This window comes from Ranitomeya imitator, chromosome 1 (assembly GCF_032444005.1).
Source record: "Ranitomeya imitator isolate aRanImi1 chromosome 1, aRanImi1.pri, whole genome shotgun sequence".
Taxonomy (NCBI): domain Eukaryota; kingdom Metazoa; phylum Chordata; class Amphibia; order Anura; family Dendrobatidae; genus Ranitomeya; species Ranitomeya imitator.
Genome location: NC_091282.1, coordinates 1,248,128,511 through 1,248,200,599, shown reverse-complemented (window position 1 = coordinate 1,248,200,599; position 72,089 = coordinate 1,248,128,511). Strand labels below are relative to the sequence as shown.

At 43.4% G+C, this 72,089-nt stretch overlaps 1 protein-coding gene across 1 annotated transcript; it reads left to right on the top strand.

Moving 5' to 3' along the window:
- The first annotated feature begins 24,725 nt into the window (after positions 1–24,725).
- Positions 24,726–54,941, top strand: LOC138657555 (vomeronasal type-2 receptor 26-like). Its single transcript, XM_069745322.1, has 4 exons — positions 24,726–24,752; positions 26,340–26,555; positions 50,252–50,375; positions 53,924–54,941. Exons 1-4 carry the CDS (start codon positions 24,726–24,728, stop codon positions 54,847–54,849), a joined length of 1,293 nt encoding a protein of 430 aa, XP_069601423.1. The 3' UTR covers positions 54,850–54,941.
- Positions 54,942–72,089: the final 17,148 nt, after the last annotated feature.

Here is a 72,089-nt window from a genome sequence, read left to right as displayed (position 1 = left end):
ATTCGCCCGTCGTCATCACCGTTAGGAGCAGCGTTCTTTTTTGTGGCCAAGAAGGATGGTTCTTTGAGACCTTGTATTGATTACCGCCTTCTTAATAAAATTACTGTCAAATTTCAGTATCCTTTGCCGTTGCTGTCTGATTTGTTTGCTCGTATTAAAGGGGCTAGTTGGTTCACCAAGATAGATCTTCGAGGGGCGTATAATCTTGTGCGTATTAAACAAGGCGATGAATGGAAAACAGCATTTAATACGCCCGAGGGCCATTTTGAGTACCTGGTTATGCCATTCGGGATTTCCAATGCTTCATCAGTATTTCAGTCCTTTATGCATGACATCTTCCGAGAGTACCTGGATAAATTCCTGATTGTGTATTTGGATATTTTGGTCTTTTCGGATGATTGGGAGTCTCATGTGAAGCAGGTCAGAATGGTGTTCCAGGTCCTTCGTGCAAATTCCTTGTTTGTGAAGGGGTCAAAGTGTCTCTTTGGAGTTCAGAAGGTTTCATTTTTGGGGTTCATTTTTTCCCCTTCTAGATGGACCCTGTTAAAGTCCAGGCCATTTACGATTGGACTCAGCCAACATCTGTGAAGAGCCTGCAAAAGTTCCTGGGCTTTGCTAATTTTTATCGGCGCTTCATTGCTAATTTTTCTACTGTTGCTAAACTGTTGACTGATTTGACCAAGAAGGGTGCTGATGTGGTCAATTGGTCTTCTGCAGCTGTAGAGGCTTTTCAGGAGTTGAAGCGTCGTTTTTCTTCTGCCCCTGTGTTGTGCCAGCCAGATGTTTCGCTCCCGTTTCAGGTTGAGGTTGATGCTTCTGAGATTGGAGCAGGGGCTGTTTTGTCGCAAAGAAGTTCTGATGGCTCGGGAATGAAGCCATGTGCTTTCTTTTCCAGAAAGTTTTTGCCTGCTGAGCGTAATGATGATGTTGGTAATCGTGAGTTGTTGGCCATGAAGTGGGCATTCGAGGAGTGGCGTCATTTGCTTGAAGGAGCCAAGCATCGCGTGGTGGTCTTGACAGATCACAAGAATTTGACTTATCTTGAGTCTGCCAAACGGTTGAATCCGAGACAGGCTAGATGGTCGTTATTTTTCTCCCGTTTTGATTTTGTGGTTTCGTACCTTCCGGGCTCTAAGAATGTGAAGGCTGATGCACTGTCAAGGAGTTTTGTGCCTGACTCTCCGGGTGTTCCTGGGCCAGCGGGTATTCTCAATGAGGGGGTAATTTTGTCTGCCATCTCCCCTGATTTGCGGCGCGTGCTGCAAAAATTTCAGGCTGATAGACCTGACCGTTGCCCAGCGGAGAGGCTGTTTGTCCCTGATAGATGGACTAGTAGAGTTATCTCTGAGATTCATTGTTCAGTGTTGGCTGGGCATCCTGGAATCTTTGGTACCAGAGATTTGGTAGCTAGATCCTTTTCGTGGCCGTCTTTGTCACGGGATGTGCGTTCTTTTGTGCAGTCCTGTGGGACTTGTGCTCGGGCTACGCCCTGCTGTTCTCGTGCCAGTGGGTTGCTTTTGCCCTTGCCGGTCCCGAAGAGGCCCTGGACGCATATTTCTATGGATTTTATTTCGGATCTCCCCGTCTCTCAAAAGATGTCGGTCATTTGGGTGGTTTGTGATCGCTTTTCTAAGATGGTCTATTTGGTACCTTTGTCTAAATTGCCTTCCTCCTCTGATTTGGTGCCATTATTTTTCCAGCGTGTGGTTCGTTTACATGGTATCCCGGAGAACATCGTTTCTGACAGAGGTTCCCAGTTTGTTTCGAGGTTTTGGCGTTCCTTTTGTGCAAGGATGGGCATTGATTTGTCTTTTTCCTCGGCTTTCCATCCTCAGACAAATGGCCAAACCGAACGAACTAATCAAACTTTGGAAACATATCTGAGATGCTTTGTTTCTGCTGATCAGGATGATTGGGTGTCCTTTTTGCCGTTGGCTGAGTTTGCCCTTAATAATCGGGCCAGCTCGGCTACTTTGGTTTCGCCGTTTTTCTGCAATTCTGGTTTCCATCCTCGTTTCTCTTCAGGGCAAGTTGAGTCTTCGGACTGTCCTGGTGTAGATACTGTGGTGGATAGGTTGCAGCAGATTTGGACTCATGTGGTGGACAATTTGACATTGTCCCAGGAGAAGGCTCAACGTTTCGCTAACCGCCGGCGCTGTGTGGGTCTCCGTCTTCGTGTTGGGGATTTGGTTTGGTTGTCGTCTCGTTATGTTCCTATGAAGGTTTCCTCTCCTAAGTTTAAGCCTCGTTTCATTGGTCCGTATAAGATTTCTGAGGTTCTCAATCCTGTGTCATTTCGTTTGGCCCTTCCTGCTTCTTTTGCCATCCATAATGTGTTCCATAGGTCGTTATTGCGGAGATACGTGGCGCCTGTGGTTCCATCCGTTGATCCTCCTGCCCCGGTGTTGGTTGAGGGGGAGTTGGAGTATGTGGTGGAGAAGATTTTGGATTCTCGTGTATCGAGACGGAAACTCCAGTACCTGGTCAAGTGGAAGGGTTATGGTCAGGAAGATAATTCCTGGGTTTTTGCCTCTGATGTTCATGCTGCCGATCTGGTTCTTGCCTTTCATTTGGCTCATCCTGGTCGGCCTGGGGGCTCTGGTGAGGGTTCGGTGACCCCTCCTCAAGGGGGGGTACTGTTGTGATTTTGGTTGTCGGGCTCCCTCCTGTGGTCATGAATGGTACTTCGGCTGGTTCTGTCCATGGACTGCCTCTGGTGGGTGTTTCTGAGTTTCCTTCCACAGGTGACGAGGTTAATTCGTTAGCTGGCTGCTCTATTTAACTCCACTTAGATCTTTGCTCCATGCCACCTGTCAATGTTCCAGTATTGGTCTAGTTCACTCTTGGATCGTTCTTGTGACCTGTCTTCCCAGCAGAAGCTAAGTTCCAGCTTGTATTTCTTTGGTTTGCTATTTTTCTGTCCAGCTTGCTATTTTTATTGTTGTCTTGCTTGCTGGAAGCTCTGGGACGCAGAGGGAGCGCCTCCGCACCGTGAGTCGGTGCGGAGGGTCTTTTTGCGCCCTCTGCGTGGTCTTTTTGTAGGTTTTTGTGCTGCCCGCAAAGTAACCTTTCCTATCCTCGGTCTGTTCAGTAAGTCGGGCCTCACTTTGCTAAATCTATTTCATTTCTGTGTTTGTATTTTCATCTTTACTCACAGTCATTATATGTGGGGGGCTGCCTTTTCCTTTGGAGAATTTATCTGAGGCAAGGTAGGCTTTATTTTTCTATCTTCAGGGCTAGCTAGTTCCTTAGGCTGTGCCGAGTTGCATAGGGAGCGTTAGGCGCAATCCACGGCTATTTCTAGTGTGTTTGATAGGATTAGGGATTGCGGTCAGCAGAGTTCCCACGTCCCAGAGCTCGTCCTTTATTATCAGTAACTATCAGGTCATTCCGTGTGCTCTTAACCACCAGGTCCATTATTGTCCTGACCACCAGGTCGTAACACTCTCCCAATCTGATCGCTATGAAGGAGAGTAAGCTGGAGAGGCTGACCAAAGAAGGGGCCTCCACGGAGGGAAAAATCCAGCAAGGGAATCGCCACGTCGATGGCCGACCAAAGGACATCAAGGTCTTGGAAAACTGTGCTAAGGATGAGGAGGTCCAACAATATGACCAAGAAGGTGAGACTTCGATTTTCAAGTACGTAATAGAAGTACCCGAAGACATGCAAGATGCGGGTGCCAGTGAGGAGGTGCATGAAGCTTTTAAAAAGGCGGTCAAAGCATATAGGGTGCACTGGGCACCTGAGACTCATCAACTGGTCATACTGTCGACTAGGGAAGTCACAGTGAAGTGGGTGGCTGTCCTGAGAGAGATGCATCTACAATGCCTCCGCAAAAAACAAATGATCATGTTGAAGAATGAGGAAGCCGCTCGACGTCTGGACCTAGCGAGAGAAGCTCAAAATCGGCTCGGCTTGGTGGAAGACATCATTCTGGTACCCAGAAATTTGGTGGGAAAAGTAATCGGAAGGCTTGGGCGAGTGATGCAGGAGATTGTAAATAGATCCGGTGTGAAGAGACTGAGGGTTCTGTGTGATGACAAGACCCAGGTCATGGGTGAAGATGGGATGGTTCCATTCCTTGTTGTCGGATCCATGGAGAGTCTTGTGAATATCCGGATGCTCCTGGGGTATTGTGTGGGTTACCTAAAAGAAGTTGAGCAGCTAAGATGTGAGAGGAAGCAGATCAATATAGAACTGCAGGAAATGGCAAATAGATTGCAACAACCTTCAAATCGCGGTATAGAGAGGCAAAGAGTTTTGCATAAGACTGGAAGTCCTCAAGCTGAAGCTAACAGAGGACATAGATAAAAATGGATGGATTGCTCTCCAGGCAATAAAGACCATTGGCTAAGTGACCTTAGTGGGAGACCCTGTAGTGGACGAAATGACAAAGAGTCAGACGAGACAGGACATATCGGTACAAGGGGATTATGCCTACGTACTGACCGATGGAGGCGAGGAAGGCCTAATAGATTGTTGGCGGGTCTGGGTTGCGGGTAGCTATGAGAGAAGGGAGGGTCTGGCTACCCATATACCTCACCTCTGAGTGGGGGCAATAACTGTACGCTTTTCCCTGCAGGAGTTTGAGGACCTGCAGTGATGTCATGATCACGTGACAGTGCATTTGATGTTACCTCACCTGTAGGAGTGGTTACAGGCTACCAAAAGGAGGTGTGTTTAGCACATGGTAGTGAGTGTTTGGGAATCTGCCAGTGTGGACAGACTTCCATGTGTCCTGGCTGGACACTACAGAGAGACCGTGTTTAGGCTGTAGAGCCTGCGTGCTGGACATAGCACAGCCTGTGTGCCCACAGACCAGAGAGAGTGGAGCTCTACTATGGACATTGAGGGTTTATCTGTCTGATGTAAGACTGTTTACCACCGTTTGTTCTTGTTTCTATGGTTTATGGAGAGAATAAAGCAAACAGACTGCTTTAAGTGGAAAAATCGTGCCAAAGTGCTTGAATCCCGTGCCAAGCGAGTGTCCCCCAAGACACGTAGTATGCGAAATGCTAAAAGTGCTAGGCTTGACAGCTTCTGCCGGGACTGCCATTGCTGGACCTACATGGAAAGACATTCCTTTGCCTGTCTTAACCTAATTCTCTACCATGGAAATTCTGTCACTGCCCCTACACAGCCAAACTGGTTGCCTGCCAACTGTGTTTTTTAGTGCTAGACTATATTGCTGATGAGGTGTCTGCCATTGCTAGTCCTACACTGTCAAATATCTTCTGTCCTGCCCGGTTCTAATTCTACACTGTCTGTCTACTGTCGTTGCCATTGCAGCTGCACAGCCAAGCTTACCATACATCTCCACTGCATTTTACAGTGACAGATCGTACTGCTGCTGGGCCTGCCGTTGTTTGCCTTACACTAGAGTGCCAGGTTATATTTTTGAATGAGTAATGGCTATTTTTTAAAAGTTTTGTTGACAACAAGCTATTGCTTCTTCACTTTGAAAACATCTAAACGGTTCCTGCTCCCTAAAAAATAATTTTTGGATGCCTTATGAAAAAGTTGTTGCTTCTTCAAGTAGCCAAAAAAAAGGTCTTAAAGCCTTCCTCCCCCAAGCAGATGTAATTGTTGAATTTCCCCTTGTGAAAAATAACTTTTTTATTTCAATCAGACACATGGTAGTGTTTTCTAGGAAAATTCATCAATGTTGGTGATTATCAATTTCAAATGGTTTGACCATCTTAGGGTTGGCGGAACGCACCGAATATATTTATTAAGTAAGATTGGTCCGTTCGCCACCCGGGATCCACCATGCAGGAAAGAACCTGCTGCTAAGTGAATGGCGGCACTATATGGCGGTACAATGAGATTACACACACGGGTTAACTTCACCTTGTGTGAAGGAGCGATCCCTGTTAAGTCACAGGGTCGCGGTACCGCACAGAGAGCGCAAGCAAGGAACCACAAAACTCTATCCCAGGACACAGGATTAGATTTAGTGTAGACCTCTTGCGATCAACACCACAATTGGGGTATCAGAGGTAACTATTATGCACAGAAGTGTATGCTGTGCCACACTAGCGGACGCCACTAACCACCCAGATTTGGGTAAGGTAAGCGCACTAATAGCGCACGGCGCTGCACTGGTGGTCACAGCAGTTAGACGCTGCTTCGTGTGTTAAGGCTGTGAGTTCAGCCGGGCGCTAGATTGCAGCCATACACTTACGCGAACAGTCATACACAAGGGATGGGTTTTTTAAGGAACGACTTGCACTCATCAACACACACACGATAAAAATAGTATACTAGCGCATGGCCGTGCGGTCATGCGAAGCTTATATAGCTGCAGCACGTTGAGGACCCTTCAAGGAAAGACCAATGGATTTGCAGCAGTACCTGAGCATGTGACCATAGATCTCCATTGAGAGATCTTGCCCTGGGCATGCTCAGTGTGTGCAAAGCAGGTCTAAGTCCTAGCACCTACAGGACCTTCCTGAGCCTGTGACCATAGATCTCCACTGAGAGATCTTGCCCTGGGCATGCTCAGTGTGTGCAAAGCAGGACTTAGACCCAGAAAAGCCTGCTCGCTGCAGATCAGTGCAGGGTACCATAGCAGAGCCTGGAGAGGCAGTAGTATCCCTTTGCACAGTACCAGTCTCAGTGAGACGCTGGGAGCGACGTCTCCACTGAGCAGGCTCCACTGCGGCCGATGCAGAACGGGAGACCGCAGCAGAGACGGATTGAGATTCCCCCTGTGCAACAGAGGAAACTAGACTCCTTACATTACCCCCCCTCCTAGGACCCCCCTCCATAAGCCTCGCTACGCTCAAAAACTGCAATGAGCAGCGGAGCCCGAATGTGCTCCACAGGCTCCCAGGTTCTATCCTCTGGGCCGTGACCCTTCCAGTCCACCAGATAAAAGTTCTTGCAACATACCAACTTGCACCCCATGATAGCATTCACCTCAAACTCATCCGTGGATGAAACCGATGTCCCGGCAATGACTCAGAAAACCGGGACAAATGAACGGGCTTTAAGAGGGAAAAGTGAAAAGTATCGGTGATACCAAGGCGTGCAGGAATAGCCAAATGGTAGACCACGGGATTGACCTGTTCCAGAACCTTGAATGGGCCAATGTAGCTATGCGCAAACTTAGTGGACTCAACTCGCAGCCTGATGTTACGGGCGGAGAGCCACACTAAGTCGCCAGGAGCAAAGGTCGGAGCGGGGTGCCGGTGTGTACCAGCCGAAACCCTCATTCTCTCCTTGGAGGACCGGATAGCATCCTGAGTGCGGTCCCAGATGTCACGTGCCTCCACCGCCCAGTCTGCCACCCTAGAGTCGGTGGATGACACGGGCATGGGCACAGGGACACGCGGATGATGGCCGTAATTTAAGGAGAAAAGGAGTCTGACCAGTGGAATTGGCTACGGCGTTGTTCAATGCAAATTCCGCCCAAGGTAGCAAAGATGCCTAGTCATCCTGCCTAGCAGAGACAAAATGCTGCAAGTATGTCACCAGAGTCTGGCTGGTCCTCTCTACCAACCCATTCGTCTTGGGATGATATGCAGAGGAGAGATTCAGCTCTCTGCTGAGTAAACTGCAGAGCTCTCTCCAAAACCGAGAAGCAAACTGGGGACCCCGGTCGCTGACAATTTTATCAGGCATTCCATGTAAGCGGAAAATATGTTTTATGAACAACACCGCCAAGGCTCGTGCAGAAGGTAACCGTGGAAGCGGCACCAAATGCACCATCTTAGAAAAATGGTCAGTGACTACCCAGATAATGGTGCAGCTACGAGACTTGGGTAAGCCCACCACGAAGTCCATCCCGACCATCTCCCAGGGCCTGTCTGAAACCGGCATGGGGTAAAGCAACCCAACAGGCCATTGCCGAGGAGACCGATTCAGGGTGCAGGAGACACACGCCCGAATATAATCCCCGACATCACGGGCCATACGCGGCCACCAGTATGTCCTCGCCAAAAGCTCAGATGTCCTCTTGGTCCCAAAATGTCCACCCACTCTGGATGAGTGAGCCCAAGAGAGAACCTCCGGTCGCAAATTCGCTGGCACGAAAGTCTTGCCCGGGGGTATGGACTCAAGCGAAACCGGAGCCACAGTTCTCAAGCTCTCTGGAGGGACAATAAGCCGAGGCTCCTCCTCCTCCTCAGATGACACTACGGAGCGGGAGAGAGCATCGGCACAAATGTTCTTCTCCCTGGAGAGAAAATGGAGAGTAAAATGGAATTGGGAGAAGAACAGGGACCATCTAGCCTGGCGAGAATTCAGCCACTGGGCCGTCTGTATATATACCAAGTTCTTGTGGTCAGTGAACACTTGGAAGGGAAAGCAAGCTCCCTCCAAGAGATGTCTCCACTCAGAAAAAGCCAACTTCATGGCTAGCAACTCCCTGTCCCCGATGGAATAATTCCTCTCCGCTGGTGTGAAGGTCTTGGAGAAGAAGAAGCAAGGATGCTTCCGACCTTGAGCATCCTTTTGGAAAAGGACTGCTCCAGCACCAACGGATGAGGCATCCACCTCCAAGATAAATGGTTTATCTACATCGGGGCGATGTAGGATGGGAGCGCTAGCGAAGTGTGACTTAATCGAGAGAAAGGCTTTGGAGACCTCCTCTGACCACAACTTGGGATTTGCTCCCTTCTTGGTGAGGGCAACCAAAGGAGCCACCAAAGTTGAGAAGTGTGGAATGAACTGGCGATAGTAATTAATGAACCCCATAAAGCGCTGCACTGCTTTAAGAGAATGGGGTTCCTGCCAGTCCATCACAGCCTGTAGCTTGGCAGGATCCATAGCCAAACCCTGGGCAGAGATGATATAACCAAGGAAAGGCAAGGACTCCTGCTCAAACACACACTTCTCCAACTTGACATAGAGGGAGTTTGCCCATAAGAGGTCAAAGACTTTGCGAATATCTCTCCGATGGGAGTCAATATCTGGAGAGTAGATGAGAATATCATGCAGATAGACTACGACCGAGGTGGTGAGCATATCCCGGGAAGATGTCGTTCACAAAGTCTTGGAAAACGGCTGGGGCATTACAGAGCCCGAAGGGCATAACCAGATATTCATAGTGCCCATCCCTGGTGTTAAAAGCCGTCTTCCATTCATCCCCCTCACAGATGCGAATCAGGTTGTAGGCACCCCGCAGATCTAATTTTGTAAATACCCTTGCTCCCCGTAGCCTATCAAAAAGCTCAGATATCAGGGGTAATGGGTACTTGTTCTTAACGGTGATGGCGTTAAGACCCCTGTAGTCTATGCATGGACGTAAGTCTCCAGACTTCTTCTGTACGAAGAAGAACCCAGCCCCTGCAGGTGACACTGACTTCCTAATGAATCCTCTAGCCAGATTCTCTTGAATGTACTGAGACATTGCCTCCATCTCCGGGAGAGATAACGGATAAACTCGACCCCGGGGAGGCTCAGCACCAGGCAAGAGGTCAATAGGACAGTCATAGGGGAGGTGAGGCGGAAGAGTCTCCACAGCCCTTTTGGAGAACACGTCTGCATAGGGCCAATAGTGCTTGGGGAGAGAGGAAAGATCTGCGGGTACCTGTGTTGTAGCAACCTGAACGCACTCCCTCTGACATCTACCCTTGCAGGATTTACTCCATCCCAAAATTCTCCCTGAGGACCACTCTATATGAGGAGAATGATAACGTAGCCATGGTATCCCCAACAGGACCTCATCAATTCCCACAGGAATGACTAATAGGGAGATATTCTCCTGATGTGATGGAGACACAGAAAGAGTGATAGGAATGGTTTGTTGGGTAGTCTGTGAGGGTAGTGTCGACCCATTTACCACTCGAACGGTTACTGGCTTGGTGAGCATCACCAGGGGTATTGCGTGACGCTAGGCGAAAGCAGATGACATAAAATTACCCTCCGCCCCAGAATCCACGCATAGCTCTACCATAAGAGTGGATGGGCCTATGGTAATTGTCCCCTTGAAGGACAACTTTGAGGCAAACGTCGCCGTGTCTAGTGTACCTCCTCCTACTGCCACTAGACGCTGACGTTTCCCCGACCGCTGAGGATACTTGGAGGCAAGATGACCTGACTGCCGGCAAGCATGACAAACCATATGTGTCTCGGACACCTAGACTGGAGATTCCAAAGGTTTGGCGAAGGTGGGAGCCAGCCGAAACCTCTGCCTACACTGGGCTCGCTCCAACCCTCGCTCGTGAAAACGAAGGTCTATGCGAGTTGATTCAGCTATGAGCTCCTCCAGTGTGGCGGGAATCTCCCTAGTGGCCAAAGCGTCCTTCACATGGTCAGCCAGCCCACTCCAAAATACGGGAATGAGCGTTTTGTCTGGCCATTCCAACTCAGACGCTAATGTCCAGAAGTGAACAGCAAAATGGCTGACCAGGGTTGAACCCTGAGTCAAAGCCAACAGTTGGAGCGCTGTATCATGGGTAACTTGAGGTCCTACAAAGACCTGTTTCAGAGTGTCCAGAAACTGAGGAACACTCCGCACCACATGATCGTTGCGCTCCCACAGTGGCGTAGCCCACTCCAACGCCCTGTCCGACAAGAGAGATATTATGAATCCAACCTTTGCCCACTCTGTGGGAAAACATGCAGCCAGGAGCTCGAGGTGTATACCACACTGGCTCACAAAAACCTTACAGGACTTACTGTCCCCAGAGTATCTCTCAGGCAAAGGGAGGTGAGAGAGAGTCGGAACAGGGGTGGCAGTGGGCAAAGCTGCTGCAGCCACGCTAGCAGCCTAAACAGCAATTGCGGTAACATCCACCGCCGAGGTTGCATGCTCAAGAGACGCCAACCGGCCCTCCAGCAGCTGGATGTACCCCTGCAATCACTGTTTATCCGCCATTACTTAGCCAGATCCTGGCGCTAGTATAATGTTAGGGTTGGCGGAACGCACCGAATATATTTATTAAGTAAAATTGGTGCGTTCGCCACCCGGGATCCACCGTGCAGGAAAGAACCTGCTACTAAGTGAATGGCGGCACTATATGGCGGTACAATGAGATTACACACACGGGTTAACTTCACCCTGTGTGAAGGAAGCGATCCCTGTTAAGTCACAGGGTTGCGGTACCGCACAGAGAGCGCAAGCAAGGAACCACAGAACTCTATCCCAGGACACAGGATTAGAGTTAGTGTAGACCTCTTGCGATCGACACCACAATTGGGGTATCAGAGGTAACTATTATGCAAAGAAGTGTATGCTGTGCCACACTAGCGGACGCCACTAAACACCCAGACTTGGGTAAGGTAAGCGCACTAATAGCGCACGGCGCTACACTGGCGGTCACAGCAGTTAGACGCTGCTTCGTGTGTTAAGGCTGTGAGTTCAGCCGGGCGCTAGATTGCAGCCATACACCTTACGCGAACAGTCATACACAAGGGATGGGTTTTTTAAGGAACGACTTGCACTCATCAACACACACACGATAACAATAGTATACTAGCGCATGACCGTGCGGTCATGCGAAGCTTATATAGCTGCAGCACGTCCAGGACCCTTCAAAAAAGGACCAATAGATTTGCAGCAGTACCTGAGCATGTGACCCTAGATCTCCATTGAGAGATCTTGCCCTGGGCATGCTCAGTGTAGGCAAAGCAGGACTTAGACCCAGAAAAGCCTGCTCACTGCAGATCAGTGCAGGGTACCATAGCAGAGCCTGGAGAGGCAGTAGTAACCCTGTACACAGTACCAGTCTCAGTGAGATGCTGGGAGCGACATCTCCGCTGAGCAGGCTCCACTGCAGCTGATGCAGAATGGGAGACCGCAGCAGACACGGATTGAGATTCGCCCTGTGCAGCAGAGGAAACTCGACTCCTAACAGATCATCTCTAAAAATAAATAAAAGTTTTTGTTCTATATATTTCGGAGTTTTAAAGGACAATCAACAGAATTATACTGAGCAAAATCTAGGAATCTGAAGATTGTTTGTTTTTTGTATCATAAATTTAACATTCACTTCTATTCTCTTGTGCATAATTGCTGTTTTATTTCTCTAGATCAGCTACGGTGCAACAAATCCTCTTTTATCCAATAAGCAGATGTATCCATCCTTCTTTCAAACTCTTCCCAGTGACCAAACTCAATATCTGGCAATAGTTAAACTTCTCAAACATTTTGATTGGACATGGATTGGCGTTCTTGCCTCTGATGATGATGGAGGGCGCACACAAAGTCAGGAGTTAATCAAACAGGCAGAAGTTTATGATATTTGCATTGAGTTTATTATAAAAATGAAAACCGATGGTCTCATAAATGAAAAAAACATTAATGAAAAGAACAGAAGGATATTTCAAAAATCAACCTCAAACATTATTGTACTTTGTGGCACAATTTCATTTCTCACTGTACAATTTATTGAGGAACAAAGCATTTCAAGAAAGGTGAAGACTCTGATTATACCAGCGGGGTCAAATATTCACATTCTTCCATCAGTGAAACATAAAGCATCATGTGATGGCAGCCTCATATTTTCAACACCAAATGTAAAGGTCCCACAACTGAAAAGCTTTTTAGAAAATATTAGTCTTGAAAATCGGCCAAATGATCGTATACTTGAACATATTCTATTGGTATACCTGAGATGCAAACCTTCAAACCCCATCCTAAAAATGTTAGCTGCAGAAAAGTATCCACATAAACTTAAGTACTGCAATAAGACTGTAAAACTAAAAAAAATTGGCAGCCATAATTACTACACTGAAACATTTGGAGCCACCTATCACGTATATACCGCTGTCTATGCCATGGCTCACGCGCTACATGAAGGCCTTCTTCATATGAGAAGACATTTCAATTGTAAATACATGTTGAAGGTAATTAAACCCTTTTGATGCCAGTGTCATGGACACTTGTCTTCTCAGGAAGTAAGAATTTTTTTTTAACTCATTTGCATTCACTTGGGTCTGCAGAGATCTCAGAGTATAGTCATGATAATTTCCATTCAATATCCATTTGCTAGATTCAATGCAAATCACCTTTTTTTGTCTAAATTCGAACTAATGGCAGATTCCAATTACAATGGCTATACATATCACTAGAACCAGCAAATTTGTCATAAAAAAATACTCTTGCAGCCTTTCAAAAATTTTTAGAAAATTGCATCAGTCACAGAAGGCTGTTCTGACCTTGGGCATAATGTATTGGGACATTCCCCCTAATGCCTTGAATCAATCACTTCACATGCTATAGTGCAGTTAATCAGTTGGGACAACATAGCCTGAAAAAAACATTAATGAAAAGAACAGAAGGATATTTCAAAAATCAACCTCAAACATTATTGTACTTTGTGGCACAATTTCATTTCTCACTGTACAATTTATTGAGGAACAAAGCATTTCAATTTTAACATAATTATAGGATAGTGAAAGTACGTCAGAGCTCAATAGCTTAACAAAAGAAATAAGACCAAAGAGCCGTAAGACATTGAACAAATCCTTCATACAGTAACATATTGCATAGCTGCAACATGGAAGCTGATGAGCATACTAGCCTGGGAATAATATAGAGATTCAGTCGATAGTTGAGAGAAAAACAATGAAAGTGCCAGCAGCAGTGTCGGACTCAGTGTGATTGATCAGCGATATAGTGCAGCTGGCATAAGTCCTACCGAATTTAAAGTACAATTACACTTTCTTTTTGCTTCTTTCTTAGTTCATCAGAAAGCAGAACCTAGTCAGCGCAATAGTTTGTATAGAAAAACGAGTCTGAAATCTGTCTCAGACCTTCTGCTTGCTGGACCTAAGCAATTTTATTGAATTTTTGCATCTCTTCTCCTAATTTTTGTGAGGGGAGGGAAGAAATATTTGCTTTTTAAAAATCTCAAAGAAAAATGTTTCTGTGTCACAATTTTTTTTTTTCTCCGGCCTAAGTGTTTAGGGTTATTCTATTTGAATCATCTATCACTGACCCCCTCTAAGAGATCAGAGCTTGATATTTAGGACATTCATTTACTTACTATTTTCATTTTTCTGCAATTTTTTTTGCAGGTTTTCTCTAGTTAGATAGAGCCTTGTGTGAATGGTGTTGGGTTTGGGCGTGGGTAGTTGATAGGGAGTTTTGAGGGCTAGGAGGGACAGTCGACGAGGAGTGGGGGCGCCACATCGACATTAGGGTGCCAACCTCCACTGGCAGGAAGGGCTAGTTTATTAGGAGCCCATCAGGGTCACTTCAGGAATTTGTCACCCTCATTTGTTACATTTTTAGACCCTATGTATACAACTTGACCCTGCTCTGGTGTTGGTATTTTTCATACATGTTTTTTCAATTTTATGGTTAGTATTTTAATGCATATCTATTAAAAGTATTTTTTAAGGTTTTTTTTTTTTTTCGTTTTTGCGATTTTTCACTTTTTAAAAATCTAAAAGAATAATGTTTCTGTGTCACAATTTTTTTTCTTTTTTTTGCATTTCTGTTTGACTAGTCAAATTTTACATTTTTACACGACACGCTAACACAGTGCTCTCTTGCAGATACTGACTTTTTGGTCATGTACCTTCAAAGAATTACCTAGTTTATCACTTTATTCAAGAGAATAACATTTTTATGAAAAAAATTGACATTTAAATGAAATAATGTTTTTTCACACCTGTTTTGCTACAACCGTACAGGTCTCACGTACACTGTGGCCAGATGACACATTTTACTTTCTATCCATGTACATAACTCCCATTTATTTCTCATTTTATGGTTTTTGAGAAATGTTCAATAATTGAGAATGAAAAGATTGTCAACAATTAATTAGTGCTGTACAAAATGTATGTTCAAAATAGTGCCAATAGTAATGAATTATATGGTGTAAAAGAAAAAATATGCATTCTATATACACTACAGCTAAGAATGTGAAATCCGCTAACAACAGCACAATAAATACCGGCAAGACTGGTAACTACTGAGCGGGCAGTAGCATTTCCAATTGTAGGACACGATTGGTCACCTTCGTCTCCAGCAAATGTATTAGTGGGAAAAAGCAGAGGGTGGTGTGGAGTAAATGGCACATCACTTGTCTTAATTATGATGATGTTACTTCTAAGGCCGGCATCACACTTGCGAGTTTTACGGTCGTAAGAGCGCAGAAACTACATCCGTAAAACTCGCAAAACATACGGCACAATTATTCTCTATGCCCCTGCTCCTATCTGCCGTATTAAACTGATCAGAATTATACGGCTTTCTACAGCCGTACAAAATCGCAGCATGCTGCGTTTGTCACCGTACTGCGCAAGAAATACGCCAATGAAAGTCTATGGAAGCGTGAAAAATACGGATTACACACGGACAAGCAGTGTGACTTGCGAGAAATACGCAGCGCTGTTAGAGAGAAACGCCGGTAATTCAGTGCGGTGTACAGTAAAATCACACTGACAGCTTACAGTAGAATAGGTAGAATAAATGTGTACACGTAGAATAGGTATATATATATATATATATATGTCAGTAGACACATATATGTATATATATTAATATTTATTCCAGCGCTAGACAGCTTGAAAGCCGGTAATTCAATTACCCTGCTTTTTCTTTCTCCTTCCTAAACCCGACATGATTTGAGACCTGGTTACATACAGTAAACCATGTCTTCTCTCCATTTTTTTTGCAGATTCCACACTACTAATGTCAGTAGTGTGTATCTGCAAAATTTGGCCGTTCTATCTACTAAATTAAAGGGTTAAATGGCGGAAAAAATTGGCGTGGGCTCCCACGCAATTTTCTCCGCCAGAGTAATAAAGCCAGTGACTGAGGGCAGATATTAATAGCCTGGAGAGGGTCCATGGTTATTGCCCCCCCCCCCTGGCTAAAAACATCTGCCCCCAGCCACCCCAGAAAAGGCACATCTGTAAGATGCGCCTATTCTGGCACTTGGCCACTCTCTTCCCATTCCCGTGTAGCGGTGGGATATGGGGTAATGAAGGTTTAATGCCACCTTGCTATTGAAAAGTGACATTAAGCCAGGTTAATAATGGAGAGGCGTCAATTATGACACCTATCCATTATTAACCAATTGTAGTAAAGGGTTAAATAAAACACAAACACATTATTTAAAATTATTTTAATGAAATAAAAACAATAGTTGTTGGAGTATTTTATTCTACACCCAATCCAGTTACTGAAGACCCTCGTTCTGTAACAAAAAAAACATAATAAACCAACAATATCCTTACCCTCCGCAGATCTGTAACGTCCAACGATGTAAATCCATCTAAAAGGAATTAAAATAATTTGCATCCACAAGCTTTGCTAATGCAATGATGCTCATGGCTGCAAAAACCCCGGAAAATGAAGGTAAAGTAGGTCAATGACCTATATTTACCTTCATTTGCGGTGAGGCGCCCTCTGCTGGATGTTTCTAGATCGTGGGAACTTTCCTAGAAAGCTCCCAGGCTCGAGTTCATAATAGGCGCCTTCTGCTGGTTGTCCTCATATGAACTCGAGCCCGGGAGCTTTCTAGGAAAGTTCCCACGATCTAGAAACATCCAGCAGAGGGCGCCTCACCGCAAATGCAGGTAAATATAGGTCATTGACCTACTTTACCTTCATTTTCCGGGGTTTTTGCAGCCATGAGCATCATTGCATTAGCAAAGCTCGTGGATGCAAATTATTTTAACCCCTTCAGATAGATTTACATCGTTGGACGTTACAGATCTGCGGAGGGTAAGGATATTGTTGGTTTATTATGTTTTTTTTGTTACAGAACGAGGGTCTTCAGTGACTGGATTGGGCGTAGAATAAAATACTCCAACAACCATTGTTTTTATTTCATTAAAATAATTTTAAATAATGTGTTTGTGTTTTATTTAACCCTTTACTACAATTGGTTAATAATGGATAGGTGTCATAATTGACGCCTTTCCATTATTAACCTGGCTTAATGTCACTTTACAATAGCAAGGTGGCATTAACCCTTCATTACCCCATATCCCACCGCTACACGGGAATGGGAAGACAGTGGCCAAGTGCCAGAATAGGCGCATCTTCCAGATGTGCCTTTTCTGGGGTGGCTGGGGGCAGATGTTTTTAGCCAGGGGAGGGGGCAATAACCATGGACCCTCTCCAGGCTATTAATATCTGCCCTCAGTCACTGGCTTTACTACTCTGGCGGAGAAAATTGCGCGGGAGCCCACGCCAATTTTTTCCGCCATTTAACCCTTTAATTTAGTAGATAGAACGGCCAAATTGTGCAGATACACACTACTAACATTAGTAGTGTGGAATCTGCAAAAAAAATGGAGAGAAGACATGGTTTACTGTATGTAACCAGGTCTCATATCATGTCGGGTTTTAGGAAGGAGAAAGAAAAAGCCGGTAATTGAATTACCGGCTTTCAAGCTGTATAGCGCTGGAATAAATATTAATATATATACATATATGTGTCTCACTGACATATACAGTTAGTTCCATATATATTTGGACAGAGACAACATTTTCTAATTTTGGTTATAGACATTACTACAATTAATTTTAAACAAAACAATTCAGATGCAGTTGAAATTCTGACTTTCAGCTTTCATTTGAGTGCATCCACATTAAAATTGGATGAAGGGTTTAGGAGTATCAGCTCCTTAACATGTGCCACCCTGTTTTTAAAGGGACCAAAAGTATTGGACAATTGACTCCAAGGCTATTTCATGGACAGGTGTGGGCAATCCCTTCATTATGTCATTCTCAATTAAGCAGATAAAAGGCCTGGAGTTGATTTGAGGTATGGTGCTTGCATTTGGAAGGTTTTGCTGTGAAGTAAACATGCGGTCATAGGAGCTCTCCATGCAGGTGAAACAAGCCATCCTTAAAGGGACTCTGTCACCTGAATTTGGCGGGACTGGTTTTGGGTTATATGGGCGGAGTTTTGGGGTGTTTGATTCACCCTTTCCTTACCCGCTGGCTGCATGCTGGCTGCAATATTGGATTGAAGTTCATTCTTTGTCCTCCATAGTACACGCCTGCGCAAAGCAATCTTGCCTTGTGCAGGCATGTACTACAGAGGACAGAGAATGAACTTCAATCCAATATTGCAGCCAGCATGCAGCCAGCGGGTAAGGAAAGGGTGAATCAAACACCCCAAAACTCCGCCCATATGACCCAAAACCAGTCCCGCCAAATTCAGGTGACAGGTTCCCTTTAAGTTGCGAAAACAGAAAAAACCCATCCGAGAAATTGCTACAATATTAGGAGTGGCAAAATCTACAGTTTGGTCCATCCTGAGAAAGAAAGAAAGCACTGGTGAACTCATCAATGCAAAAAGACCTAGGCGCCCACGGAAGACAACAGTGGTGGATGATCGCAGAATAATATCCATGGCGAAGAGAAACCCCTTCACAACAGCCGACCAAGTGAACAACACTCTCCAGGAGGTCGGCGGATCAATATCCAAATCTACCATAAAGAGAAGACTGCATGAAAGTAACTACAGAGGGTTCACTGCACGGTGCAGCCACTCATAAGCATCAAGAATAAAAAGGCTAAAAAACATCTAAAAAAGCCGCACAGTTCTGGAAGAACATTCTATGGACAGATGAAACCAAGATCAACCTCTACCAGAATGATGGAAAGAGAAAAGAATGGCGAAGGCGTGGTACAGCTCATGATCCAAAGCATACCACATCATCTGTAAAACACAGCGGAGGCAGTGTGATGGCGCGGGCATGCATGGCTGCCAGTGGCACTGGGTCACTAGTGTTTATTGATGATGTGACACAGGACAGAAGCAGCCGAATGAATTCTGAGGTATTCAGAGCCGCCATACTGTGTGATCAGATCCAGCCAAATGCAGCCAAACTGATTGGTCGTCGTTTCATACTACAGATGGTCAATGACCCAAAACATAAAGCCAAAGCAACCAGGAGTTTATTAAAGCAAAGAAGCGGAGTATTCTTGAATGGCCAAGTCAGTCACCTGATCTTAACCCAAATGAGCATGCATTTCACTTGTTAAAGACTAAACTTCAGACAGAAAGGCCCACAAACAAACAGCAACTGAAAACCACCGCAGTGAAGGCCTGGCAGAGCATCAAAAAGGAGGAAACACAGCGTCTGGTGATGTCCATGAGCTCAACACTTCAGGCAGTCATTCCCAAGAAAGGGTTTTCCACCAAGTTCTAAAAATGAACATTTTATTTAAAATTATTGAACCTGGCCAATTACTTTTGGTCCCTTTAAAAACAGGGTGGCACATGTTAAGGAGCTGAAACTCTTAAACCCTTCATCCAATTTTAATGTGGATACCCTCAAATGAAAGCTGAAAGTCTGAACTTCAACTGCATCTGAATTGTTTTGTTAATAATTCATTGTGGTAATGTCTATAACCAAAATTAGAAAAATGTTGTCTATGTCCAAATATATATGGACCTAACTGTATATATATATATATATATATATATATATATATATATATATATTCTATGTGTAGACATTAATTCTACCTATTCTATTGTAAGCTGTCAGTGTGATTTTACTGTACACCGCACTGAATTGCCTGCATCTCAAAAACATTTCTAGAATTCGCCCTTTTCTTACTTTCGACTCTGCAAAAACTCTTACTGTTTCACTCATTCATTCTCGTCTGGACTATTGTAACTCTCTACTAATCGGCCTCCCTCTTACCAAACTGTCCCTGCTCCAATCTGTCCTGAATGCTGCTGCCAGGATCATATTCCTCACCAACCGTTACACCGATGCCTCTACCTTGTGCCAGTCATTACACTGGCTACCCATCCACTCCAGAATCCAGTACAAAACTACTACCCTCATCCACAAAGCACTCCATGGCTCAGCACCACCCTACATCTCCTCCCTGGTATCAGTCTACCACCCTACCCGTGCCCTCCGCTCCGCTAATGACCTGAGGTTAGCATCCTCAATAATCAGAACCTCCCACTCCCGTCTCCAAGACTTTACACGTGCTGCGCCGATTCTTTGGAATGCACTACCTAGGTTAATACGATTAATCCCCAATCCCCACAGTTTTAAGCGTACCCTAAAAACTCATTTGTTCAGACTGGCCTACCGCCTCAATGCATTAACCTAACGATCCCTGTGTGGCCTATTTATAAAAAAAAAAAAAAAACAATCAGGTTCCTCGCATCATGTTCTCATTCACTTTATGCAGTATTAGCCCTCTGTGTCTGTACTGCTACATACTTAGGCAGTTAACTGGTTCATGCAGCTTTACATGAACACCCGAGCCTTACACTATGGCCGGTCCAAATAACTAAAGCAATTGTTACCATCCACCTCTCGTGTCTCCCCTTTTCCTCATAGTTTGTAGCTTGCGAGCAGCAGGGCCCTCATTCCTCCTGACATCTGTTTTGAACTGTATTTCTGTTATGCTGTAATGTCTATTGTCTGTACAAGTCCCCTCTATAATTTGTAAAGCGCTGCGGAATATGTTGGCGCTATATAAATAAAAATTATTATTATAAAAAAATTATTAATTGCCGGCTTTTCTCTCTAACAGCGCTGCGTATTTCTCGCAAGTCACACTGCTTGTCCGTGTGTAATCCGTATTTTTCACGCTTCCATAGACTTTCATTGGCGTATTTCTTGCGCAGTACGGTGACAAACGCAGCATGCTGCGATTTTGTACGGCCGTAGAAAGCCGTATAATACTGATCAGTTTAATACGGCAGATAGGAGCAGGGGCATAGAGAATAATTGTGCCGTATGTTTTGCGAGTTTTACGGACGTAGTTTCTGCGCTCTTACGTCCGTAAAACTCGCAAGTGTGACGGCGGCCTTACAGCGACACTGTCAGTTTGAGTCAGTGATCTGCACCGAACAATCTGCCTGATCACAAGTAACTGAGATGGACACTTTTTGGGCCTTTTCACAAAACCAAACCATAAAAAGTCTGTTACTGCTCTGTGTTGTTTATTTGCCTTTGGCTATCACCAGGATACCATAGCTATATATCACTCCTCAACACTAAAAATGGAAATCCAAAATTGAAAAGTTTTTGGATTATGAAAACCACAGGATAAATAGATGTTAGGACTGGCGGAACGCACCAAGTATAAGGTGAAATAATATTAGGTGCGTTCGCAGTCCGGGGTCCACCGTGCAGGTGAAAAACCTGCTGCTAGTAAATGGCAGCGCTATATGGTGGTGGAAGCGAACCCTGTAAAGCCACAGGTCCGCAATACCACACTGAGTGCAAGCAAGGAGTCAGCTAACTCAATCCCAAGACTCAGGGTTGAAGTCCGTACAGACTACTTGCGCACCACACCGCAGCTGGGTGTGTTAGGTATAGTAAGAGCACTGAAGTGCGAACTGTGCCGTGCTGGCAGACACCACTAAGTACCCAGACGTGGGTTAGGAAGCGCACTACTGGTGCGTGGCACCGCACTGGCGGTCACAGCAATAGACGCTGATTCGTGTGTGACACGTTGAGTGGTTAGTTGGGCACTAGGTAGCAGCCATACTCCATACGCAAACAGTCATACAATAGGGTAGGGGTATTTAATGAACGACTTGCACTCACAGCAAACACACGTATACAATTGTACACTAGCACATGGCCGTGCGGTCATGCGAAGCTTATATAGCTGCAGTACATTCAGGACCTTCCAATAAAGGACCAATGGGCAGCTGCCACAGAAGTTAGCCCTTTCAGGACCTGGCAGGAGGACCAATGGGAACCACTGCAGCATCTGAGCATGAGACCCTCGATCTCCAACAGGAGATCTCACCCTGGGCATGCTGAGAAGGGAAAAAGCAGGACTTAGTCCCAAAAGCGTCCGCTCGCTGCTGCCCAGCACTGGCTTTAATGGCAAAAGCTGGAAAAGCAACAGCAAGCCTAAGCACAGAGTGAGACTGAGCAAGACGCAAGGACCGACGTCTCCGCTGAGCAGGTTCCACTGCGGCAGGAGAACAATGGGAGACCGCAGCAGAAACGGCCCGAGATTCCCCCTGTGCAGAAGCGGGAACTCGACCCCTAACAAATAGATATGTTAATTGTGTGTAAATAATGCAAAAATCTAGACAAAATACAAAAAATTTTTATTCAGAATCAAATATGATCATCACACGCAGTACACACACTTACAGGCACTGGCATGCTGTCAAACGGGTTATTACTGTTTTTTTATGAATTTGTCTTTCAACCCAAATGCACTTGGAAACCTATATCACTAAGATCCACCTTTGGCCTTTCCATTTAAAATTGTCAAACAATAATTTCCCTATAATGCTCAAAGGCAGACAAGTCTGGAGATTCTGCATGTCATAGTAGCACATTTACATCTCGTAGTTTGCTCTCGATACCAAAAGCATTATGCAACCTAGCACTGTCATGTTGAAATATGGCTCCTGAGACACTTTCATGCTCCTTTGTGAAGGCCTCTACATGCCATGGTCCACATGGTTTCTAAGTCAATCACCGGCTTTCATTGCTTCAAACACAAAAGAGAACTTATCACTGAATCAATAGGACCTCCATTCCAGCCTACATTCACGTCTTGCTCTTCATCCATGATAGACTTTGAGAGTAGGGAAATGATAATAATGGAAAACCAGAATGTGGATGTCTGCCTCAAAGGTTAAAGTCATGCAAACACATTGTGATGGTGTGTGTAGACACAATTTGTCTACTTAGGTTTTGTATGTGATATCTAAATTCACTTGCATTACAGAGTGAATCATTACATGCCATTCTTCAAATCTGACAAGACTACATGGGCAACGTCATAAAGAAGCCTTCATGAGGGAACATCACAATCTTGGGACACTGGAAACATTTTTGACAGACAGACTCTTCCAGTCCTCATTCCAGGTGCACTAACAATTCGACATTACATTGATTTGGTCGTAGAGGCAGCAGTACAGCCATTTCTCCAAAGTATCCCAGGAGCAATTTTTCAACATAATAACACTAGGGAGATGTTGCTGGTGCTACCACAATCAGCTTGCATTGCCTGAACATTCTACAATGGTCTGCAGTGTCTCTTGGGTTTTACATCGTACAACTTATCTAAGATATCATTATTTGGCAATGGAAAAGGCAGCTGCCAGATGCGGATTTTGATGATTTCTGTGCCCAAATGCACGGCATAATATTCCTCACACAATTATTAATAATCTCATTGATAACATGTCAAGGTGTGTAAGTTTATGTATAGCAGTATTCGCTATTATACTATACTCGATAAATTAGGATGTTTTGAAAATTTTGTTTCCATTTTTTCATAATTTGAATATTATAAACATGAAAATAGATCCTGTGAATTTTAAGATTTTGGTTTGATCTGATGAAAAAGTTGGATGACCTCAAAACGTGTTGACAAATAAAACTGCATCTAAACTCCATTTAACTCTGGTAGAGGGGCTTTTCAACCACCTCATCTTCAAGAATTTGGTTCAAATCTATTTGGTGATAATTCAGCAATCTTTTACAAGCCTTACATAGGGAATGTGACTGTCACAACCCTTTCAGGTGAGTATACTCTGTTTTTATCTATTCTCTGTTTAGCGGGTAAGACCTTATTGCACTTTTTTGTCTTTCCAGTTATCTTTTTATTTGAGGTTACACTGGCTCCAGCCCACTCCATTCCATGTCTCTTCTATTTAGGATGTTTTATTGGGATGAGATAGGTCTGCATTTAACTGCAAGCTTAAGGTACCATCACATTGAACGATATCGCTAGCGATCCGTGACGTTGCATTGTCCTGAATAGCGATATCGTTGAGTTTGACAGGCAGCAGCGATCAGGATCCTGCTGTGCCATCGTTGGTCGGCGCAGAAAGTCCAGAACTTTATTTCGTCGCTGGACTCCCGCAGACATCGCTGAATCGGCGTGTGTGATGCCGATTCAGTGATGTCTTCACTGGTAACCAGGGTAAACATCGGGTTACTAAGCGCAGGGCCGTGATAGCGATATCGTTCAGTGTGACGGTACCTTTAGTTTCATATAAATCCTGGCTACCTCTATTACTAAAGTCAGAGTCTGCTCTCTAACCATTTGTAGCAAGGAGTCTCCAGATATGTCTGCACAGTGACCCAGTGTGTAGTCCCAGGACCTTCCAAAAACATTTTCAAAGGATTATTGTAGTTTGTTGGCATGGGGCTGGGCTAAACACTATTGAGGATCTTATCAATTAGTGCTTAGTATTCCATTTGCAGAAAACATATTGTTGGAGACAGCATTGATTGCACTAAGAATCATAATGTGAATGACACTTTTGTACCATGTTTATAATATGATTTGTCCTGTGTAAATCATGTGTTTGTTTGCGCTGCATTGGTTTCATATTTTTGCAGGGCTTCCGTCAGAATATTACTACTCTTACTGGTGTATGGGGCCTAGTGAGCAGGAGCAAAGAAGGAAGGCCTGGACTGCCCCCCCCTCTTTTTGCTTCTGCTCACCTGTCCCCAGGGGCAGGACACGACCGGTTCAGTAACTGAATGGGGTAGGATGAGAAATCATATGGGGCAGGATGGAGACACCTGGGCCAGAATGGGAGATCATATGGGGCAGGATGGAGATGCATGGCGCAGAATGGAAATCAAATGGGGCAGGATAGATACAAATGAGTCCACAATGGGAGAAAATATGGGGCCAGGAATGAGACATAATGGGCCAGGACGGGGGATGTTATTACTGTAGGGGCTAGAATGTGGGAAGTTATTACTGCAGGGGCTAATTATGGGATATTATTACTGCTGTTATGTATTTTTTTCTTGTAAGTGGCATTATTTTGTCACCATGTGGTGGTAATATTTGATTTTGTCATGGTGTGTTGGTTTTTGTTCCTTAAACATGGTATTAGTTGGTCACTATGTGATGGTAATATGTGATTTGGTCATGGTGTGGCAGTATTTATTCCTTGTATGTGGTATTGCTCATTCATTATGTGGTGGTTATATGTGGTCTGGTTATATGAAAGTATTTGACCCTTGTTTGTCGTATTATTCTGTCATAGTGTGATGGAATTTGTCCACTGTATGTGGTATTATTCGGTCACAATGTGGTAGTAATATATAGTCTGGACAAGGTGTGGCAGTATTTGTTCATTGTAAATGGTATAATTCGGTTACTATGTAGTGGTAGTATGTGGTCTGGTCATGTTGTGGTGGTATTTGTTCCCTGTATTGGATATTATTTGGTCACTTTGTGGTGGTGATATGTGGTCTGGTCATGGTGTGGTGGTATTAGTCCCCGGTATGGGGTATTATTCAGTCACTATGTGGTAATATGTGGTAAAGCCATGGGGTGACTTTATTTGTTCCTTGTGCATGATATTATTTGATCGCTATGTGGTGGTAATATGTGGTCTGGTCATGTTGTTGTGGTATTTGTCCCTTGTTTGTGGTATTATTTGATCTCTATGTGGCAGTAATATGTAGTCTATCCATGGTGTGGTGGTCTTTTTTCTTTGCATGTGGGATTATTCAGTCTACATCTAGTGGCATTATGTAGTCTGGCCATAGTGTGATGGCCAGAGTATGTGGTATGATTTGTCATTTTAAAAAGCGGTGGTAATATGTATTCTGGTCATAGTGTGACAGAATTTGTCCCTTGCATGTGGTATTATTCAGTTACTATGTGGTGGTAATATTTAGTCTGGTCATGGTGTGGTAGTATTTTCCCCCTGTATGTGGTATTATGCAGTCATTATGTGGTGGTAGCATGTAGTCTAGTCATAGTGTGTCTGTATGTGTCCCTTGCATGTGATATTTTTCAGTGAATATGTAGTGGTAATATGTGGTCTTGCCAAGGTATGATGATATATGTTCCTAGTATCTGGTATTATTTGTCATTTTGAAAAATATATGTGACTCATTCCCTTAAAGGGACTCTGTCACCTGATTTTGGCGGGCCCTGTGTTCGGTCCGATAGGCGGTGTTGTCTGTTGTTTCATTTACCCCTTCCTTTCCCGCTGGCCGCACTATTTTCTTGAATGTGAGTTGGTTTCCTCCGTAGTACACGTGTGCACAAGGCAATCTTGCCTTGCGCACGCACAGTATGCTTTGCCCAACTGCAGGCAAAGCCGAAAAGCATTAGTGCGCATGCGCTGCCGCACTATGTCCCGGAAGTATTTCTCTGTGTTCCGGGACATAAGGCGGCGGCGCATGCGCACTAATGCGGCGTTAATGCGTGCGTTAGCGTGATCGCAAAAATAAAGACAATTTGGGACACATCGGTAGCGCATCTGTTTAACGGATCCGTTAAACGGAATGCCCTAACGTGATGTGAACCTAGCCTAACACTAAAATAGTTAATTCAGTTCACTCCTTCTGTAGAAAAGTATGTCGTCACCAAAAGTTTTCCACCTCTTCTGTTTCAAATCTCCAAAAAATACCCAAACAGTGTTCATATAGGTGCCTTGTTAGTTTTATCTATTCTTACTGATTACGGTTTCATTTGTTTCAGTATTTTCTAAGAAAACTTACTTTCCAAGATTCAATGGGAAAAGAAATTTACTTTAATGACAAAGGAGAAATGACCTCGTACTATCACATTAATAATTTAAGAATAGTGTTTCAATCTCAGTTTATTTCAAAACATGTTGGAAGATTTAATATATCTGTGCAAGAAGAAGATCAGCTTTTCATAGAAACAAGTCAAATATTTTGGAAAAATGGCAAGGTGAGTATTATAATCTCGGTTCATGAATGATTCCATTAATATATCTGGCTGAAGATTCAATGCGTTATATGTTATCTAAAAGGTTTTCTATAATCTCTTTTCCATGAAATTTCCTGGGAAAATAAATGTTCCTAACCCCTTCCCGACATGCGTTGTACATATACGGTGCCGCGGGATCCATGTTTCTGCAAGCCGCAGTACAAGTGCGGTGCTACGAGTGCACGGGCTCACCCTGAGTGCCATAGTGATCGGATTTGGGTGTCAGCTTTATGTGAGAGCTGACACCCTACAGCAACGTCCACGACCGTGCTAGCATTGTGCAGATGGTTTCCATGGTGAGGGCCATGGGATCCTTCAGGGTCCTGCCGAGAAGGTGGCTTGTGAGCACCTGCTAAGAGCAGTAGCTGCTCCTCTGCCTCTCAATGCTGCTCTGATGCTCTGCATTCAGAAGCATTGCAGAGTATCAGATCAGCGCTCTATCAGCAAAAGGATGACATCCCATATTGGGACAATGTAAAAAAGTTATTAAAAAGTGTAAATATATAAAAACAAATTCCCAAATAAAGAAAGAAAAAATATATTATTCCAATAAATACATTTATTTATGTAAAAAAATAAACAAAAAAGTACACATATTTGATATGGCTGCATCCGGAACAACCCACTCAATAAAACTGTCCCACTAATTAATCACTTCAGCTTTATCATCATACCGCCAAAACAAAAAGCGCAATAAAATGCAATTAAATGGACGAACGTAAATAAAAATGTTAATGCTGAAAACGTCATCTTGTTCCACAAAAAGCAAACTGCCATAAAACTCCATCAGCGGAAAAATAAAAAAAAGTTATGTCTCTCAGAATAAAGTGATGTAAAAATAATTATTTTTTTCTATAAAATAGCTTTTATCTACTATATAAAGCTGAATGTATGTGTGTGTGTGTGTGTGTATGTCCGGGATTGGCATCTACACCGTCGCAGCTACAGCCACAAAATTTTGCACAGTCACACGTCTGGACCCCGAGAGCGTCATAGGCTATATTGTGAGGCGAAATTTTAACCCCGCACGTTCCAATTCACCAAACAATTTTGTCCCTATCTACATAATGGGGAAAAAAGTGAAAGGAAAAGTGTTGGAGGCGTCGCAGCTACAGCAACAAAATTTGCACAGTCACACGTCTGGACCCTGAGAGCGTCATAGGCTACGTTGTGAGGTGAAATTTTAACTCCACGCTTTCCAATTCACCAAACTATTTTTCCCCTATCTACATAATGGGGAAAAGTGAAAGGAAAAGTGTAGGAGGCAAATTGACAGCTGCCAGATGTGAACAAGGGGGACTAAAAGAGTGAGAGCGATGGCGCCAAAGAGTATATACCGTACAGTTGCTAAGGTGGGGCCCCGACATGGGATACTCACCACACACGGGGATATGAACACACACACAAAATGTGCTTGAACACATATCACCCTCAGCACACATTTCACCACACATACACCAACCTCGCCACATAAAAGTCGAAACACAAAAGTCGCCGCTCAAAACTCACCACGCGCAAAATTCGCCACATGCAAAAAATAGGCTCACGCAAAACTCGCCACAAGTGCAAAACTCACCTCATGGAAAACTCACCACACGCAAAACTTGCACATGCGGAAAAATTGCCACATGCACAAAATTTGCAACACATGCAAAAGTTGCCTCACACAAAACTTGCACATACTCAAAAGGCACCAGACATAAAACTCACCACGCGCAAAACTCGCCATGCGCAAAACTTGCTGCACACAACTTGCTACACTAACCTGTCACATGCAACTCGACACACAAAAAGTTGCTACACACATGTTGCCACACAAAACTCATCTCACAAAAGTCGCTACATGCATGTCGCCACACACAACTCAACACACACAACTTGACAAACGAAACTCGCCCTAAAACACACACAAGTCTGGTATTAGCCTTCAAAAATAAAAATCTGATTGATAAGCAGACAAACTACAAGAGCAACAAATGTACCATATAGGAAATACGGCAGCTGTCAGTCACATGACCTGTCTATTATGTGTATGTGTGAGCTAATATATACTGCCAGGGGGAGGGCTTCCTGTTGGCTGGGGATTTATCAGGCTGCCAATTTATCTTACAAATACTGAGGTAAAAATACTGAGCAAATAACGTGTTAACGAGGTCTAATACAGGAGATCACACAGGTATATACTATATACAGGGGAGATGACACACAGATATATACTATATACAGGAGAGATGACCCACAGGTATATACTATATAGAGGAGGAGATGACATATAGGTACATATATATACAGGAGGAGATGACATACAGGTATATACTATATACAGGAGGAGATGACATACAGGTATATACTATATACAGGGGAGATGACACACAGATATATACTATATACAGGAGAGATGACACACAGGTATATACTATATAAAGGAGGAGATGACATACAGGTACATACTATATACAGGAGGAGATGACATACAGGTATATACTATATACAGGAGGAGATGACACACATGTATATACTATATACAGGAGCAGATTACCTACAGGTATATACTATATACAGGAGGAGATGACATACAGGTATATGCTATATATAGAAGATGACATACAGGTATATACTACATACAGGAGGAGATGACACACAGATATATACTATATACAGGGGAGATGACACACACGTATATACTATATACAGGAGGAGATGACATACAGGTATATACTATATATAGGAGGAGATGACATACAGGTATATACTATATATAGGAGGAGATGACATACAGGTATATACTATATATAGGAGGAGATGACATACAGGTATATACTATATACAGGGGAGATGACACACAGCAGGTATATACTATATACAGGGGAGATGACATACAGGTATATACTATATACAGGAGATGACATACAGGTGTATACTATATATAAGGGAGATGACAAACATGTATATACTGAGGTGAAAATGAGAGGTGTGAGGTGAAAATGAAAAGGTGTGAGTGCAAAATGAGAGGAGTGAGGGAAAATAGTGTAGTGATCGGAAAATGACAGATGTGAGGTCGAACTGACAAGTGTTAGGCGGGAATGAGAGGAGTGAGGGAGAAAATGAGAGGTGTGAGGGAGAAAATGAGAGATGTGAGGGGGAAAATTAAAGATGTGATTGGGAAAATGAGAGGCGTGATGGGAAAATAAGAGAAGTGACGTGCTATAACTAACCACAGATATTTACTATGCCCAGGCAACGCTAGTTGTGTATATAATTGTGTAAATATAAATGTGTTACTGCTGTAATCATAGAGACCCAAAGAATAAAATTGCCACATTAATTTTGCCACACACAGAACGGTATAAAAACAACCCCCCCTAAAAAAAAATCCTTAATTACTGGTTTTTGTTCATGCTAACTCCCAAGAATCAGAATAGAAAGCGATCAAAAAAGGTCATGTGCCCAAAAATTGTAACAATAAAAATGTCAACGAGTCTCATAAAAAAGAAGCTGTCACATGATGCTGTTGGCCGAAACATGGAAGAAGTATACAGTGAGAAAAAAGTATTTAGTCAGCCACCAATTGTGCAAGTTCTCCCACTTAAAAAGATGAGAGAGGCTGTAATTGGCATCATAGGTAGACCACAAGTATGAGAGTCACAATGAGAAAACAAATCCAGAAAATCACCGAGTCTGATTTGGAAAGATTTATTTTGCAAATTATGGTGGAAGTATTTGGTCATTAACAAAAGTTAATCTCAATATTTTGTTATATATCCTTTGTTGGCAATGACAGAGGTCAAATGTTTTCTGTAAGTCTTCAAAAGGTTGGCACACACTGTTGGTGGTATGTTGGCTGTTGTGAATTCTGCTCTTGGGTTCCCTCCAGTGGTTGTAGGTGGGAATGCAGTTGTCTCTGAGTCGCAGTCCTGGCCAGGTGTATCTGCTGATTACAATTCTGACTGGGGTATTTAGGTGTGCAGGATTCTTTAGCCCTTGCCAGTTGTCAATGTTCCTTGTGAAGTGTTGGATCACTTTCTGGCTTCTCCTGCCTGCTGCCAAATTCAGCAAAGATAAGTGTTTGGTTTTTTGTGTCTGTGGCACACTGCTGTGTGCTTGTTTTGTTTGTATTCCTGCTCTGATTGTAGGATTCGCTGAATTTGCAGATATGCGCTCCTGCATCTTTAGTTAGATGTTGGAAGTTTTTGTATATTCTGCTGTGGATATTTTTGGAGGGATTTTAATACTGACCGCACAGAACTCTGTCCTATCCTGTCCTTTTTAGCTAGAGTGGCCTCCTGTGCTAAATCCTGTTTTTCTGCCTGTGTATGTTTTTTCCTCTCCGACTCACCGCCAATATTTGTGGAGGGCTGTCTATCCTTTGGGGATTTGCTCTGAGGCAAGATAGTATTCCTATTTCCATCTTTAGGGGTATTTAGTCCTCCGGCTGTGACGAGGTGTCTAGGATTGTTAGGTACACTCCACGGCTACTTCTAGTTGCGGTGTTAAGTTCAGGATTGCGGTCAGTATAGTGACCACCTTCTCCAGTGAAAGTTCTCATGCTGCTCCAAGGTCACCGGATCATAACAGTACAACTGGCCAACAATGAGTTAAATGCATATCAGAAGAATGGAAGAAAGCTCTTGAGCCATTTTTTTTTCCAGTCTGTTTTGTGTTTTCTTCCCTCTTAATATCTGGGTGGCTGAGGAGCCTGGTGCAAGCATGGATGTTCAGGAATTAGCTTCTCGTGTAGACCAGTTTGCTGCTAGGGTGCATGGTATTTCCGATTATATTGTTAAGACTCCTGCTTTAGAACCGAAGATTCCTACTCCTGATTTGCTTTCTGGTGACAGGTCCAAATTTGTGAGTTTTAAAAATAACTGTAAACTGTTTTTTGCTCTGAGACCTCGATCCTCTGGTGATTCCATTCAGCAGGTAAAAATCGTAATCTCCCTGCTGCGTGGCGACCCGCAGGATTGGGCGTTTTCCCTGAAATCTGGGAATCCGGCTTTACTTAATATTGACTCCTTTTTTCAGGCTTTGGGATTATTATATGATGAACCTAATTCTGTGGATCAAGCTGAGAAGACCTTGTTGGCCCTGTCTCAGGGTCAAGAGGTGGCAGAATTGCATTGTCAGAAATTCAGAAAATGGTCTGTGTTGACTAAATGGAATAATGATGCTTTTCAGAAGGGGGCTTTCTGAATCCGTTAAAGATGTTATGGTGAGTGTTGTGAATTCTGTGGCAGAGTTCACTCCTGTGGTCACAAGTGGTACTTCGGCTGATTCTCTCTGGGATCTTCCGTTTGTGGAGGAAAGTGGTACTGCAGCTTTTGAGTTTCCTCCCTCAGGTGATCTGGTGAGCTCGTTAGGTTCTTCTCTACTTAACTCCACCTGATGCTTTGATCTATGCTTCCTGTCAATGTTTCAGTGTGGGACTTGTTTTTTCCCTGGATCATTCCTGTGGCCTGCTGCTCTGCAAAGCTAAGTTTTGCTTATGTTATTTTGTTGCTATTTTTCTGTCCAGCTTGCTTTATTGGTTTTTCTCGCCTGCTGGAAGCTCTGAGACGCAGAGGGACCACCTCCGTACCGTTAGTCGGTGCGGAGGGTCTTTTTGTCCCCTCTGCGTGGTTTTTTATAGGTTTTTGTGCTGACCGCAAAGTTATCTTCCCTATCCTCGTTCTGTTCAGCTAGTCGGGCCTCACTTTGCTAAATCTGTTTCATCTCTATGTTTGTGTTTTCATCTTACTCACAGTCATTATATGTGGGGGGCTGCCTTTTCCTTTGGGGAATTTCTCTGAGGCAAGGTAGGCTTATTTTTCTATCTTCAGGATTAGCTAGTTTCTCAGGCTGTGACGAGGCGCCTAGGTTCTGGTCAGGAGCGCTCCACGGCTACCTTTAGTATGGTTTGATAGGCTTAGGGATTGCGGTCTGCAGAGTTCCCACGTCTCAGAGCTCGTTCTATTATTTTGGGTTATTGTCAGTTCACTGTATGTGCTCTGACCTTCATGTCCATTGTGATTCTGAATTGCCTTTCATAACAGTACAGGAAGCCAAAAGTGCTAATGATTCTCAATAGAGGGAAAAAAGAAGTTCTGAGACCATTTTTTTTCTTTGCACTGTGTTTTGTCTTTTTTTTCCCCTAGACATTTGGGTGGTTCAGGACACAGGTGTAGCAATGGACATTAAAGGTCTGTCTTCATGTGTGGATCAGCTCACGGCAAGAGTTCAAAATATTCAAGATTTTGTGGTCCAGAATTCTTTGCTTGAACCGAGAATTCCTATTCCAGATTTGTTTTTTGGAGATAGAACTAAATTTCTGAGTTTCAAAAATAATTGTAAACTATTTCTGGCTTTGAAACCTCGCTCTTCTGGTGACCAAATTTAACAGGTTAGGATCGTCATTTCTTTTTTGCGCGGCGGTCCTCAGGACTGGGCGTTTTCTCTTGCGTCAGGAGATCCTGCATTGAGTAATATCGATGCGTTTTTCCTGGCGCTTGGGTTGCTGTACGATGAGCCTAATTCAGTGGATCAGGCAGAAAAAAATTTGCTGGCTCTTTGTCAGGCTCAGGATGAGATAGAGGTATATTGTCAGAAATTTAGAAAGTGGTCAGTGCTCACTCAATGGAATGAATCTGCGCTGGCAGCAATATTCAGAAAGGGTCTCTCTGAAGCCCTTAAGGATGTCATGGTGGGATTTCCTATGCCTGCTGGTTTGAATGAGTCTATGTCTTTGGCCATTCAGATCGGTCGACGCTTGCGTGAGCGTAAACCTGTGCACCATTTGGCGGTATTACCTGAGCTTAAACCTGAGCCTATGCAGTGTGATAGGTCCTTGACCAGAGTTGAACGGCAAGAACACAGACGTCTGAATGGTCTGTGTTTCTACTGTGGTGATTCCACTCATGCTATCTCTGATTGTCCTAAGCGCACTAAGCGGTTCGCTAGGTCTGCCACCATTGGTACTGTACAGTCAAAATTTTTTCTGTCCGTTGCCTTGATCTGCTCTTTGTCATCATATTCTGTCATGGCATTTGTGGATTCAGGCGCTGCCCTGAATTTGATGGACTTGGAATATGCTAAGCGTTGTGGGTTTTTCTTGGAGCCCTTGCAGTGTCCTATTCCATTGAGAGGAATTGATGCTACGCCTTTGGCCAAGAATAAGCCTCAATACTGGACCCAGCTGACCATGTGCATGGCTCCTGCACATCATGAGGTTATTCGCTTTCTGGTGTTGCATAATCTGCATGATGTGGTCGTGTTGGGGTTGCCATGGCTACAAGCCCATAATCCAGTATTAGATTGGAAATCCATGTCGGTGTCCAGCTGGGGTTTTCAGGGGGTATATGGTGATGTTCCATTTCTGTCAATTTCGTCATCCACTCCTTCTGAGGTCCCAGAGTTCTTGTCTGATTACCGGGATGTATTTGATGAGCCCAAGTCCAATACCCTACCTCCGCATAGGGATTGTGATTGTGCTATCAATTTGATTCCTGGTAGTAAATTCCCAAAAGGTCGATTGTTTAATTTGTCCGTGCCTGAGCACACCGCTATGCGCAGTTATGTGAAGGAATCCCTGGAGAAAGGGCATATTCGCCCGTCATCGTCGCCATTAGGAGCAGGGTTCTTTTTTGTAGCCAAGAAGGATGGTTCGCTGAGACCTTGTATAGATTACCGCCTTCTTAATAAGATCACGGTTAAATTTCAGTACCCCTTGCCATTGTTATCTGATCTGTTTGCGCGGATTAAGGGGGCTAGTTGGTTCACAAAGATAGATCTTCGTGGTGCGTATAATCTGGTGCGAATTAAGCAAGGTGATGAATGGAAAACTGCATTTAATACGCCCGAGGGCCATTTTGAGTATCTCGTGATGCCGTTCGGACTTGCCAATGCTCCATCAGTGTTTCAGTCCTTTATGCATGACATCTTCCGAGAGTACCTGGATAAATTCCTGATTGTGTACTTGGATGACATTTTGATCTTCTCGGATGATTGGGAGTCTCATGTGAAGCAGGTCAGAACGGTTTTTCAGGTCCTGCGTGCTAATTCTTTGTTTGTGAAGGGATCAAAGTGTCTCTTTGGTGTGCAGAAGGTTTCATTTTTGGGGTTCATCTTTTCCCCTTCTACTATCGAGATGGATCCTGTTAAGGTCCAAGCCATCCATGATTGGACTCAGCCGACATCTCTGAAAAGTCTGCAAAAGTTCCTGGGCTTTGCTAATTTTTATCGTCGCTTCATCTGCAATTTTTCTAGTATTGCTAAACCATTGACCGATTTGACCAAGAAGGGTGCTGATGTGGTCAATTGGTCTTCTGCTGCTGTGGAAGCTTTTCAAGAGTTGAAGCGTCGTTTTTCTTCTGCCCCTGTGTTGTGTCAACCAGATGTTTCTCTTCCGTTCCAGGTCGAGGTTGATGCTTCTGAGATTGGAGCAGGGGCTGTTTTGTCGCAGAGAGGTTCTGGTTGCTCAGTGATGAAACCATGCGCTTTCTTTTCCAGGAAGTTTTCGCCTGCTGAGCGTAATTATGATGTGGGCAACCGAGAGTTGCTGGCCATGAAGTGGGCATTCGAGGAGTGGCGTCATTGGCTTGAAGGAGCTAAGCATCGCGTAGTGGTATTGACTGATCATAAGAACTTGACTTATCTCGAGTCTGCCAAACGGTTGAATCCTAGACAGGCTCGTTGGTCGCTGTTTTTCTCCCGTTTTGACTTTGTGATTTCGTACCTTCCGGGCTCTAAAAATGTGATGGCGGATGCTCTGTCTAGGAGTTTTGTAACCGACTCTCCGGGTTTATCTGAGCCGGCGGGTATCCTCAAGGAAGGAGTAATTGTGTCTGCCATCTCCCCTGATTTGCGGCGGGTGCTGCAAAAATTTCAGGCTAATAAACCTGATCGTTGCCCAGCGGAGAAACTGTTTGTCCCTGATAGGTGGACGAATAGAGTTATCTCTGAACTTCATTGTTCGGTGTTGGCTGGTCATCCTGGAATCTTTGGTACCAGAGAGTTAGTGGCTAGATCCTTTTAGTGGCCCTCTCTGTCGCGGGATGTGCGTGCTTTTGTGCAGTCCTGTGGGATTTGTGCTCGGGCTAAGCCCTGCTGTTCTCGTGCCAGTGGGTTGCTTTTGCCCTTGCCGGTCCCGAAGAGGCCTTGGACACATATCTCTATGGATTTTATTTCTTACCTTCCCGTTTCTCAAAAGATGTCAGTCATTTGGGTGGTCTGTGATCGCTTTTCTAAGATGGTCCATCTGGTACCCTTGTCTAAATTGCCTTCCTCCTCTGATTTGGTGCCTTTGTTCTTCCAGTATGTGGTTCATTTGCATGGCATTCCAGAGAATATTGTTTCTGACAGAGGTTCCCAGTTTGTTTCGAGGTTTTGGTGAGCCTTTTGTGGTAGGATGGGCATTGACTTGTCTTTTTCCTCGGCTTTCCATCCTCAGACTAATGGCCAGACTGAGCGAACCAATCAGACCTTGGAAACATATCTGAGGTGCTTTGTTTCTGCTGATCAGGATGACTGGGTGTCCTTTTTGCCTTTGGCTGAGTTCGCCCTTAATAATCGGGCCAGCTCGGCTACCTTGGTTTCACCGTTTTTCTGCAATTCTGGGTTCCATCCTCGTTTCTCTTCTGGACAGGTTGAGTCTTCGGACTGTCCTGGTGTGGATACTGTGGTGGACAGGTTGCAGCAGATTTGGACTCAGGTAGTGGACAATTTGACCTTGCCCCAGGAGAAGGCTCAACTTTTCGCTAATCGCAGACGCCGTGTGGGTCCCCGACTTCGTGTTGGGGATCTGGTTTGGTTATCTTCTCGTCATATTCCTATGAAGGTTTCCTCTCCTAAGTTTAAACCTCGTTTTATTGGTCCGTATAGGATTTCTGAGGTTCTTAATCCTGTGTCTTTTCGTCTGACCCTTCCAGATTCTTTTTCCATACATAACGTATTCCATAGGTCATTGTTGCGGAGATACGTGGCACCTATGGTTCCATCTGTTGAGCCTCCTGCCCCGGTTTTGGTGGAGGGGGAAATGGAGTATATTGTGGAGAAGATTTTGGATTCTCGTGTTTCAAGACGGAAACTCCAGTATCTGGTTAAATGGAAGGGTTATGCTCAGGAGGATAATTCCTGGGTTTTTGCCTCTGATGTCCATGCTCCCAATCTTGTTCGTGCCTTTCATGTGGCTCATCCTGGTCGGCCTGGGGGCTCTGGTGAGGGTTCGGTGACCCCTCCTCAAGGGGGGGGTACTGTTGTGAATTCTGTGGCAGAGTTCACTCCTGTGGTCACAAGTGGTACTTCGGCTGATTCTCTCTGGGATCTTCCGTTTGTGGAGGAAAGTGGTACTGCAGCTTCTGAGTTTCCTCCCTAAGGTGATCTGGTGAGCTCGTTAGCTTCTTCTCTACTTAACTCCACCTGATGCTTTGATCTATGCTTCCTGTCAATGTTTCAGTGTGGGACTTGTTTTTTCCCTGGATCATTCCTGTGGCCTGCTGCTCTGCAAAGCTAAGTTTTGCTTATGTTATTTTGTTGCTATTTTTCTGTCCAGCTTGCTTTATTGGTTTTTCTCGCCTGCTGGAAGCTCTGAGACGCAGAGGGACCACCTCCGTACCGTTAGTCGGTGCAGAGGGTCTTTTTGTCCCCTCTGCGTGGTTTTTTATAGGTTTTTGTGCTGACCGCAAAGTTATCTTCCCTATCCTCGTTCTGTTCAGCTAGTCGGGCCTCACTTTGCTAAATCTGTTTCATCTCTAAGTTTGTGTTTTCATCTTACTCACCGTCATTATATGTGGGGGGCTGCCTTTTCCTTTGGGGAATGTCTCTGAGGCAAGGTAGGCTTATTTTTCTATCTTCAGGATTAGCTAGTTTCTCAGGCTGTGACGAGGCGCCTAGATTCTGGTCAGGAGCGCTCCACGGCTACCTTTAGTGTGGTTTGATAGGCTTAGGGATTGCGGTCTGCAGAGTTCCCACGTCTCAGAGCTCGTTCTATTATTTTGGGTTATTGTCAGTTCACTGTATGTGCTCTGACCTTCATGTCCATTGTGATTCTGAATTGCCTTTCATAACAGGTGGGGTTTCCCACGCCTTCTGGTTTGAGTGATTCTATGTCTCTGGCCATTCAGATTGACCGGCGCTTGCGGGAGCGCAGAACTGTGCGCGCTGTGGCGTTATCCTCAGAGCAAATTCCTGAGCCTATGCAGTGTGATAGAATTCTGTCTAGTACAGAACGACAAGGTTTCAGACGTCAAAATAGGTTGTGTTATTATTGTGGCGACGCTTCTCATGTCATTTCTGTCTTCCCTAAGCGGACAAAGAGGATCGCCCGTTCATTTACCATCAGTAATGTACAACCTAAATTTTTGTTATCTGTGTCCTTGATCTGCTCATTATCATCATTTTCTGTCATGGCGTTTGTGGATTCAGGCGCCGCCTTGAATTTAATGGACTTTCAGTTTGCCAAGCATTGTGGTTTTCCCTTGCAGCCTTTGCAGAACCTTATTCCTTTAAGGGGCATTGATGCTACACCCTTGGCTAAAAATAGGCCCCAGTTTTGGACACAGGTGACCATGCGCATGGCGCCAGCCCATCAGGAAGATTGTCGATTTCTGGTGTTGCATAACTTGCATGATGCTATCGTGCTGGGTTTTCCGTGGTTGCAGGTACATAATCCTGTGTTGGATTGGAAGTCCATGTCTGTGACTAGTTGGGGTTCTCAGGGGGTTCATAATGATGTTCTTTTGATGACAATCTCTTCTTCCTCTTCTGAAATTCCAGAGTTTTTGTCTGATTTTCAGGATGTATTCGATGAGCCAAAGTCCAGTTTCCTTCCACCGCACAGGGACTGCGATTGTGCTATTGACTTGATTCCAGGCTGTAAGTTCCTAAGGGTCGACTTTTCAACCTGTCTGTGCCTGAACATACCGCCATGCGGAGCTATATTAAGGAGTCTTTGGAGAAAGGGCATATTCGACCGTCTTCTTCACCGTTGGGAGCGGGGTTCTTTTTTGTTGCTAAAAACGATGGTTCCTTGAGACCTTGTATAGATTATCGCCTCTTGAATAAAATCACGGTCAAGTTTCAATACCCTTTGCCTTTGCTTTCCGATTTGTTTGCTAGGATTAAGGGAGCTAGTTGGTTTACGAAGATTGACCTTCGAGGGGCATATAATCTTGTTCGTATTAAGCAGGGTGATGAATGGAAAACTGCGTTTAACACGCCCGAGGGCCATTTTGAATACCTTGTGATGCCATTCGGACTCTCTAATGCTCCATCTGTTTTTCAGTTCTTCATGCATGATATCTTCCGGACTTATCTTGATAAATTCTTGATTGTATATTTGGACGAATTTTTGATTTTTTCCGATGATTGGGAGTCTCATGTGCAACAGGTCAGAATGGTATTTCAGATCCTTTGTGACAATGCTTTGTTTGTGAAAGTGTCTAAGTGTCTCTTTGGGGTGCAGAAGGTTTCTTTTTTGGGCTTTATTTTTTCTCCCTCGTCTATAGAGATGGATCCGGTTAAGGTTCAGGCCATTCATGATTAGATTCAGCCCACATCCGTGAAGAGCCTTCAGAAATTTTTGGGTTTTGCAAATTTTTATTGCCGTTTCATTGCTAATTTTTCCAGCGTGGTTAAACCCTTGACCGATTTGACGAAGAAAGGCGCTGATGTGGCGAATTGGTCCTCCTCGGCTGTCCCTGCCTTTCAGGAGCTTAAACGTCGATTTACTTCTGCTCCGGTGTTGCGCCAACCGGATGTTTCTCTTCTGTTTGAGGTTGAGGTTGACGCTTCTGAGATTGGGGCAGGGGCCGTTTTGTCTCAGAGGGATCCTGTTGGTTCCTTAATGAAACCGTGTGCCTCCTTTTCCCGTAAGTTTTCGCCTGCTGAACGCAATTATGATGTTGGCAATCGGGAGTTGTTGGCTATGAAGTGGGCGTTTGAGGAGTGGCGACACTGGCTTGAGGGAGCTAAGCACCGTATTGTGGTCTTGACCGATCATAAGAATTTGATTTACCTCGAGTCTGCCAAACGGCTGAATCCTAGACAGGCTCGATGGTCCTTGTTTTTTTCCCATTTTGATTTTGTGGTCTCGTACCTTCCGCGTTCTAAGAATATTAAGGCTGATGATCTCTCTAGGAGTTTTTTGCCTGATTCTCCTGAGGTCTTAGAGCCGGTCGGTATTCTGAAAGAGAGGGTGGTCCTTTCTGCCATTTCCCCTGATTTACGACGGGTTCTTCAGGAATTTCAGGCTGACAAACCTGACCGCTGTCCTGTGGGGAAACTGTTTGTTCCTGACAGATGGACTAGTAGAGTGATTTCTGAGGTTCACTGTTCCGTGTTGGCTGGTCATCCTGGCATTTTTGGTACCAGAGATTTGGTTGTTAGGTCCTTTTGGTGGCCTTCATTGTCGCGTAATGTGCGTTCTTTTGTGCAGTCTTGTGTGACTTGTGCGCGGGCCAAGCCCTGTTGTTCCCATGCTAGTGGGTTGCTTTTGCCATTGCCAGTCCCTGAGAGACCCTGGACGCATATTTCGATGGATTTTATTTCTGATCTTCCGGTCTCCCAGAAGATGTCTGTTATCTGGGTTGTTTGTGACCGGTTCTCTAAGATGGTTAATTTGGTGCCTTTGCCTAAATTGCCTTCCTCTTCAGATTTGGTTCCGTTGTGTTTTCAGCATGTGGTTCGTTTGCATGGTATTCCGGAGAATATTGTGTCCGACAGAGGTGTCCGACAGAGGTTCCCAGTTTGTTTCTAGGTTTTGGCGGGCCTTTTGTGCTAGGCTGGGCATTGATTTGTCTTTTTCTTCTGCATTTCATCCTCAGACAAATGGCCAGACTGAGGGAACTAATCAGACTTTGGAGACTTATTTGAGATGCTTTGTGTCTGCTGATCAGGATGATTGGGTAGCTTTCTTGCCATTGGCTGAGTTTGCCCTTAATAATCGGGCTAGTTTGGCTACCTTGTTTCGCCTTTCTTTTGTAATTTTGGTTTTCATCCTCGTTTTTCTTCTGGGCAGGTTGCAGCAGATTTGGGCTCATGTGGTGGACAATTTGGTGTTGTCTCAAGAGGAGGCTCAACGTTTTGCTAATCGTCGTCGGTGTGTTGGTTCCCGTCTTCGGGTTGAGGATCTGGTCTGGTTGTCTTCCCGTCATGTTCCTATGAAGGTTTCTTCTCCTAAGTTTAAGCCTCGGTTTATTGGTCCTTATAGGATTTCTGAGATTATTAATCCGGTGTCTTTTCGACTGGCGCTTCCGGCTTCTTTTGCTATCCATAATGTCTTCCATAGATCTTTGTTGCGGAAATATGTGGAGCCCGTTATTCCCTCTGTTGATCCTCCGGCCCCTGTGTTGATTGATGGGGAGTTGGAATATGTTGTTGAGAAGATTTTGGATTCCCGTTTTTCGAGGCGGAAGATTCAGTACCTGGTCAAATGGAAGGGTTATGGCCAGGAGGATAATTCTTGGGTTTTTGCCTCTGATGTCCATGCTGCTGATTTGGTCCATGCCTTTCATCTGGCTCATCCTGATCGTCCTGGGGGCCCTGGTGAGGGTTCGGTGACCCCTCCTCAAGGGGGGGTACTGTTGTGAATTCTGCTCTTGGGTTCCCTCCAGTGGTTGTAGGTGGGAATGCAGTTGTCTCTGAGTCGCAGTCCTGGCCAGGTGTATCTGCTGATTACAATTCTGACTGGGATATTTAGGTGTGCAGGATTCTTTAGCCCTTTCCAGTTGTCAATGTTCCTTGTGAAGTGTTGGTTCACTTTCTGGCTTCTCCTGCTTGCTGCCAAATTCAGCAAAGATAAGTGTTTGGTTTTTTGTGTCTGTGGCACACTGCTGTGTGCTTGTTTTGTTTGTATTCCTGCTCTGATTGTAGGATTCGCTAAAGTTGCAGATATACGCTCCTGCATCTTTAGTTAGATGTAGGAAGTTTTTGTATATTCTGCTGTGGATATTTTTGAAGGGTTTTTAATACTGACCGCACAGAACTCTGTCCTATCCTGTCCTATTTAGCTAGAGTGGCCTCCTGTGCTAAATCCTGTTTTTCTGCCTGTGTATGTTTTTTCCTCTGCGACTCACCGCCAATATTTGTGGGGGGCTGTCTATCCTTTGGGGATCTGCTCTGAGGCAAGATAGTATTCCTATTTCCATCTTTAGGGGTATTTAGTCCTCCGGCTGTGACGAGGTGTCTAGGATTGTTAGGTACACTCCACGGCTACTTCTAGTTGCGGTGTTAAGTTCAGGATTGCAGTCAGTATAGTGACCACTTTCTCCAGTGAAAGTTCTCATGCTGCTCCAAGGTCACCTGATCATAACAGTTGGCCCATTCATCCATGCACATCTCTTCTAGAGCAGTGATGTTTTGGGCCTGTCGCTGGGCAACACAGACTTTTAACTCCCATCCAAAGGTTTTCTATGGGGTTCAGATCTGGAGACTGGCTAGGCCACTCCAAGACTTTGATATTCTTCTTATGAAGCCACTCCTTCATTGCCCTGTGGTGTGCTTGGGATCATTACCATGCTGAAAGACCCATTTAAGCTTCATCTTCAGTGCCTTTGCTAATGGAAGGAGGTTTCCACTCAAAATCTCACAATACATTACCCCATTTATTCTTTCATGTTCACAGATCAGTCATCCTGGTCCCATTGCAGAGAAACAGTCCCAAAGCATGATGTTGCCACCCCCAAGCTTCAGAGTAGGTAGAGTGTTCTTTGGATGCAACTGAGCGTTCTGTCCCCTCCAAACAGGAATTTTGTTTCTACCAAACAGCTCTACTTTGGTTTCATCAGACCATATGACATTCTCCCAATACTCATCTGGAAAATGCAAATGCTCTCTAGTTGACTTCAGACGGACCTGGACATGTACTGGCTTAAGCAGGGGGACACGTCTGGCACTGCAGTATCTGAGTCCCTGGCGGTGTAGTGTGTTACTGATGGTAGTCTTTGTTACAGTGGTCCCAGCTCTATGCAGGTCATTCAGTAGGTCCCCTGTGTGGTTCATGAATTTTTGCTGACCATTATTATTATCATTTTGACTCCACGGGGTGAGATCTTATGTGGAGCCCCAGATCAAGGGAGATTATCAGTGGTCTTGTATGTCTTCCATTTTCTTATTATAGCTCCCACAGTCGATTTTATCACTCCATGCTGCTTGTCTATTGCAGATTCCATCATCACAGCCTGGTGCAAGGCTGCAATTTTGTTTCTGGTGTCCTTCAACAGCTCTTTGGTCTTAATCATAGTGGAGTTTGGAGTGAGACTGTTTGAGGTTGTGGACAGGTGTCTTTTATACTGATAACAAGTTCAAGCAGGTGCCATTACTACAGGTAATGAGTGGAGGACCGAGGAGCCTCTTAAAGAAGATGTTACACGTCTGTGAGAGCCAGAAATCTTGCATGTTTTTAGGTGACCAAATACTTATTTTCCTCCATAATTTGCAAAATAAATCTTGCAAAATCAGACGCGGTGATTTTCTGAATTTGTTTTCTCATTTTGACTCTCATAGTTGTTGTCTACCTAAGATGTCAATTACAGTCCTCTCTCATTTTTTAATTGAGAGAACTTGCACAATTGGTGGCTGATTAAAAATGTTTTCCCCATTTTAGCTGTCTAAATATGGGGATGCAAAACCTAGTTTTAGCAATTAAATTTGCTTTTTAGTGTGTGATAGCAGCCAAACATAAAAAACCCAATATAAATCTGGCATTGATGTAATCGCACTGACCTGAAGAATAAAGTCATCTAATTACTTATACCACATGAGGAGTAGTATAAAAAAATAAGTAAAATCATTTCTTAATCGGCTGTTGATTTTTTCATTGTGCCTCTTCAAAATCGCAGTAAGGCTCAGTTCAAATTTATCCTGCACTCTGTTCTCAGAGCTAACACCAGGTTTTCTGCGTAAATGTCTGAAATACATGATTCAGACAGAATCCCCAGTGGAATATTCCCCATATTGAGGAATATGGCGTCAGCTCCAATATGATATTTTCCGAAATACTGCCTGTACCATGTGCCACGCCCGAGAGGCAACGGGAGATTAGGGAGGTTAATAAGTGGCTCAAGAATTGGTGTAGGAAGGAGGGGTTTGGGTTCATGCAGAACTGGGCCGACTTCTCAGTTGGCTACAGGTTCTACGCTAGGGACGGGCTGCACCTCAATGGGGAAGGTGCAACTGTGCTGGGGGAGAAAATGGCTAGAAGGTTGGAGGAGTGTTTAAACTAGGGATTGGGGGGAGGGTATTCATTTTATAGGAGGGGAAGATAGTGAAGATAGATACCTGGGCACGCGTAAGGAAGTTGGGGGTGGCGGCGGTGGCATGGGGGGTGGGGTTAGAACAATTAATAATTTAAGAAAGAATAGAGGTACAGAGAGATACATAAAGTGCATGTATACTAATGCCAGAAGCCTCGCCAACAAAATGGACGAAATAGAATTAATGGTGCTGGAGCATAATTATGACATGGTGGGGATATCTGAGACGTGGCTGGATGAGAGCCATGACTGGGCTGTTAACTCACAGGGCTATAGTCTGTTCAGAAATGACCGAACGGATAAGCGAGGGGGAGGGGTGTTTATATGTAAAATCATCCTTAAAACCCATCCTGCATGATAGTATAGGTGAATCTAATGAAAATGTGGGGAAAAATAATAAATTACTGATAGGGGTTTGTTATAAGTCTCCAAAAATAATGGAAGCAATGGAGAATATCCTCGTAAAGCAAATAGATGAAGCTGCACCTCAAGGGGAAGTAATTATTATGGGGGACTTCAACTACCCTGAAATAGATTGGGGAACAGAAACCTGCAGTTCCAGCAAAGGTAATCGGTTTTTGACAACTATGAGAGACAATTACCTTTCACAACTGGTTCAGGACCCAACAAGAAGGGGGGCACTGCTAGACCTAATATTAACCAACAGGCCAGACCACATAGCAAATATAAGGGTTGGGGGTCACTTGGGAAATAGCGATCACAAAATAATAAGTTTTCATGTAGCCTTTAAAAAGATGTCTAATAGAGGGGTTACAAGGACACTAAACTTTAGGAGGGCAAATTTCCAACGGATGAGAGATGATCTTGGTGCAATTTACTGGGACGATATCCTGAGACACAAAAATACACAAAGAAAATGGGAGACGTTTATTAGCACCCTGGATAGGACCTGTGCACAGTGTATACCGTATGGGAATAAACATACTAGAAATAGGAGGAAGCCAATATGGCTAAATAGAGCTGTAAGGGGCGCAATAAGTGACAAAAAGAAAGCATTTAGAGAATTAAAGGAAGTAGGTAGTGAGGAGGCATTAAATAAATACAGAAAATTAAATAAATTCTGTAAAAAGCAAATCAAGGCAGCAAAGATTGAGACAGAGAGACTCATTGCCAGAGAGAGTAAAAATAATCCCAAAATATTCTTTAACTGCATAAATAGTAAGAAACTAAAAAATGATAGTGTTGGCCCCCTTAAAAATAGTCTGGGTGAAATGGTGGATGAGGATGAGGAAAAAGGCAATATGCTAAATGACTTTTTTTCATCAGTATTTACACAAGAAAATCCCATGGCAGACAAAATGATCAGTGATAAAAATTCCCCATTAAATGTCACCTGCTTAACCCAGCAGGAAGTGCGGCGGCGTCTAAACATCACTAAAATTGACAAATCTCCGGGCCCGGATGGGCTACACCCTCGAGTACTGCAGGAATTAAGTACAGTCATTGATAGACCATTATTTTTAATCTCTAAAGACTCCATAATAACAGGGTCTGTACCACAGGACTGGCGTATAGCAAATGTGGTGCCAATATTCAAAAAGGGGACAAAAACTGAACTCGGAAACTATAGGCCAGTAAGCTTAACCTCTACTGTGGGTAAAATCCTGGAGGGCATTCTAAGGGACGCTATACTGGAGTATCTGAAGAGGAATAACCTCATGACCCAGGATCAGCACGGGTTTACTAGGGACCGTTCATGTCAGACTAATCTGATCAGCTTCTATAAAGAGGTAAGTTCCGGATTGGACCAAGGGAACCCAGTGGATGTAGTGTATATGGACTTTTCAAAAGCTTTTGATACGGTGCCACACAAAAGGTTGATACATAAAATGAGAATAATGGGGATAGGGGAAAATATGTGTAAGTGGGTTAAGAGCTGGCTCAGGGATAGGAAACAAAGGGTGGTTATTAATGGAGCACACTCGGACTGGGTCACGGTTAGCAGTGGGGTACCACAGGGGTTAGTATTGGGCCCTCTTCTTTTTAACATATTTATTAATGACCTTGTAGGGGGCATACAGAGCAGAATTTCAATATTTGCAGATGACACTAAACTCTGCAGGGTAATCAATACAGAGGAGGACAATTTTATATTACAGGATGATTTATGTAAACTAGAAGGAAATAACCTTTAATGGGGATAAATGTAAGGTCATGCACTTGGGTAGAAGTAATAAGATGTATAATTATGTGCTTAATTCTAATTTGGGGCAAAACCATCAATGAAAAAGACCTGGGTGTATGGGTGGATGACAAACTCATATTCAGGGGCCAATGTCAGGCAGCTGCTACTAAGGCAAATAAAATAATGGGATGCATTAAAAGAGGCATAGATGCTCATGAGTAGAACATAATTTTACCTCTATACACGTTCACTAGTTCGACCACACTTAGAATACTGTGCACAGTTCTGGTCTCCGGTGTGTAAGAAAGACATAGCTGAACTGGAGCGGGTGCAGAGAAGAGCGACCAAGGTTATTAGAGGACTGGGGGTCTGCAATACCAAGATAGGTTATTACACTTGGGGCTATTTAGTTTGGAAAAACGAAGGCTAAGGGGTGATCTTATGCTAATGTATAAATATATGTGGGGACAGTACAAAGACCTTTCTGATGATCTTATTAATCATAGACCTGAGACAGGGACAAGGGGGCATCCTCTACGTCTGGAGGAAAGAAGGTTTAAACATAATAACAGACGCGGATTCTTTACTGTAAGAGCAGTGAGACTATGGAACTCTCTGTCGCATGATGTTGTAATGAGTGATTCATTACTTAAATTTAAGAGGGGACTGGATACCTTTCTGGAAAAGTATAATGTTACAGGGTACATACACTAGATTCCTTGTTCTGGGTGCTGATCCAGGGAACTAGTTTGATTGCCGTATGTGGAGTCAGGAAGGAATTTTTTCCCCAATGTGGCAGCAGTAACCATCCGCACCGTATCAGGCTGAGCCAGACACTGGGACCAGCATCTCCGCTGAGCAGGCTCCACTGTGGCTGGAGAAGAATGGAAGACTACAGCGGAGATGGTTCGAGATTCCCTCCTGTACAGAGGCGGGAACTCGACCCCTAACAGTGTGACACCATTCTAAAAACTGCACATCTCAAGGTGCTCAAAGCAACATTAAAGAAGTTTATTAACCCTTCAGGTGTTTCACAGGAATTTTTGCAATGTTTAAAAAAAAATGGAGAGTGACATACCAACTCTGGACTCGTTAAATAGTTGAATGTGACTTGTAGGATCGCTACTTCCAACAGGTGGCGCTATAGATTTTAAGTCCTCTTTCTCTCTGAAGAGGCAATTTACATATCATTTTTCCCAGAGGAGCATTGCGTGGCGAATAAGCCTCCTTACCTTGACAAGCCAGAGCTGGTATGTCACTCTACATAAGGAGAAACGTTGCCCCATAGACCCCAGTCCAGAGCCTCTCACCTAGCCAAATTAGTTCTCATGCATCGCACTGACGAGGGCCAACAGCCCGAAACACTTTGTCTGCGAATTGAGATACTGATTTGGCTTTTATCCTAAGTCATATTGCACGATTCGTTAATTCGTTGATTGTGACTTGTAGGATCGCTGCTTCCAACAGGTGGCGCTATAGAGTTTAAGTCCTCTTTTTCTCTGAAGAGGCAATTTGCATTTAAAAAAGTGAACATTTTACTTTTTTACCAAAAATTTACTTCAGCTCCAATTTGTTTTATTTTACCAAGCGTGATAGGAGGAATTGGACAACAAATATTGTTGAATAATTTGTCCTGAGTACTCTGATACCCTATATGTGGGGGTAAACCACTGTTTGGGGGCATGGCAGAGCTCAGAAGGGAAGGAGCGCCGTTTGACTTTTCAATGCAAAATTGATTGGAATTGAGATAGGACGCCATGCCGCATTTGGAGAGCTCCTGATGTGCCGAAACATTGAAACCACCCACAAGTGAAACCATTTTGGAAAGTAGACCCCCTAAGGAACTTATCTAGATGTGTGGTGAGCACTTTAACCCACTGAGTGCTTCACAGAAGTTTATAATACAGAGCTGTAAAAATAAAAAAATCATATTTTTTCGCAAAAATGATCTTTTTTCCCCCAATTTTGTATTTTCCCAAGGGTAACAGAAGAAATAAGACCTGAAAAGTTGTTGTGCAATTTTTCCCGAGTACGCTGATACCCCATATGTGGGGGTAAACCATTGCTTGGGCGCATGGCAGAGCTCAGATGGGAAGTAGCACCGTTTGACTTTTCAATGCAAAATTTACAGGAATTGAGATAGGACGCCATGTCGCGTTTGGAGAGCCCCTAATGTACTTACACATTGAAACCCCCCAAAAGTGACACCATTTTGGAAAGAAGACCCCCTAAGGAACTTATCTAGATATGTTGTGAGAACGTTGAACCTTCAAGTGTTTCAATACAGTTTTAAAGCAGAGCCATGAAAATATATATATATATATTTTACACAAATTATTTTTTAGCCCCCAGTTTTGTATTTTCCCAAGGATAACATAAGAAATTGGACCCCAGAAGTTGTTGTCCAATTTGTCCTGAGTAAGCTGATACACCATATGTTGGAGTAAACCCCTGTTTGGGCACACAGGAGAGCTTGAAAGGGAAGGAGCACTGTTTTACTTTTTCAACGCAGAATTGTCTGGAATTGAGATCGGACGCCATGTCGCATTTCGAGAGCCCCTGATGCCTAAACAGTGGAAACCCCCCAATTCTAACTGAAACCCTAACCCAAACACACCCCTAACCCTAATCCCAACCCTAGCCATAACCCTAGCCACACCCCCTAACCGATCATGCCCCTAACCCTAATCCTAAACACAACTCTAACCCCAACACACCCCTAACCCTAATCCCAACCATAACCCTAACCACACCCCTAACCCTAATCCCAACCCCAATCCCAACCATAAGTATAATCCAAACCCTAACTTTAGCCCGGACCCTAACACTAACTTTAGCCCCAACCCTAACCCTAACTTTAGCCCCAACCCTAACTGTAGCCCCATTTGCAATGCCCCCAGGGGACCAAAACAATAGAAACTTTCCAGCCATTACTCCTATTTTGAGAGCTACACCCCAAAAGGAATTTATCTTGGGATGTAGTAATCTTTTCAATTTCAATGGTGCTTCTTGAAATTTTATACCACTAAGACGAGAAAATGAAAAATTACATTATTTACATAACAATTTGTTTTTTGTCACAATTTTAGAGCCCGAAAGGTGCTAAAAAAGCAGAATCTCTCCACAGATGACCCTGTTTTGAATTTTTCATGGCTCAAAGAATTCATCTAAGGGTACAGTGACCTTCTCTGGACTCATAGGTGCATCATAAAAGTTTATAATATTGGGGCTGGAAAACTTCCAAGACGCAATAGTCTGAATGAAACAAGGCAAAATTCTAAGGTTCGAAGAAGGAGCCAAAATTGCTGGATGAAACATCAGCAATCTTAAATATGCAGAAGATATAACATTGATAGCAACAAGCATAGATGGATTGAAGGACTTTTTACTGAGTGTCAAGATGGAAAGCTCAAACTTGGGACTGCGACTCAATACAACTAAGACAAAGATATTATCTACTGCCAAGTAAACATGAACAGGACATGTTTGAGATGGACGGCGATGAACTGGAAATTGTAAAGGACTTTAGTCTTCTCAGATCGATGATCACTCAAGATGCAGTGATGACACCGGAAATCAATAGGGGAATAGTTATGGGTAAGTCAACAATAAAGTCACTGGACATTTTACTGGTGATGAAGACTCTGCTTGAACAGAGTCTGTTTTTTTCTATAATAACATATGGATGCAAAACCTGAACGATAAAGAAACAAGACAGAAGAAGAATCGACACCTCTGAAATGTAAAGCTAGAGAAGGATGTTATCAATACCATGGATGGCCAGATGAACAAAACAAACCAATTTTGGAACAAATCAAGTCAGACATGTCACTCGAATCAAGAATCACCAGGCTATGATTTGACTAATTTGAACACATCATACGAAGAGAGAAATCACGAGATAAGGACATCATTATCGGAAGATTAGAAGAAGCAAGTTGTAGAGGAAGACCAGCAACATGATAGCTTGACACAATTAAGATAACGGTAGATAAGACCTTGGTAGACCTACCTAGGATTGCACAATATCAATCATTCATGCATCAAGTCACAATGGTTAGAGGTCGAGCTGAAGATCATTAAATAATAATATATTAATCTATAAGTCATCAATATGTAATCTGTGGGGGTCCAACATCTGCCACCCGCACTGAACAGCTCAAACCTATGTGTCCAGTAGCCAAATATAAGCAATAAAACTAAATTGATATTTAATATTTTATTTTTATTAGCTTCCACAATATGAAAATATAAATTTTGCATAAAAAATGTGATCATTTATGTTTTAGGTTCCAGTCTCTAAGTGCACTGAGGACTGTCCACCAGGATATCGACGGATCCTAATGAACGGAAGCCATAAGTGCTGCTTCCAATGTCTGCAGTGTTCTGATGGGGAAATATCTAATGAGACGGGTAATAATTGCTATTTTATTCCAACAAAATTTGCTTACATTACAATTATGTTGGTCTTTACATTTTACACAGAAGTTTATTTTTTATTTTATGATATTTTACCAGCAGCTAAGTACATTTATTTTACTGTAATCCTTTTATGTATAGCTGAGTGTTTTACATGTGTATTGGTGACACTAGGTAGGGAAATGTGGAGTTTGACAGATGCCGAGAAGAGTATTGATAAGCAAAGATGTCAGAGGGTTTGACTGCAATTAGACCTGGGGAGGCAAGGATTCGAAATGTACAGTGATGCAGAGAGCTACCTGCTCCCTGCTCCACAATAGCTATATAAACAATTAGCCTTTCAGAAGGAAGAGAGCATATTTCCGGCCCAATGGCCAGAAGCGCTTGTTAAATGTCCCTGTCAGAGTTTGACAGTGGCATTTAACTAGTTAATAGGCGCAGGTGGATTGCGATTCCACCCGTGCTTATTGCGGGCACATGTCAGCTGTTGAAAACAACTGACGTGTCATGGCTTTGAGGTGGGCTCACCGCCGGAGCCCACCTCAATGCGGGGCTTCATACGTTGGATGGAATATCCCGTCCGACGTCAGAAAGGGGTTGAACAAAAAGGCCAGGAAGGGGGACATTATAGAAAAAGGGGCAATGACAGTTGACATTATCAAGAAAAGGGCCAGGGTGAGGGATGTTATTAGAGAGTGGGTGACATAATTTCAGGAGTAAGCATGAGGGACATTATTACATGACTAGATTGTGGCCCGATTCTAACGCATCGGGTATTCTAGAATATGCATGTCCCCGTAGTATATGGACAATGATGATCCCAGAATTCGCGGCAGACTGTGCCCGTCGCTGATTGGTCGAGGCAACCTTTATGACATCATCATCGCCATGGCAACCATTATGACATCTACGTCGATACTGTGCCCATCGCTGATTGGTCGAGGCGAATTCGCGGCAGACTGTGCCCGCTGCTGATTGGTCGAGGCAACCTTTATGACATCATCGTCGCCATGCTGTGCCCGTCGCTGATTGGTCGAGGCCTGGTGGCCTCGACCAATCAGAGACGCGGGATTTCCAGGACAGACAGACAGAAAGACAGACAGACAGACGGAAAAACCCTTAGACAATTATATATATAGATAAGTGCAATGTTGAGGAACATTATTACAGTATGTGAAACAGGATGGAGGACATTATTAAAGGGTTGAGGCCAGGATAAGGGACATTTTCACAGTATAAAGGCCAAAATGGGGACATTATTATTGGATGGAAGCCAGGATGGAGAACATTGTTACAGGATAGAGAAAATTACAAATTAGATTACAGGGAGGTGGACATTATCACAGCAGTGGGGTCCGGATGGGACACAGCATTACAAGATAGGGGACAGAATTGCAGACATTATTAAAGGATAGAGGCCAAATGTGGGACATTCAATAATTACAGAAGAGAGGCCAAGATGGAGGATGTTTTTACAAGATGGGGGCTAGGATGTGGGACCAGAAAAGAAGAATTATTACACATTGTAATTGCCTAACAAACAGGCAATCCCTGTATGTATTCATGCTGTCTAGCAGCCGCAAATAATGCAGCTGTGTCAACATAAACCAAGTCTCAGAGCACTCTAAAAACTCAGAGACCACCCAAGCATGCTTGTAGAAACTCAAGTAGCGAGCATACTCGCTCATCACTAGTGGCAGCCTGTTCCACTCATTGATCACCCTCACTGTTAAAAATATTTTCCTAATATCCAATATGTATCTCCTCCCTTTCAGTTTCATTCCATTGCTTCTCGTGTTTCCATGTGCAAATGAGAATAATGATGATTCCTCTACTCTGTGACAGCCCTTCAGATATTTGTAGACAGCAATTAAGTCTCCTCCTAGCCTTCTTTTTAGCAAGCTAAATATTCCCAGATCCTTTAATCGTTCATCATAGGACATGCTTTGCAGTCCGCTAACCATCCTGGTCGCTATTCTCTGAACTTGTTCCAGTTTTTCAATGTCTTTTTTAAAATGTGGTGCCCAGAACTGGACACAGTATTCCAGATGAGGCCTGACCAAGGAGGAGTAGAGAGGGATCATTATTTCACATGAACTAGACTCTATACTTCTCATAATACATCATAGGCTTTGTTTGCCTTTTTGCTGCTGCATCACACTGTTGACTCATGTGCAGTCTGTCATCTATAATAGAGGTCTATGCTGGACTAAATACAAAAGCATAAATTAATGACTTTTACATTATATGTTATCAGTAATTCACTGGAACTACCTGGACTTTATACACTTGTATGATTCACAGAATTCCAAAGTATGATGTCACTGCTGGTAATATTAGTGTTATCAATGTGGTTTGATATAATAATCATGATGGTGGTATTATTCAGTCACTATGTGATGATGATATGTGGTTTGGTCATAGTATGGAATATTTTTGGGCATAACAGAGTTGTTCGGTAACAATATGATGGCATTTGTTATTTGGCGATAGTATAACTATTATTTAGACGTTTGCTTAGAAATTGATATTATTTCTGCGTTTCCTATGAGATTTATATATTTTGTCAATAATCATATGATGAACATACTATTGAGGGTCCAATTCCATATTTTATAACACCGCTTTTATGACCTCCAGTTACACCACTAGATGCCAATCTTTAAACACATTAATGCATGTACTAGATTGGTTTTCAGTCTAATGATCACATGAATACCAATACATGCGAGCAATAATAATATGTCAAATATTTATTACCTGAAATTCACCTATGATAATAAATACCACCAACAAAAAAAATCTTTTGTGAGATTTATAGCACAATTTGCCCTCTGTTGGTCATGTTTAGTGATCACATGACCCAACGTCTTGTATTGTAGTGGAGGACTTTAATTGGAACTGTGTCAGATTTATGCATATTCTATCGGAACAAGTGATATGCATTCGCACTTTGTGCTTTTCTAGCAATAGTCATTAATGACATATTAAAAAACATCTTACTGCTATTTATGCCATGCATTTAAAAAAAGCCTTTCTGAAAAAAGGCCCAAGTATGTTTTTTTCTTATGGGCAGAAGCTACAAATCTCTATTTTGCCAGATCCTCTAGTTATCAGAAAGGACATAAGCATAAGTCATCTAGAAAGTATCAGTAGTAGGGATTAGCGGACCTGTGGAAGTTCAGGTTCTTGTACACCACCCAATCTTTATTCTGAAGTTCGGTTCGGATATTAGAGCTGTACCTGAGCTTGAACCAGAACCCGAACCCCATTGAAAACAATAGGGACCCGAACTTTTGAGCTGGAAAATATCTATCTTTCTCTGCAATGGACTTCCCCCAGAACTCAGAACACTGCAACAGACTCCTGGGAGAAGTGCTGAGTCTAGCACTGGACACGAACTGTCCTGTGTGAACTCTGAACTTTTACGTTTGGGTGTGCTCATCTCTAATCTCTAGGTCTGTAAATAGAATTAAAACTTCCATTTTTTTAAAAAAATCTCAAAAAACTTTATTTTATTTTTTTTTATATTCTTCTTTTAGACAAGCGATCATGCATCAGGTGTCCAAGAGACCAGTGGCCAAATGACAACAATCAATGTGCGCCAAAGGAGAGAGAATTTTTATCATATACCGATGACTCAATAACTCTTATAATCACTCTCATTGTTATTTTTCTTTTCCTCAAAACTTCATTTATCTTGGGAATCTTCACTTTATTTAGAGACACTCCAGTCGTAAAAGCATCTAACCAAAGCTTAAGCTTCCTCCTACTTGTCTCCATTATGTTAAGCTTCCTCTGTATATTTTTGTTCCTTGGTCGTCCTACAAGACTCACGTGTATGCTTCGTCAGACTTTATTTGGGATCATCTTCTCAGTAGCCATCTCTTCTATTCTGGCTAAGACAATTATGGTCTACTCGGCCTTCAAAGCCACCAAACCTGGGAGCAAGTGTCGAAAATTTATTGGAGTAAAGATCACCAACTGTTTAGTCTTTGTTTGTTCATTTATCCAAGTTGTACTTTGCATTATCTGGTTATCTACTGCTCCACCATTTCCAGAAAGCAACTTTGACTTGTATGTGGACAAAATTGTTCTTCAGTGTAATGAAGGCTCAATAGTAGCATTTTCCATAATTCTGGGTTATATCGGTGTTCTTGCTGCAGTGAGTTTCTTGGTTGCTTTCCTTGCAAGAAATTTGCCAGATAGCTTTAATGAAGCTAAATACATCACTTTCAGCATGTTGGTTGTCTGCAGTGTCTGGGGGGCTTTTATTCCGGCCTATTTAAGTGTAACTGGAAAAAGTTCAGTTCTTGTAGAAATATTTGCTATATTGTCTTCAAGTGTTGGCATTTTGGCCTGTATATTTTACCCTAAATGCTATATTATTATCCTGAGACCGGACTTAAATTCAAAGGACAATTTGTTAAAAAAGCCTAAATATGATAGAGAAAATCTAACCACATAAATCATGTTTAGCAATGTAATGTATTCATTGTGTAGTTTCTTTATTTCCAAAATGACCAATTATACAATTTCCATTTTAGGTCATTGCTAAAATTCTGTTATGTGTAATCAGTGGCTCAGAATTTTGTAACAGTGAAAACTTTAAAAAAAATAAATAAAATACATTCAATTAATCTTTTAGACACCTAATTAGCCTATTCAAATATTTTAAGCAAATGTTTGTTGTGAAATTTTTGAAAAGAGAATCTTGCAGGTCATTAAAAAAAAGCAAGGTAAAAGTCACGATTCATCAAGTAGATTTTGCACTTTTCATGGTGTAAAAATTTTGCAAATGTTTTGCACAAAAATTTTGGAAGTAATACACCAGTCCTCACCAGCAATATTTCTTTTGAAAAGTGGATGGAATGTTTAAACTAATGAAGTTTTTTACCTAATTGTCCAAAAATTATCCCTGTTTTTAGGGAGCAGGAACAGGTTGATTGTTTTCAAAGTAAAAAAAGTAATGGCTTGTCAACAAGTCATGAAAAATATTCCTACTTTCATTAGCCGAACGTGTTGGCTGAACAGTTTGATGAATGTTCTAGAACGCCATTGAATTCAAACAGGAGGCAAAACCAAACGTATACACAACACCTAGAGCGGTAACAATATGGTTCCCAAACAGCTAAAATTAGGGGCAGACACCATGTAAAGTAGCATCATGTAACCCAGAGTAGAAATTTGCAAATGTCACAGCAGCCATGGGCCAGGCATTAGGTATCAGGGTCTGAGTCAGCATTTACAGCTTGGAATTGAAGTTTCAATGAGAACGTGGCGTCAGCCTTTTCAGCTGGGAGCCCTGAAACCTCATGTAACACCTCAATTTGTTTTCCAGCCACACACAGACGCTACAAACATCACTTTCATACAGTAGTAATGGTAAAACAAATTAAGAAAAGTAATACAAGTAGTTGAGTGAAAGTAAGTGCATTCGTGCCTTTCTGAGAGCCCTACTTACACAGGCAACCCACCAGATGGAGACCCATCTTGCGGGGTGAATCGAAAGAGCTGAATCAAGTATGACCCCAAAACATTTTTTCATACTATTTTTTTGTATTTTTTTTTTTCATTTTTTTACATTTCTTCCCCCCCCTGCTAGTAAATTTATTTTATTATTTTTATTTTTCTATTTTTTATTTCATTTCTTTTTTTTCTTATTTTTTTTCTTTATTTTATCGTTATTTTTTCTTTATTCTTTATGATCTTTTCATATTTTTTCTCATATATCTCATTACTAGTGTTGAGCGATACTTTCCGATATTTGAAAGTATCGGTATCGGATGGTATTAGCCGATACCGGCAAAATATCGGATCTCACCTATACCGATACCCGATACCAATACAAGTCAATGGGACACAAATATCGGAATGTATCCTGGATGGTTCCCAGGGTCTGAAAGAGAGGAAACTCTCCTTCAGGCCCTGGGGTCCATATTAATGTAAAAAAAAATAGAATAAAAATAAAAAATATGGCTATTCTCACCCCTCCAAAGGACCCTGGCTGTCAGCGGTGCAAGCGTCCGCCTCCGTTCCTGAGAATTGCAGAGAGTGAAGGACCTTCGATGACGTTGCGGTCAGGTCACCTGACCGCTCACGTAACCGCTCACCTGACCGCGACATCATCGAAGGTCCTTCACTCACTACATTCTCAGGAACGGAGGCGGACGCTTGCAGCGGTGACAGCCAGGGTTCTTCGGAAGGGTGAGTTTCCTCTCCTCCAGACCCTTGGAACCATATGCACCTCACACTCCGATACCGATTTCCGATATCACAAAAATATCGGAACTCGGTATCGGAATTCCGATACAGCAAATATTGGCCGATACCCGATACTTGCAGTATCGGAATGCTCAATACTACTCATTACTTTACATTATTTCTATGAATCCCCCTTAATTTTTATGTTGCTTATTGCCTTATACTTCTATTAATGCTTTCTTTTCTATTTCAGCCTGGGATACATCTCCTACGTCCAGCGAGCATTACGTTCTGCTCATCTATGCTCTCCTCGTATTCATTACACAGGCTCACCCTTAGCTGCGCTTCCACACATGTCACTTCCGGTCTCTTCACAGGCTTGCTTTCCAGCGCTGCGTTCCACGGCCTCGTCACTTCCGGTATATAACTTCAGGCACCGCACACCAGACCATACACAGTACTATAAAAGGTGCCTTCTATGTCCGACATGGCACTTTCCACAGGTGATATTCCAGTTTCTCACGGGCTGCATACTATCTGGTAAGCTCTTTCAATGCTCACTATACTGGTTATAATTGGTGTCACATAAAGTCCTTATTTTTATTGTTTTGCTCTTCACAGGGATTTTCAAGTATATTGATGGCCATCATTTCCCACAATATCTCTGGGTAACCACCTTATTAGTTCTCCTCAAATTCTCTAGTGGTAATAAAAAAAAAATAATGTATATATTTTTTTCATCTTATAATTTTCTTTATTAATTTTAATTTTTAATTTTATTTGATTCTAATAGATTATCCACAAAATATTTGCTATGTTTAATTTCCAGCCCTACAATTAACTCTTAGCATTCAATACTCTCCTATATCTCCATGACTCTAGGCATTTTAGTTATGGACTGGAATATACTGAATTGCCATTTATTGGTATATTGCCTCTAATCACAGTGACAAGTTTGCTTCATACGTATGAATTTATGTGTTTGTGCTTTGTCATTTCACATTGCTTCTTCTGTATTTTATGTTTTTCGGAATTATTTAATTGGGATTAATTATGTTTGTTCACTGTTTTCTTTTTGTTTTAATCCCAGTCTGAGGAAGGGCTGAGTAAAAGACCCAAACGTCACCCAAGATATTGGGATTTTCTATCCTTAGTAAACTGTTTGCATATATGTTTGAGTGCCAGAATTTTTTTGATAATTTATGAATTAGGAGTGGTATCCTTTTCTGGGAGAGAGTGATGTGCACCTCAACTGCAACTAAGTAATCAAGGGACTGACGGGAAGGGCCCAGAGTATGATACGCAACCGCCACTCACAGGGAGAAGGGGTTGTAGAGTCTGACAGCGTGTACCTCAAAAGAAGGAAAGATATGTGAGGGTACTTGGGGGGATAGCCTAAAAAGTACATTTGGTTGATAGGATCAGACTAAAGCTTCCAACTGGTCTATTGTCTGATCTTAGGGTGTGAGACAAACGTAGTCCACCAAATGAGAGAGCAGCATTGGTGGAGGTGTCTGACTGCTGGATCCATGTTTCAGTAAGAGAAAGAAGGTTAAGAGAATCAGAAAGGAAGAAGTAATGAATGAAGGCGAGTTTATTACACGCTGAGCGAGAATTCCAGAGGGCACAGCTAAAAGAGACAGAAGGCATGCTGGGAATAGTAAGTAGATTTGAGAGGTTTTTGAGTGTAGTAGGTGAGGGGTTCGACCTACTATAACATGAAGGTGCAGGGTTGGGAGTAATATCTCCTGTGAATATGAGATGGAGGATAGAATGAGTGAGCAGTAGTGTTGAGCATTCCGATACTGCAAATATTGGGTATCGACCGATATTTGCTATATCGGAATTCCGATACCGAGTTCTGATATTTTTGCGATAACGGAAATCGGAATCGGAAGTTCCTATAAGTTCCCAGTCATCTTCGGCGTGTGCGGTGCATATGGTTCCCAGGGTCTGGAGGAGAGGAGACTCTCCTTCAGGCCCTGGGATCTATATTCATGTAAAAAATAAAGAATAAAAATAAAAAATATGGATATACTCACCCCTCCGAAGGACCCTGGCTCTCACCGCTGCAAGCGTCTGCCTCTGTTCCTAAGAATGCAGAGAGTGAAGGACCTTCGATGACATTGCGGTCACGTGAGCGGTCAGATGAGCTGTCACCTGACCGCGACGTCATCGAAGGTCCTTCACTCTCTGCATTCTTAGGAATGGAGGCAGACGCTTGCAGCGGTGAGAGCCAGGGTCCTTCGGAGGGGTGAGTATATTCATATTTTTTATTTTTATTCTTTATTTTTTACATGAATAGGGATCCCAGGGCCTGAAGGAAAGTCTCCTCTCCTTCAGACCCTGGGAACCATCCAGAATCACTTCCGATATTTGTGTCCCATTGACTTGCATTGGTTTCGGGTATCGGTATCGGCGATATCCGATATTTTTTGGATATCAGCCGATTCCATCCGATACCGATACTTTCAAATATCGGAAGGTATCGCTCAACACTAGTGAGCAGATGATTAAGTAATTTGTGAGAGTGTCTCTTGTGTTGCATGGTGGGACTGTATGGATCTGTGCAGGATAGCTTTGTGAAAAGAGCATGAGTGTTGTACATAGGACAGGAGAGTGCAGAGGGGCTGATAAAGATGGATTGTAAGGAGCTTGTGCAAGGACAGTGGATAAGACCGAATGCAGCATCCAGGATATAAATTATATAAATGCATAAGGTGCATGTTTGTTGCAATATAAATGTTCTGGACATAGGTTTCTTGAAATGTCTAACCAGTCTCCTGCCCTGTCTAACTGCCATAATTAACTGCAAGGCACTTTGAATAAATGCACTTGGAAAAAAAATGTACATAAGTGTCCCCTACATAAATGCATCCCCAAAGCTATATCTGAATATATAGGTGGTTTCTTCTTAGATCTACCACTAATTTGACTCGTTAATCATCAATCAACCAAATTAAGACAGCAGGAGACATTAAATGTGAAGAATAATAAACAATTTTGCAGGACAACATGGATCATAAAATTCTTTGAGCTAGTGACATGACCTTACATTATCAGTGAAATACTCAGTAAAAGGAATAAACAATATAGACCCTATCACAGTGATCAAAATAAAAAAAAATAGTATTTAAACTCCCTTTATCACCCCTTTAGTTAGGCAAAAATTAAAAATATTTATTTCCGTTTTTTGGTTAGGATTATGGTTGGACTTATAGTTGGGGTTAAGGCTAGGGTTAGGGTTGGGGCTAGGATTAGGGTTATGGTTGGGGTTATTTTAGGGGTTCTAGCTAGGGTTAGGGTTGGGGCTAGGGTTAGGGTTGAGGCTAGGGTTAGGGTTGAGGCTAGGGTTAGGGTTGGGACTATGGTTGGGGTTATAGTTTGGGTTATATCTAGGGATAGGGTAAGGCTGTTGTTACGGTTAGGCTAGGGTTAGGGTTGGGGCTAGGTTTAGGATTGGGGTTATAGCTGTGGTTGTAGCTAGGGTTAGGGTTATGGTTGGGGATACAGTTGGGGTTATAACTTGAATTAGGGTTGGCTAGGTTTAGGTTTAGGCTAGGTTTAGGGTTGGGGTTAGGGTTGTGTTGGGGTTAGGGTTGAGTTGGGATTAGGGTTGTGGTGTTGGGCTTAAGGTGGTGTTAGGGTTGTGGTCAGGGTTGGGATTAAGGTTAGGGGTGTGTTGGGGTTAGAGTTGGGGTTAGGGCTGTGTTAGGGTTGGAGTTAGAATTGGGGGGTTTCCACCATAAAGGTACATCAAGGGTTCTCCAAAAGCAGAATGGCGCCCGCCATTAATTCCAGCCAATTTTTGGTTTAAAAAGTCAAACAGTGATCCCTCCCTTCTGTGCCCTGCCATGCACACAAACAGTGGATTTCCCTCAGATGTGGTGTATCAGCATACTCAGAAGAATTTGCACAACAAATGTTGTGGTCCATTTTCTCCTGATACCCTTGTGAACATAAAAAAGTTTGGTTCCAAAATATTTTTTTTGTGTAAAAAGTTAAATGTTCATGTTTTCTTTCCACATTGCTTTAGTTCTCGTGATGCACCTGAAGGGTTAATAAACATCTTAAGTGTGGTTTTGCACACCTTGAGGGGTGCAGTTTTTAGACTTATGTCACTTTTGAGCATTTTCTGTCATATTGACCCCCTAACTCACTTCAAATGTGAGGTGGTCCCTAAAATCGCTGTCAACTTTTAACCATTATAACATCCTAACAAAAATAATTATTTTTCCAAAATGGTGCTGATGTAAAGTAGACATGTGTGAAATGTTATTTATTTGCTATGTTGTGCGATATGTCTCTCTGATTTAAGGGCACAAAAATTTAAAGTTTTAAAATTGCTAAATTTTCAATTTTTTTTGCCAAATTTCGATTTTTTTTCACAAATTAACACAAGTCATATTGAAGAAATGTTACCGCTAATATGAAGTCTAACAAAGCATAAGTGGAAAAAATAAAACGTAACTTTTATTATGACTAAAGTCACACCCAAAAAAAACTTAAACCAAACACCCAAGTGAATAAAAATACTGGGGCAAAGTCTCAGACAATTGGTATGGTGTCCACAGAGACTGGTTATCCCCAGAAAGGACAGAATGATATCCTCCACAACATATTGGAGATATCATGAAAACTAGAGTTTGACATATAGGGCTGGAGTAAAATAACATCAAACAGCACACAACGTCAGGCTAGTTATATGAACGAACAATAAAAAACCATCAATAGTTGCATATAGACAGTGCCACTGATTGACAGGGGTAGCTGTGGACTGCCCTTGTAAGGGCAGGAGCTTTGGGGATAGTCTATCGATAGCCCCATAGGGACTGACATAGGGACTGTCGTCTCCATTACTTTTCCGGATTTTCTTCTGACCAGAAATTATCCGGCGCTCCTGGGCCCTCATCTTGGAACCGGTGAGATTGTTCCTTTTTACATTATTTATAGCCATCAGTGGCACTGTCTATATGCAACTATTGATGGTTTTTTATTGTTCGTTCATATAACTAGCCTGACGTTGTGTGCTGTTTGATGTTATTTTACTCCAGCCCTATATGACAAACTCTAGTTTTCATGATATCTCCAATATGTTGTGGAGGATATCATTCTGTCCTTTCTGGGGATAACCAGTCTCTGTGGTCACCATACCAATTGTCTGAGACTTTGCCCCAGTATTTTTATTCACTTGGGTGTTTGGTTTAAGTTTTTTTGGGTGTGATTTAGTCATAATAAAAGTTACGTTTTATTTTTTCCACTTATGCTTTGTTAGATATATGATTTATAGTGGTATCGTCTATGTGACTTGCAGTCAATATATAGACTCTGCTTTGTCTCCCGCTAATATGAAGTGCAATATGTGACAACAAAATCTCAGAATCAGTGGGATCCGTTGAAGAATTCGAGAGCTATAACCACATAAAGTAACAGTGGTCAGAATTGTAAAAATTGGCTTGGTCATTAGGTACCAAATTGGCTTTGTCACTAAGGGGTTAAGAACCAGATAAACTCCATGGATATATGGCTATTCAGGATTGCAAATATACAACACAATATCACCGGCGCTCGACACCTCAGCCCACTACATACTGTATATGGGAATAATAGGATATAATAACCCAGCCGCTGGTGGCCTCAGAATATGTGCCAATTCTGTAAAAGACAAATCAATATGCTGGCACCGCGCTTAGGTTATTCAGGTGGCCTAAGCCTGGCCACAGGGGCGCGATCACCCTAATTAAGCTGGTAAGAAACAGCGTGTATCACAATAAACAACCAATGTGCTAAAAGTTGCACTGTTAAAATGCTGCCACTATGCCCCCTAACATGTGTAAGCACTATGACCCCAAATGGCAAAAAATGACCGCACATGTAATGGCCAGAACCACAAGAGAAAGGTGGATCTCTTACCGTGTGCTGCAATGGTATGCGTGCCCTGCTGATTCTGGTGGATGTAGGTACAGATGTGTGATGATCCGCCGATGTCGAGGTGGGTCGGGAGGCACAGCCGGTATGCTGGCGGTAACCCGAGGATGGGTGCAGCAGGGTATGAGCAGGCGGGGGCGGTATAGGGTACCACTAGTGAGTGCAGAGCCAGGGAACGTCCCAGCCGGAGGCATCCCTGGTTGCACTGAGAATCAAAGATGGCCGGCGCTGACTAGCAGCGTGTGACGTCACAGGCCTACGGAGGCTCTTTAGGACAAAAAGACTAACCGACGCGTTTCAAATGGTAATCGCCCTTCTTCATCAGGGTTCAGACATGTAATAGTCTGAATGCATTCGGTATACAGTATTTTAATCTGGATTCCAAATAGCCATTTGAAAATTCACCATTTGTACATTTGATGCAGCCAAAATTCTTGCTCTCAAGGAGAGAAAGTAATCTAGTGGAAAAAGAAATATTTGGAATGAACTACTGAGCCAAACTAACAGCATTGCTTTATCAAATTTATATGAAGTGCATTGTGTCCAATGTGAGCAATCAGGCAAACCAAAAAGGAGCTTTATAAGTGAGCTCCTTAAGGTACACAAATGTTATGCAGTCTTTGCCAACAAGGATGTGATTTCACCAATGTGGGGTACCTTTTTAAAAAAATATACTATTGCAATTACAGCCCCTCTTGCCCAACATTCACCGGCCTATAACAGTACAGGGCACATTCACCCTGGTCATCCAGTGTCAGGTAAAGTAGAGACATGAAAGAAATTGAGCTTAAATTGAGTTGGTACAAATGCAGAGGTTACACGCATGTTCACATTGGCCACAAAACATTGAAAACCTACAAGAGAAAAAAGTAAATGAAAACCCTGATGTAACTATGTAAAAAAGCAAAAGTGCATTTAAATAACACAGAGTTTTTAATAATACTGTTTTTTGATCAAAAAATAGCACAAAAGCCATCCCACCTCGTCACGGTAACTCTGATCGGGACAGTCCTACACTGTCTAATATTAAAACCTTACCATGTGTCAATGTTGACCTCAGTATGAATAAGGGCAGATGAAAGGTCTGGGCCCAACCAGTGAAACACTAGACTGGGGAAGCCTTATATAGTCTCTAGCTCAGAAACAGGGAGGCCACACCCCGGCTTGCACAGAATGCAACAATACAGAGAAAAAAAAACACAAAATTGAGCTTAAATTGAGTTGGTACACATGCAGAGGTTAAATGCATGTTCACATTGGCCACAAAACATTGAAACCTACAAGAGAAAAAAAAAAGTAGAGACATTGCAGGTGACAGAGTTAAGAAGTAGGCCCAATGTAACGGTGTGGGTCTCTGAGACTTGTAATGGAGTGCATGGCCTGACAAGCATTAGCTCATGGGGGGCTACATTTTTTAAAAAATATTTCATGGGGATAATAGATAACCTGGGCAAAAAATTGACTGTCTGTAGCAGCACGGGACACATGAACCCTGGTGATCTAGTGTTGGAAAATGATGAGAAGTGGAGGAAGGCCTCATTAAAACCTAGGCCCAATTGAAAGGAGTGTTTCTCCTACACTGGTAATGCAAATACACTATGTGCCTATGGGCTGACAAACATTTCCCCAAGGGGCATACATTGATTAAAAACATACTATGGGCATCCGAGACACCCTTGGCAAAAAATGACTGTATGTAGCTGTGCGGAACACATGAACCCTGGTGATCTAGTGGTGGAGAATGAGGAGACATTGCTGAAGGCCTCATTAAAACCTCAGCCCTATATAAATGATTGTGTATCCTACACTTGTAATGCTCATACACTAGTGCCTATAGGCTGACACATATTTCCCCAAGGGGAATACATTGATTAAAAACATACTATGGGCATCCAAGACACCCTTGGCAAAAAATTGACTCTCTGTAGCAGCATGGAACACATGAACCCTGGTAATCCAGTGATGGAAAATGAAGAGAGGTGGATGAAGGCCTCATTAAAACCTAGGCCCAATTGAAAAGAGCGTTTCTTCTACACTTGTAATGCCCATACACTAAGTGCCTATGGGCTGACAAACATTTCCCCAAGGGGGATACATTGAGTAAAAACATACTATGGACATCTGAGACGCCCTTGCCAAAAAATTGACTGTCTGTAGCAGCACAAAACATATGAACCCTGGTGATCTAGTGGTGGAAAATGATGAGAGGTGGATGAAGGACTCAGTAAAACCTCGGCCCAATGTAAAGGATTGTGTCTCCTACACTTGTAATGCCCATACACTAAGTGCCTATGGGCTGACAAACATTTCCCCAAGGGGGATACATTGATTAAAAACATACTATGGGCATCCGAGACACCCTTGCCAAAAAATTGACTGCCTGTAGAGGCCCAGAGGCCGATAAGCCTGGTGATCTACTGGTGGACAATGAGGAGACATAAAGCTAAATCATAATGAAATTAAACAAATAAATAAAAATTGTGAATCCACCGATGAAAGTAAATAACAAAAGGGAGGGGCTAACACAGGTTCATATATTTGAAGCCTGTATGTGTCCAATGAGATATGTTTGTCCCTAGCAACAGCTCAGAGATAGGGCTATGACTAAAAATATAATTAAAAGTCTTTGAATAATTTTCTATTGTGAGGTACATACTACCTCATAACAGGACTGTCCAGAGATTGGGAAAATGGAAAATATAAGAATAAATGGGAATAATAGACTTACATCTCTTTTTTTATGATATTTCCCCCTTGGGAGTAACATTTGCTTTGGTTTCCAATTAGTTATGGGCATAATATTTACACCCTTGGAAAACAAATTGTGCCTTTGGCATCACAGAATCCATCCACTATGGTGCTCTACTGGTTATGATGAGGATGAGGATAAGGAGGAGGATTACAGCAAACAGACCAAATCTGGAATTGTATACCGATGTGTGGTTGTGAAGAGGTGCATGAGAATACACCTCTCCAAAAGAGAGAATGTATTTGAGGTTATGTTTCGCTGTTTTCACTTGGTGGTGTACAGAAGTCTTTCCCAATCCAGCCCTTGTTCATTTTTATAAGAGTCAGCCTTTCAGCATTTTCAGTTGACAGGCGGATGCGCTTATCTGTTATAATTCCCCCAGCGGCACTAAAAACCTGCTCAGACAGAACGATAGCAGCAGGGCAGCCCAGGACCTCTAAGGCGCAGAAAGCCAGTTCGTGCCATGCGTCCAGCGTGGATACCCAATAATTAAAAGGCACAGAGGAATCCCGGAGGACATTTGTACTATCTGCAAGGTACTCCCTAAGCATCTTCCCAAACATTGCACTTCTTGTGACAGCACCCCTTTCCTCTGTCCAGGGACGATGGAAGGGTCTGAGAAAAGTGTCCCAGAACTTTTCCATTGTTCCCCTGCCTGAGCTGGATTGTACTTCTGTCTCTCTCGCTTGGACTCATTAGTTGTACAACAAACTCTGACGTCTGGTGCCAGAGTTCTCACATGGGAATTTTCTAAGTATTTCTGCTACAAGGGCCCTCTGGTACTGCAACATTTTAGTACACCTCTGCCTCTGGTAGAAGAGATTGAAAGTTCTCCTTGTAGCATGGGTCTGGAAGTGTCACCAACCAGTAATGAGTGTCACCCAACGTTTTTATAATGTGAAGGTCACGTGAAATGCGATGCAACATAAAGTCAGCCATGAGTGCCAGACTGCTAACAGGCAAGACTTCCGTGTCCTCACCAACAGGACGACTGACCATGCTGTCCTTCTCCTTCTCATCCTCCTCCTCCCTGTCCTCAGGCCATCCCTGCTGAACAGACGTTATGACAGCTGTGTTTGTAGTACTGTCTATAGCGCATGAAAGTAGCTCCTGTTTTTCCTCCTCCTCCTCATTGACTACCAATCCATGTTGAGAAGACATGAGGCTGGGCTGAGTGTAATCCCCTTGTATGGTTCCTTGCTCCATGTCCTCCTGCTCTGCCTGCAATGCATCCTCTTTAATTGTGAGCAGAGAGGTTTTCAGAATGCTGAGAAGTGGGATGGTGAAGCTAATTATGGCATTATCACCGCTTACAATCTTGGTGCAGTCCTCAAACTTTTGGAGGATGGCACATATGTCGGACATCCATGTCCACTCCTGAGGTCTTATGTGGGGAGTCTGTACTGAATATTGATGGCCCTGTTGATGTTGGTAGTCAACAACTGCCCTCTTCTGCTCACAAATCCTTTCTAACATATGCAGCGTAGAGTTCCAGCCTGCGGGGACATCACACACCAGCCGGCGAGCAGGAAGCTGCAAGCGCTGCTGAAGCACATCAAGGGTGCCTGAAACTGTAGCTGACTTTCAAAAATGGGCAGACAGACGGTTTACTTTCTGGCAGCTCCGGTCAGCTTTTCAGAAAACGTTGAACAACAAGGTTAAGCACATTGGCCAAGCAAGGTACGTGTGAGCTCACCTTTCCTCAGAGCCGCCACCAGGTTACGGCCATTGTCACATATGACTATGCCTGGCTGTAGGTTCAGTGGTGTCATCAAAACATCTGACTGCTCTTTCAGCACTGTCCACAACTCTTCTGCATTGTGCGGTTTGTCACCTATGCAGATTAGCTTCAGCACAGCCTGTTGCCGCTTGGATAAGGCAGTGCTGCAGTGCTTCCAGCTTCTGACTGATGTGTTGATTTCAGAGATGGAGGATGAGGAGGAGAAGGAGGAGGAGGTGCAGGAGATGTAGACAGTGGGAGCAACCCTGATTGACATAGGGCCAGCAATCCTCGGCGTGGGGAGGATGTGTTCCATCCCAAGGTCTGACTGGGTACCTGCTTCCACTATGTTAACCCAGTGTGCCATCAGTGAGATGTACCGTCCCTGCCCACAAACACTTGTCCACATGTCTGTGGTTAGGTGGACTTTCCCTGTAACAGCATTTTTGAGGGCATGGGTAATGTTGTGGGACACTTGCTGGTGTAATGCCGGTACGGCACACTGGGAGAAATAGTGGCGACTGGGGACCCAGTACCTTGGGAGGTCAGCCGTCATCAGGTTGTGGAAAGCTTCCATCTCAATGATCCCAAAAGGCAACATATCTAGAGAAAGCAGAAGAGAAATATTAGAATTTAGGACTGGGGCCTGTGGGCTATTGGCTGGGTATTTCTTCTTGCATTCCAAAGACTAGTTTATAGACAACTGAAGGCTGTGCTGGGAAAAGGACATGAACCGGCTTGATGATGGTGCTGCTTGACTGTGGGCAATAACAGGTGCAGGGCTAGAGGCATCTTCACATGCATGGTGCACTGGGGATTGTCTTCTTCGCAAAACAGTGGAAGAAGCAGTGGTGTCACCTGCAGACAGTGGTACTGGATAGGGTTGAGCGAAACGGGTCGTTCATTTTCAAAAGTCGCCGACTTTTGGCAAAGTCGGGTTTCATGAAACCCGATCCGACCCCTGTGCCGGGTCGGCCATGCGGTACGCGACTTTTGCGCCAAAGTCGCGTTTCAATGACGCGAAAAGCGCCATTTCTCAGCCAATGAAGGTGAACGCAGAGTGTGGGCAGCGTGATGACATAGGTCCTGGTCCCCACCATCTTAGAGAAGGGCATTGCAGTGATTGGCTTGCTGTCTGCGGCGTCACAGGGGCTATAAAGGGGCGTTCCCGCCGACCGCCATGTTACTGCTGCTGATCTGAGCTTAGGGAGAGGTTGCTGCCGCTTCGTCAGAAGCAGGGATAGCGTTAGGCAGGGTCCATTAACCCCCAAACCGCTTGTGCTGTAGCGATTTCCACTGTCCAACACCACCTTCGGTGTGCAGGGACAGTGGAAGCTACATTTTTTTTTTCTCAGCGCTGTAGCTCATTGGGCTGCCCTAGAAGGCTCCCTGATAGCTGCATTGCTGTGTGTACGCCGCTGTGCAAACCAACTGCTTTTTTCAAAGCACAAATCCTCTTGTTCCTTCCTTTCTGCACAGCTATCTTTTTTGTTTGTCCACACTTTTTATTTCATTTGTGCATCAGTCCACTCCTTATTGCTGCCTGCCATACCTGGCTGAGATTACTGCAGGGAGATAGTAATTATAGGACAGTCCCTGTTTTTTTTTTTTTTTTTTGTGGGAGATTAAGATTGGCATTTCTGCTAGAGTGCCATCCCTGTGTGTGCCATCTCTCACTCAGTGGGCCATAGAAAGCCTATTTATTTTTTTGCTTGATTTGGGTTCTAAAATATACCTGAGAAAATCACTAAATCAATCAGTGGGAGATAAATATTGGCCTCTGGGCTTCTGTGCCACTCCTGACTCCTGTGTGTGCCATCTCTCACTCAGTGGGCCATAGAAAGCCTATTTATTTTTTTGCTTGATTTGGGTTCTAAATTCTACCTGAAAAAATCAATAAATCACTCAGTGGGAGATAAATATTGGCCTCTGGGCTTGTGTGCCACTCCTGACTCCTGTGTTTGCCATCCCTCACTCAGTGGGCCATAGAAAGCCTATTTTTTTTTTTTAGTTGGTTTCTAAATTCTCCCTGAAAAAATCATTTTATTTTATTTGGTTTCTAAATTCTTCCTGAAAAAATCATTTTATTTTATTTTGTTTCTAAAGTCTCCCTGAAAAAAAAAAAAAAAAAAAACAGTGGGAGATTAATATTGCCCTTTCTGCTTGTGTGCCAGTCTTGACTCCTGGGTGTGCCATCTCTCTCTCTCTCTCTCAAATAGTGGGCCATAGAAAGCCTATTTATTTTTTTGGTTGAAAAAAATGGGAGATTAATATTGACATTTGTGCTTGAGTGACAGTCCTGCGTGTGTGGCATCTCTGTGATTTGGTGCCACAGAAAACAGAGTGTGTAACATTGTGCCTGATTTTCCTTGCGGTCTCACCAACCTGTAAAGGGATATCTAAATCATACTGAAGTTATAGCTCACCGTGTAAGTTGTTTGACAGCAACAAATAAAGTTACTTTGGTTAAGTTTTTAAAACAATGAGGAAGTCTGGTGCAAGAGGTCGTGGCCGTGGGCGTTTATTGTCAGCTGGTAATGATGGTAGTGGTAGTGGAGCATCAGGTGGTCGTGGGAAAAAAAATATTCCACCTAAGTCCGGAGCTGTGGAGCCAGGTTCGTCGTCTGGCTACACAAGGCCTCGAACGCTCTCTTTTCTGGGAGTAGGAAAACCGCTTTTAAAGCCGGAGCAGCAACAGCAAGTTTTGGCTTACCTTGCAGACTCAGCCTCTAGCTCTTTTGCCTCCTCTTCTGAAACTGGTAAATGTAAAAGCAGCGCGTCGTTTGTGGATGTTCACGGTCAGGGACAAGTCGCTTCCTTGTCCTCTTCAGCAAAAACAACAACAAGAGAGAAGGATGCAGCAGGCGACACAACGGGTTACTCCATGGAGCTCTTTACACATACCGTCCCTGGCTTAGAAAGTGAAACAGTTAACAGGCCATGCCCATGAACCAGGGATTCAAGCTTCAGGAGGCTAATTTGCATATTCCAGGTGCCTTCTGGGAGAAGCGAAGTGTCCCTAAGCTAGAAGATCGTTGGGTACAGCCGGGACCAGCTGCTTCGAAAGCATCACCAAACCAGGGATTCAAGCTTCAGGAGGCTAATTTGCATATTCCAGGTGCCTTCTGGGAGAAGCGAAGTCTCCCTAAGCTAGAAGATCGTTGGGTACAGCCGGGACCAGCTGCTTCGAAAGCATCACCAAACCAGGGATTCAAGCTTCAGGAGGCTAATTTGCATATTCCAGGTGCCTTCTGGGAGAAGCGAAGTCTCCCTAAGCTAGAAGATCGTTGGGTACAGCCGGGACCAGCTGCTTCGAAAGCATCACCAAACCGCGCGCCGTAATTTTTGCCTGTAGGACATTATTGCAAGAGAGCTTGGCTGAGTAGATTACACAAGAAGGAAAACACACAGCAAGTCAGCAGGATCTAGGAGCAACATGGCAGATGTGACAACCTACATGGTGAGCTGCAGCATGTGCTACATGTTCACAGATCGACCAGAAGAAGAATCCAATTTCACCTGTCAGAAGTGTAGACTAGTGGCCCTTTTAGAAGAAAAGGTGCGGGGTCTGGAAGAAAGAATAGCAACTTTGAAACTCATCAAAGAGAATGAAGACTTTCTAGACAGAACAGAAGCATCTCTACTGGTCACAGAAGGTGCAAAAAGTGTCAGAGAACCTCCAAAAGCAGATGAGTGGAAGCATGTGACCAAAAGAAGCAAGAAGACCATGGAGAAATCACCAACCACACAACTGAAGAACCGATATCAAATCTTTGTAGAGGATGAAGATGGCACACCTAAGAATGAAGCAATACCAGCAAGCAAAAAAGAAAAGGGCACACAGCAACAAGTGACAGCAAAAAGTACAGCCAAGAAGCAACGAAGAGTGGTGGTGGTGGGAGACTCACTACTGAGAGGCACAGAAGCAGCCATCTGCAGACCGGACATAACTGCAAGAGAAGTATGCTGCCTTCCAGGTGCGATGATCAAGGATGTGACCGATAGGATACCAAAGCTCTTCAGCTCCAAGGACGTCCACCCATTTCTTCTGATACATGTTGGCACCAATGACACGGCAAGGAAGGACCTACCGACAATCTGCAAGGACTTTGAAGAGTTGGGGAAGAAAGTAAAGGAACTGGATGCACAGGTAGTTTTTTCTTCTATCCTTCCAGTAGACGGGCATGGCACCAGGAGATGGAACAGGATCCTTGATGCAAACAACTGGCTAAGACGATGGTGCAGACAACAAGGATTTGGATTCCTGGACCACGGTGTGAATTACTGGTATGATGGACTCCTCGCCAGAGACGGACTACACCTCAACAAACCTGGGAAACACACATTCGCCAGAAGACTCGCTACACTCATCAGGAGGGCGTTAAACTAGAAGAAGAGGGGACGGGAAGAAAAACATTAGACTCGAACAAAGACGACCCAGGAAAACATACTCAGAAGGGAGGTAAGAACATTTCTAAAACAATCCACAGTGAGGAGATTGGAACAAAACAAAATCCTCTGAACTGCATGCTCGCAAACGCCAGAAGCCTGACAAACAAGATGGAAGAACTAGAAGCAGAAATATCTACAGGTAACTTTGACATAGTGGGAATAACCGAGACATGGTTAGATGAAAGCTATGACTGGGCAGTTAACTTACAGGGTTACAGTCTGTTTAGAAAGGATCGTAAAAATCGGAGAGGAGGAGGGGTTTGTCTCTATGTAAAGTCTTGTCTAAAGTCCACTTTAAGGGAGGATATTAGCGAAGGGAATGAGGATGTCGAGTCCATATGGGTTGAAATTCATGGAGGGAAAAATGGTAACAAAATTCTCATTGGGGTCTGTTACAAACCCCCAAATATAACAGAAAGCATGGAAAGTCTACTTCTAAAGCAGATAGATGAAGCTGCAACCCATAATGAGGTCCTGGTTATGGGGGACTTTAACTACCCGGATATTAACTGGGAAACAGAAACCTGTGAAACCCATAAAGGCAACAGGTTTCTGCTAATAACCAAGAAAAATTATCTTTCACAATTGGTGCAGAATCCAACCAGAGGAGCAGCACTTTTAGACCTAATACTATCTAATAGACCTGACAGAATAA

Coding starts and splice junctions, on each gene's coding strand:
- LOC138657555 (XM_069745322.1), top strand. CDS start 24,726: ATGGTATTAGTTGGTCACTATGTGATG. Junction 24,753..26,339: donor TAGTTGGTCACTATGTGATG/GTAATATGTGAT, acceptor CATTTGTTTCAG/TATTTTCTAAGAAAACTTAC. Junction 50,376..53,923: donor GGAAATATCTAATGAGACGG/GTAATAATTGCT, acceptor TTCTTCTTTTAG/ACAAGCGATCATGCATCAGG.